We start from the raw sequence: 72,089 nt of genomic DNA, 5'->3' as shown, positions 1-72,089 counted from the left end.
TGTACTTTTCTAAAATGTATTGCTTTCACACCCATTTCTACCATTAACTGGAAGGAGGTTGAAAGCACAAGAAATAGCAAAAGTAGGCTATGTCCCAGAAAAATGTCATTCCCTAAAAGCAGGGGGAAATGGTCATTTCAGCCCCACAAACACTTTTTTTATACCATTTGCAGAGCAAAACTCAGACGCTTTCATTTGCAGCCCGTTTTTCCCATTTTTCCCCCCCAAAAAACAAAATGTTGCTGTATTTTGGCTAATCTCTGGGACCCCTCCAGAGGAATCCACAAACCCTGGGTACCTTTACAATCCCCATGATGTTGGAAGAAAAGGACGCAAATTTGGCGTGGATACCTTATGTGGTCAAAAAGTTACAGGGGCCTAAGCGCGCACTACCCCAAATAGCCAAAAAAAGGCTTAGCACAGGGGCGGAAAAGGCCTTGCAGCGAAGGGGTTAAAGAAAGCTTGCCACTCACACATGTTATACATACTCTTGGCCATCAGCATCTAGGAGCACATGATGTTGGTAATTCTTTGGCTGATGAGGCAGCCAAATCTGCAGTTGCCACGTGTTCAGTAGCAGCAGTCACAAGCTCCATGACAAAAATTGATAGTGAAATTCTGGCGGCTTAAGGGGCTATATAAGTATTTTTATCATGTATCACTGGAACAAGTTCCCTTTGCTTCCATTCCATCCGTTGGTGATAGGCTGATTCCCAACAAGGATTGCAGGCTTCCGTTAATTGTTGCCGAGCACAAAGGCATGGCATCTGCACATTCTGGAGTTTCAGTGACGGTGTCTCTTTTGCAGTAGCGTTATTGGTGGCGTGGTTTTTATAGACAGACTCGTAATTATGTACTTTCTTGTGACAATTGTCAACAGATTCAACCATCCACGGTTGCACATCCACCTCACACAGTGCTATACATCTCAAATCAACCATTTGGATGTATTTATCTTGATCAATGCAGTTCTTTGACGTCCGACACTGCCTATAAACATATTCTCGTTGCAGTGGATTCGTGCACTAGATTCCTTTGGGTTTGTTCGCAATGTAAAGCTGACGCTCGAAATGTCATTAGAGATTTGCGTGTCTTTATCGGAACATTTGCTTGTGGTACCTTCCATGCTGACCAAGGTCCTGTGTTCCCCTCTAAGGCTTCAAGGATGCGATGAGGTCACTGGGGGTAGTATTGCAATTTTCGTCTCCATACAGGCCTGAGGGTAATTCTATAGTGGAGCAAATTAACCATGACTTAAAGCAACCTTTGACAGCTAGAGTCTTAGATACTGGCAGGGGTTGGCTAACTCATTTATATGGGGTTCAAAGTGCACTAAATAATCTCATGAGAAGATCTCTGGGTGGGAGGACCCCATATAAAATGCTCATTGGCATCAAAATGTTTGTGCCAGACCTTAATGGTCTAGACGCTGTGTAGGCTGTCACAACATTTGACGTAGATAACCATTGCACTATGTTACGGGATCTACAAAAGACTCAAGACACTCTTGCTAAAGCTGAGTTGCACTCGTATAAAGACACAGCAGTGCTGATCTCAGTCACAGGGTGACTTCCTAAAGTTCGAGATGTTGTCCGGGAGAAGATAGAGAACAAAAAAGAATGTGGTCCCTCCTACTGTGCACCAGTCCCTGTACTTGGATTAAAGGGCGCCCGAACTGTGATTTTGCCTCCCCTACCTGGACGCAAGGAAAATTGCTACATTTTCATTGAACATGTCAAGTTCCACCATTTGGCCGATACTGAATAGTATTTCCAAATCCGTGCCACAGGGAGATGTTGCTCTTCCTGTGAGGTCTTCGACGGCGACTACTGTACACCAGGAGCGAGAAGTGGAAAACTCAATTGATGGTCTGCCTGTTTTGTCATCAGCTTCAACAACTACATCTCAAAATCATGTCTCGCCACCCATGGATCTTACTGTGGACATTCCTGCAAGTGCACTCCAATCATCTTTTAATGCTGACGGACCACCTTTGTATCGACTAGGAACTCTTAGTCTTTGCATGGACAGAGACAACTTTTCTTTAACTTCGTCTTCTTCATCAAATTCTACTACGGAGGAACCTCCCACTCATTTTTTTCATTTTCTTTTCCTGGGTTCGTAGAGTTCATTTTGTTCCACCTTGGACTTACATTTGGATGGTACTTACGTTACGATGGCATTTCTCTTCATGTGGATTGGATTTGTGACTGTCTTTTTCCTTTTGATTAATGGTCATTGTTTACCTGAACGCTCTGATGTACACTTGGTTGATGTTTTAGCCCCACACACCTCTTCTCATATAATGAAAAGGGATCAATCCCATGTTGACATTTCAGCTGTGCCAGTAGTAGATGGCATTGTTTGGGATAAAGTTCCATACAAAATGTACGGCCCGACGGAAACATTTCAAATGCCATACGTCTTTTGTGTCTCATTGGGTGACGTCATCACACCTGGGATACATTTCGACGACTGAGATGTAAATGCCGTACATTCGTTGTTTTCAGATTTAAAATATTACACTGCCTTTGAAACTGAAAATTTGTATTTAAATTCTGGCAATTATGCTGATTTATTCTGTTAACAACATTATGGCCATCATTTTTTACATAAATCAAACACAGTCAGGATTAAGATTAATTATACACAATGGGAACATTGTCCTGTTCCATTTAAGGGTAGTTCCCTGACTCAGAAAAATAAATGTGTCTACTTTTCAGGCTATAATCTGACTGACCCGCCATCCTATTTTTATAAATTGAACGAACAAACACACACGAAATTCATGCTGACCCATACAAAATGGGTTATTCATCGAATTTCATAACCGATTTGTCCTTAAAAGGTTATGATCATTGGAAAGACACGATTGATTTAAAATCAATATGCGGGTACCAAAGATTGGCAGGTGCAGGGAACTGAATCCTTGCATTGTGCCTGTTTGATACCATCACAGCTGTTATTCTTGAATCAGACAGTGCAACAAACTACATATTTTGGCTTAGCTACAACTAAGAATTTAAATTTACCCTCATTTACGTCAATAGCGGCTTAAGACGACTGGCAGCAGTATACAAATTATTCTCTAGAAGACTTACACAGTATGGTCCACAATGGTACCTTTAATTTGTTCGCTATTACTCCCTTGGTATGATTAATATGGCCGCTAGGTACTAATGCTTGCCAGTTGTGTTTTTCAAATTCAATAGAGGGGTTTATGCTAAGTAGGCCTGTCCCTGGCTTTCCACAAACACATAGAGTTACTACATATTCTGTGGGTAAATTGTGTCAACAGTGGTTGGGACAGTCATCGTGATCATCTGTGAAACAAAATTTCACACTTTTAAATGGAGACATTGATCTGCAGTTTTCCTTTTAGGTCGCAGGTCTCCTAGTCCGAAACATTTTGCTTATGCAGCATCTAATGAAATCTGTAAACTGTTCCAAATTGAAGCAGCTTTCAGATTGCGAGAACTTGATCAGGACAATTTGCGTAAAGATTTGGATGTGGTAGACAACAGCATTAATACTTTGTTTCTTGTATTTATACTTTGGAAAATATTGTTTGATCTGCCATTAACCTTGTGCAGAATGATGTGTCTGTTTTGTATCATGCTCAAAATCTGTTGCGCTCCGTAATGCAATTTGGCTGGATTTTGCAAAAATTGTGAAATGGGAAAGTTCCTTGGGATTATTTGAACACAACTGCCCTGGTTTTGCCTTTTTATTTGACCGATATACAAAAGATTATGTCAATGAAAGATTCAACATACACCTTGTTACATATTGGGAAGTTAGAACAACTACCATTCTCAATAGCAGAGACCGATTCCTCTGTATGGTTAATCAATGGGGTTATTTCTTTCCTATTTCCCTCTTTCAATTTACTGCATGTATGAAATATTATCCGATAGGGAGATTTGAACCCCAGGGTAGTACTTTTCTGCACAAAATGTGGTCTTTACCATTTACGTTTGATTGTCTACGTGAGGATAAGGATGTTTTCCTGACAGGGGAGGACTGTGATTCTACAGTAGGACATGCGTTAGTCTGTACATAAGTTCAGCTTCATGGAGCTTGCAATGTATCAGCCCCCAATTTGGCCTGTTTTGTAAAAGGAACACCAGTTCCCTCAATAATTCCCATGCTCACATTGCTTTCTAACAGTAGTTATCTTATCATGAATAACCACAACTGCTGCGGGATTTGGGCAGGCATTCCCTTTATAGTAACGGTTTCCGAAAGAGTTACTTGTTGCAGCATTGTTCTTTTTCCTCCCCCGCATGGGATGGTAGATAGCTCTCAGTGGCCTTCCATTCCCACTTTGAAAACAGACTTCAATAAACTAAGCAGACTCAAAGCGCTATTGTTTCAACAAGAAGTCGCTCTCACTTCTGCTCGAGAGACTTTCGAATTGCAGGTGACTAGAAATTCTAGTGAGATTCAGTCACTGCTAAATACAAACCTTCACTACATTTTTGGGAACTGATTCACCAGATCTTTAATGTGGAAGGCCTTGCACATTTTTTTAAACTTGTAGGTTCCAGCCTTGTTTAATAGTTTCGGACGAGTTTCTGAGTAATATCGGCCTTTATCCGTTCTACTATTTCCAGTGCCTTTGGTGGTTTTCCACTTATCCTCTTGCTGGAGTGTGGAGTGCTTGTACTTCTACTCCTGTTACACAATGGATGCCGATCCTGTGGTTCTATACCGTGAACGAATGCAGTTACTTTTTGTATGCTTGCCATTGGCAACACTGAGTGTGAACTATGGGCTTACTTTTTGCTTCGCTCATTTCACTTGCGTGCAACCTGTGTTCCACTGCCGACGGTGAACTTTCTATTGGGCCTTGGATATCTGCCTCTCCACAACATCAGGCAATGACCCGGATTATGATCTGTTGCTGGGTCCTTTGCTGGCCCTTGACAAGGACTGTTCTGGTGACACCCGTACGATGCCTGCAGCTGCACTTGGAGTGTTGGCATGTTGGAATACCTGTGCGGCTGCACAGCGCCTCTTGCAGGAGGCGAAAAAGGACGAAAATATTTCTATATTTTTTTTTAATTTGTCCTTTTTCGATTGATTCTATATGCGAATTGGCTCTGCTTAACATTGACACCTGATTTCCCATGTACTACAACCTGGCCAAGGGGAGGGTGTCACGTGGTCGCTAGGGACATTGTCGACATCTTTAGGTTAGCATGAGTCCGGTAGCCATGATGCCGCTTTTGCGCACAACACTACATGTCTTTATTTTTGTGAGACTCTGTTTATGCCTTTCACATGAGAACTCTTTGCTGTGCTTGTTCTCTGCCTGTTCCTGGAGTTTAGTCTGAACATTCTGAGCAAGGTTGATAAACACTGCCTCTTGGTATTCTGAACTGGTCAGGCCTTAGCACTTAGACAAAACATACCAATTCAGGTGTTTTTGTTGGAGACTCAGTTCAGTTCAAAAGCTTTATTCGGTATGTAAAATACAACCATATAAGCAGAACAAACATTTAAAAATACATATAAGACAAAATGTCTTATACACAATGACAAAAACAAAAGACCATATTTACACATTATTAAAGTGCATAGTTCTTTCCTTTAGACTTAATAATCTTCCAACAAAGAAGACTCATACTTTGATATTATGGGGATGCATGTTTAGGTAACACACACTTGGAGAGGGACCTTTCCAGGGAGGAGAGCAACACACACCTGTGACGTAGAAATACGATCAATGGCTTGAGGTATTGGGTCTGCTGACAAAGCCCAGAGATCTTCTATTATATAATAATACTTCTGCTGACCAAGGGGATGGAGCATAGGCACTGTAGTCCTTTCTCCATAGTCTTTGTATAATGACGTCCCCCTTCATGACATATGGCCTTACTGCAAAGCTAACGATATTGGTGTTATGTATCTTTATGCTTGTTGTGGCATGTATACTGCATTTTAGAGTACATTAGTTAAAATAAATATTTTAAACTATCTTCGTGTCTGTCAGATCTTATTGTGGTTAAGAACAAGAGTGTGAGCGAAAAAGTGTGTCTTGTTACCACGATTCCTGAGAGAACTGGGAGTGTTGTGTTCTGGGGTGTCTAATCATTGGTTTCCCCGTTTGTGAGTAGGAGAGCGAGTGAGACACTATAGCTAGTTGGTCCTGGGCTTGTGGTCACTAAGGTGGTAGGAAGGCTTAGCCCCTATGCACCAAGGTCCCATAATCCTGCACATAGTTCTGTGTAGGTGCAGAATCCCTGCAACAGAGTAAGAATAGGAAATAGAAAGAACAAGACTGATAGGTGGAAACCGAGTAGAGAAAAAAGCTGAGTTTGAAAGAGGGTGCACAGAGTTAAAGAGAGTGAGCAAAAATGAGAGAGCAAGCAACAGGAGAAAGCAACTTATACAGATGGGGGAGTGAGAGAGAGAAAGAAAGTGGGAGCTGGGGCTTAGGCAGATGCATTTGCAGAAACCTAGGGTTGTGAGGGTCACATTGCTGTCTATTTATATATGGAGGAACTACTTATTTGTGGGTGTGAAAGTCAAAACTCCCAATTGCAGGTAGCACCTGCACTTCGCTAGTGAGGAGGGTCTGTGAAAGACAGTACAAGTGGAAGAAAGCAGTGTCCCAGATAACCACAACATGTACTCTCATAGTGTTTCCTGCATGTGAAAGTTACTCAATAAATCATTGATGTCTTTGGAAAGGTTTCTCTTCCAAGTATAAACATTTCCCTGCAGACACAATCAACAGGACTTTTAGGGTACTGGAGTTTAAAGTGTTGTAAAAAAGGGGTTTCAACTTCTTACCTAAACTAGCTGATTATTCCTGCATGTGTTCAATTTGCTTGCCCATTTATAGAGAAAGAAGCCTTTGTCTCAACATCAACAAGAGTTATAGAATACCATCCTTAACCACGTTACAATTAAATATAGAACAAACAGATACCTATTTTTTTAACTCTAAGCTGTTGGAAAAGGCCCGTATCTGAATGGACACTCCAAATATTTTGCCTTCCTCATCCTATTTTTCTGACCTCACTTTTGTTGGCTTTAGGACTCTGGGAGCTTTATCACTGCTAACCAGTGCTAAAGTGCGTGTGCTCTCTCTCTAAAACATGGAAACATTGCCTCATACCCAATTGGCATATTTAATTTACTTATAAGTCCCTAGTAATGTGCACTACTTGTGCCCAGGGCCTGTATATTTAATACTACAAGTGCTCAAGCAGCACTGCCTATGCCACCCACCTAAGTAACCTCTTAACCATGTCTCGGGCCTGCCACTGCAGGGGCTGTGTGTGCAATTTATTGTCACTTCATTTAAAACTACTTGGCAATCTTGAAACTCCTTTTTTATTACACATAAAGCATTCCTGAGCTAGGCCGTATGTAGCTCAAAGGGCAGGGTGCTGTGTACAAGAAAGGTAGGGAATGTAGTGGCATGTTTTGTATTTTCTGCTAGTGATAAACTGCCTAGTTTGTTTTCCTCTACTGTTACGGCTACTGCTCTCATTGGTTAGCATTGAGAACTCCTTAATACACTTCCAAGCTGTAATTTCTCATCAGAGAAGAGTCAGTGTTTCATTTTTCTTATGTTTGAAATGGCAATGACACATCCTCCTTACTGGTAAAGTTGATTTTAGCATTACTATTTTATAAATGCCACTTTTAGAAAGAGGATCTTTCCCTGTGCTCATAACTCTGTGTGCTTTCCAGCCTGTCTCCAATACATTGGGTTGGGTGACAGCTACACTTTGTGCATTCCCTCTAGACAGCCGCAGCACAGGAAGGATAGGTGTGTCTGAGTACCCATCTACATACATCTGCATTCTGGCGGACTTGCCTGGGTAGGATGGAAGGGAGGGGCTAACACTTCACCTGAATAAGCTGTGTCCTTTCCTCACAGAAAGGACTGATTACCCCCCAGAGATAGCATGGCAGACAGGACTTGGTTGAAAGGGATACCTGTACACTTCAGACAACTGCTTCAAAGTAGCCCCCTAAATCAAAGACACTTTTGGACTACACTATTGGGTCTCTGACACCCTAAAATCATACACTACTGGACTTGTAACTGAAGCTCTGCCAGAAGAACTGCTGTGTTGCCTAAATGACTCAACTGAACTGCTGACCTGTAAGGACTGCTTTTCTGTCTGTAGCCCTGCTGCCTGCTGCTCTCTGACTCTGCTGAAGGAGAGTTAGACTCTGCCTTCACTCCAAGTGATCTCCAAGGGCTTGTGGGCTTGCTTCCTGTTGCTTGAGACTTAGAGATATGAAAGTCTCTACCCCTGCTCCTATGCCTACCTAACTGAAAGTGGCCCAGATTTCAATTTCTGTGTGTAACAGAATCAGTGCATTGACCCAGTTGCATGATTAAAATTGTTGCATCTGAACCAATGCTTTTCCTCCAGAGATTGATGCATCAGACAGCATATCACTGCTGCTGGAGCTTGGTATGATCAACGCATCCCTTGGACTGCATGGCAGAAACCAGCGCATAGCTCGATGCCTCTCGACTCCAGCAACCATCTTAGGAACTGACTCATTGCCTTACCTTCATAGAGACGATCAACGCATATCATTGCTTGCTTTGTACTGTAGGCCTCTCTTCTTTTCCTTTTCCCTTCTTTTTTGTCTTTTCCCTCTTCTCCTCATTTATTCTTGCCTCTTCTTCATCTTCACCTCACACTTTGACTCTTTTTTATGTTTGGCCTGAACAGCTCTTGCACTGTGCTTGTGAAATCTATTGTATTTAATATAATTCTTAAAAGGGGATTCGATCCCGCCCTTCTTTTTCATGGGTCTCTGTGTTTGCCTCCTACTTTTCCTCCATTTCTATTGGCTGTAGCAAACTATTTCCTGTTGTTCCTTTGTATGACCCAAGTACTGTTTTCATCTGCTTTGGTGGACCATAGTTTAAGCATGTCAGAACCCCTGCTGTCACTACAAGATGTACATCCTTGCAGAGTCCACCAGAAAGAATTATTTAGCTGCTGGTCACATGATTACTTATGTGATTTCTCTTTATGAGCTTTAAAACAGTGTTCATGTGAGTAATGGTGTTACATGTTTCTCTTCACTTCACGCTGACATGGTAATCATGCGGGTAGGCTTTTTGCTTGCAATCTCTTTAGTTTTGATTCTTAAAACAGCAAGCTCTTACTGAGCAGCATTTCCCTTAATAACTATATTGCATGCAAAAGGATTATTTAATTGTCATTTAAGTTTTTTGCTTTCAGTTTATTTTGTCACACCAGAGGCCTAGTTGTTCCTCTCTTTACAATAGGAGCTTTACAGACCACATGCTTCAATTTAAAATGTGCTCTATAAGAGCGAATGTATCTTTGTTTATACTCCTGGTCTGATTTACTATTAGTTTTGTAATTTAGCTTAATATGACCTCTTTTTCTTGCTGCAATAGCGGTTCTGTTGTTTCTTTCAGCACTCTAGTGGCATTATGACCCTCTCGCTTTGTTTTATCTTTGCATCCAGGTTTCCCTTGTATTGCATGGAAAGCTTGTTTCAATTCTTAATACGCTATAACTCAGCATTAGTACATTTGTGTAATTCACTGTCTGTTAAAGAACATTAGGTTTTGGCATGAAGCTTTATCTACCCACTTTTTCTTACCACAAGAGCGGCTTTGATTTCAGTTTTGGAATGTGAGTAGCATTACAAACCGCTCCACTTGTTTTATTTCTGAGTTTTTCACTACCAGGATATGTATAACTTAAAAGTATGATGAAGCGGGGATATTTACACCTCAATATCTTGGTAAAATAATCAAACTGCATCCCCCTCACGCTAATGTATATTCGCACTTGCTTTCTTCCATAAACTTATCATGTACTACATTTAATACCCTATACACACAGTTTGCCTCTGTGTTGCCAATCTAAAGTTAATGTGGGTTGAGCCCACCTCTTTGCGTTTAATTTCCCCCTTTGCCCTCGTATCGTTGCCCAGATCTCTTCCCATTTGCATTCTCTCTTCAATCACCCTTCGTCTAGCCTCAAATTCATCAATGTTTTTTTTTTAAATTCAGTCATGGAACAGGTCAAATTCTGTATGTGGGCAAAAGCCTGCTGAACTTAGTTACAGGCTGAAAACAACTCCATACTGTTTTTATCTCATTTGCATTAGGGTGTGAATTAAAATGTTGTACATCAGAACTTCTGAAAAGACTGAGGGCCTGATTTAGATCTTAGTTTCTGTCAATATTTAAATCCCATAATATCCTATACGATTTATATTTAGACGGATATGACATTGGTCACTGTTGTGAGGGAGTAACGCATTTGCCAAAATCTTAATCAGGACCTAAGTCATAATTCAAAAACTAATATTCAAAGTGACACTGTTGATATAAAAGACTAAGCAATATACTACAAGTGATTCAATAAATTAGAGGAATTAGGTGATATGTAATACCATCAGCTGCTGAAGCAGGCAATCGGGTGCAAACATAGTCATTTTCTGCATTCATAATGTCAATGAATTTACAAAGCAACCTAAAAAATATGTTTAAGGAGGAATCTCCCTTTGAAGTATTCCTGTGTAACAGTTTAAAATTTAAAATAACAGAAACAGGTGTGGTGTGAGTAGGGGTAGTGGTACAAATAACAGCAAATAAAATGTCACTGTAAAGTTTCTACTTGTGTAAACATTCTGAGTCAGGGTTCTATCTGGGTGAGCCAGAGGCGGCTACTCTCTCTCTCTCCCAAAGCAACTACAGTGTTCTTCTTCTTCATAGCCCATTTATTCTGCGATACGCTACCAACCATTTCCATCACCTGCAATTTCATCTCAGAGGCCCTCATATTAAGGATAGCCTAATCTAACTGAGCACTGAAACTTTTCTGCAATAATTTCATTCTGTTGATATTTATGTCATGTGGATCTGCTCATTCAGCTAACTAGTCATGTGCTTGAGCTGAATAGCAAACAATGTCCTTGTTCACGTATATGAGTTTATTTTTCTGGTATTTTTCGAAATGAAAAAGGTCAAGTTTACCTGAAATGAACTTGTCTAACAACATCCTAGCCATGTGCAAATCCGTTTTGACCATGTTCCTCATGGGAACAGTCCAGCCCAAACTACCAAGCCAGTTCTTCCCTTAACTGGAAACAAGCATCCTGAGACCGGATATAAAATGTGGTGTTTTCTCACATTTTCTTGCTGCACAAATGTGAATCTGTCTGGGCAGGCTCCTTATCCTTTGGCTGCAGTCTGGTTCGAAGCACCAATCATTCCTGACTGGCTTGCCAAAATGTTGCTCGAATATGAATTTACCTTGAAAAAGCAAAAAGACAAGAGGTGTTTGGCAAAACAGGAACAGTTGGTTTAATTAAACAATGGGGCTGGAACCACAGCTTACAGAAACAAGTCTGAGAACGTCTCAAAGTACAGTCCATCCTAGTGATTTTTATACAGTTTTGGAAGCAATAAAAGTACATCCAAAGATCCTTGTTTGGTAAAAGAATGTGGCCTTGTATGTGGAGTCATAAAAGGTCCCTGATAACAAATGTAGGTGAGCCTCAACCTTGCATGGACACAATGTGGGCCAGTGGGTAGTGTGTCCAGATGTCCCGCTTGAGGCCACGTAATCACTGTGTTTACTGTGTATTTTGTGTCCTGACTGACTGACTGTTCCTAACTCCTTGTGGCATCTGACTTTATGGTGTTTTGGGAATGCACACACCCCTCCGGCTATGTGTGCTTTATTGGGGCCAATTTCACTGGACCATTGTGATGTCACTGCACTTATCTGGGGAATGGAAATGACTTTCCTGTTCGAACGTTTATCTGCTGGCTACATACCACCCCACTTGTGATCTGTCAATAGGTAACCATTGGCCTGGGTTGCAGGGACTGCCTGATAATGTATTTTCAAGTCAGGTTGATGAAGAGTTCATGACAGACTAATTTGACAATAGCGATGCAATTTTGTTTGTGTATGCAATTGTACCATCATAAGCATTAGCATCATTTTTATCAATATCAATAAGGTACCAAAGTGTTTCAGGATGACAAAAGACAGGACCTGACCTGTGGCAGGTTCCTTTGTGTGTACAAGAGGCAAACACCCTTTGAAATATAAGTGGGGTGGGGTACAGTCCTTCCCCAGTAATCCAGCTAGGATGTCCCATCCTGTCTAAGCCTAAGCCCCGAATGTGTTACTGTCTGGGAACAATGCACAAACCCCAACAGTCATGTGACCCAGGATACCAGCAGAAGGCACAAATGATTGGGACAGCAAAACTGCCAACTTTCCCAAAAAACTGGCAGGTTCAGAATTGTGACTTCAAATCGGACTTTACCATTAAAGTAGATTTTAAATTACAATCATTTCAGTGTAAACCAATCTTCTTTCTAAATACAATGCACCGTACCCTAGGTGTTAGTTTAGGGCTAACTTATAAGTTTGAAAAAGGAAGGTTTAGGCCTGGCAAAAGGTTTATTTTGCCAGGCCAAAATGAAATATTAACACTTCAGTACAGACTGCAGTGGGAGGCCTGAAACATGTTTTTGAAAGGCTACTTTATTGGGTGGCAAAGTGAGTGCTGCAGGCACACTGCTAGAATGTAATTTACAGGCCCGAGGTGCATGTATTATCATTTACTAGGAACTTAGAAGTAAATTAAAAGTGCTAAATATGTGTAGCTGAATTTTACTGTGTTTGAAGGAGGGAGCATAAACGTTTTAGGTTTTGTTAGCAATGGAAGTTTTCAGAGACTTAAAGTCAATCAAAATGAATTCAGTTAAACAAGAATGGTAATGGAAACATTTGGGGGAATACCAGGCCTAACAAAACTAATGGAAGGGTTTGTGTATTATTTCAAAACATTTAATGCAATTTTTTTTATTAGACTGATGTTCTTCAATTTAACCTAATTAACTGCATTCTGATGTCCTCTAGTGAGAAACAAGACACTTTTGTGTTTGTACTTCTCAAGTAATCAATAAAGCAAAGTATAGAGGGAGATACTAAAGGGTATTTATATTTTAAAAAGATCTAGACAAGTGTATGACAGAAATCAGAAAAATATATTATACACATGACATTATAGTGGCTCACCTAGATACATGAGCCTTGAAAGTTGTACCGTCTCTCCTAAATGGCGACCAATTCTCTTAAGGATCAGCACTTATAAACAAAACATGTCTCTATCTGGCCAGAAGGTATACTGTCATAACATGGAGACAACAAATTAGAATATCGCTAGCCCACTAACATAGTCATTTATTATCATTCATATCAATATATCATGCCCAATCATCCATAATTACCATGTACATGCTTAATGTTCCCCTAAACATCCCTATTAATCATTCATTTAAAAAAAGCTGATCAAAAGAGCCACACCACCTGTCAAGCGGATTCACCTGTTCATGTAGAATTCTTAAGCATTCCTGACCTTAAACGCAAGCTGAACATTAAACACCCCTTTTTTGACATTTCGGTGGCACCCCAGCAATTCGCAGAAAGCCCTATAGAATGGGGTTCAGCTCAGTACTACCCTTGAGGCCCATCACATAGTAAATAAAGTGCAAAGGGAGAATCATGATGTAAATATGTGAACTGAATCAAAAAGGGAAGTCAGAGTTTGAGTCCAAATACATAAAATCATAAAAAAGAAATAATCAATAGTGTGTTGAATATGGTGTAAACATCAATGCTAAATAACAACTGCCAATTTTCTTTAATTGGTCATTATTATAATATGTCTTCATGCCTAAGATTAGGAGTCTTATATTTGCAAATAAGGAATTTGTAGTTTATAGGAAAACAAATGGCTCTTTAAGATTGAAAGTTCGAAATATACATAAATAAGCAAGTTGCTACACCGGAGAGTCATGGAAAAAATATTTTAATGTATGTATACAAAATTTAAATTGAAGTGTCCAATATCTATCAAAGATTGGACTATACATTATATAAAATGAGATGACAAAGTAAATTATTAAGAAAAGAGTATACACATATATACTGCACTATTTTTTGTATATACCATATATATGGTAACTGCACAAATTGTGATCTGTATTGGATACTTTGGTTTCATCATTAGAAGGTTCTAGTGAATCCAGTACTTGAACACATTTGGTAATGTATGTTTGACAATCCCAAATTTTAATCTGTACTAGATTTGAGTACAGATATACATACAATATGCGGTAATTGATTATTCTGGAACCTGTTATTAGTGGCTAGTGATACACAGGGATACCTTTCACATAAAGCAAAAAGTGACAGTTGGCCCTCCCTGTAGGTAAAGTCACTTCCATTTCCTGGAGTTCTGGACCTGGGGGGGGGGGAGCAGTGTCACTTGACCGTATTGTAGCACATGTGTTGTGACATCACCCTAGTCACGTGCTCATAGTTGTACCACATGGTTAGGGCTATGCATCAGCCCTCAACCAACCAGAGCCCCTGGAGATCAGGTGACCATGATGTGATGTAGGGGAGTAAACCCCTTTTTTGATGCTTATAATATATTTAAGGAGCCCCTAAGCAGCCTATACCAAACCCAGGTACCACCCTCCAGAAAGAGATTGCTCGATCATTATGAAGAGATGCAGCCACCTCATCAAAAAGACGCCCTCCGATGGTGGTTTGAACACTATTGCTCAATATTATGATATCCTGACACCAGTGGCAATGGGGCAGAACACGCATTAGAGTGACTTTAAAGAGATTGGTCACGACATGACCAGTTTTGATGAGGGACTGTGCCGTCAGTTGGAAACGCTCACCCTCAAGGATTTGCCGCAACTGATAACCCCTATTAAGGGCTCCAGCAGCATCAAAAGAGCCTAGAGTAATGAAGAAAATGCTTGAAACAATTTTGTTGATGTGGAAGATGGTGAAGAATCTATAACAGCTCCTAACTCACCAGTCTATGAAAATATGAGGTCTCTAGAGGAATCTGCAATGGGTGCTATCGACGTGCAACAGCGGCGCACAAACTCTCACACTGCTTTTGCCTCGATGGGCCTCATTGACTTTCAAAGTTTCAGAGCCTCTGCTAATTCCCATGAAAATGACAACATTAGTAAAAATCATTAGAAACACTTACTTATACTGTATATATGTCTATATTCTTTTTAACTAATAGTCTGTCTTTCTTTCTAATTTGAACCTTAATAAGCATCAGTCAAAGCGCCTTGGTAGATGGGACGACTCCAAAGATTAACACCATAAAATATTACTGCTATGCTGCTTAAAACAGTCTGAAAGTTCCACAATCTAAAACAAAGATATACACAGGAAATGTGTTTGTACCTATTGTGAGAAGTTGATGGAAGGAACCTGAAAGCAGAGTGGACAGAGTCTGGGTCACTCAGGAGTGACCAGGGGCTCGGTATATGAATGCCCACTGATGTTGGGTGCTTCAGGTGTGGAGATGGAGACCTTGACTCTACAGCTGCAGGGACCAGGAGAAGATGAGGATGACCAGGAGCTGGATACGAGCTGTCCCACAAAGGATGCCGAGTGCTGAGGGGTCAGTGTCCAGCGGGAGCACCAACAAGTCTAGGCTGCGGCAACCCATGAAGAAAGTCAAAAAAGGTTATGGTCTGGCCCAGCCAGGACCAGGGGACTTACCACAGCAAGGGGAGTCATGGCAGGCCTGGAATAACCAGGGAAGCCCAAGAAAAGCAGTGATATCCTGCAAGTGGACCCACAGGCAGAAGGCACAGGAGTCGTGAGGGAACCTCTAGCAGTTTCACAAAGTCACAGCTTGCAGGGCACAGAGTGCAAGGAGGCCAAAGTCCTTTGCACGAAATGTGTGCAGAAGTTGGTGCTATCAATAGGCCAATGCACTTAGTTGGGGAATGCCAACAAGCATATGTACTTGCACTCTGCGGTCCCCATGAGGGATACTGGCCTTAATCTCAGGGAGAGGGCAACTCAACCTCAAGGAACATAGGAACCCACCTCCTGTGTTGCTTAGCTCAGCAGCAGGAGGGCAGAAATGTGTCTCTGGTCAGCAGCAACCTTTTTGTGCTGTCCGGGTCGAGAAGGCTGGTACCGGGAAGACCAGGGACCCCAGGAAGCTTGCCTCTGAAGAGAGGAATCATTCCTCCCACACAGGTTACCAGTGTGGAGGTATGATTCCAAGGTGTTTGACATGGTTTGTTGCAGCCGTTTTCGAGATAGCATTTTACCCAAGAATATAATGCACCTCCACCTATATGTCTCGCTGCATCACCAACAACCCTGGAGAATGGTCTCTGAAGGCTGCAGGGGTGCTCTTCTCATGCAGGGGCACCCTCTCACATAAAACCCAGCACCCTGCCGTCAGGATTTTCAGAAGTAAGTGGTGCTTGTGATACACAGGCTGCAATAGCAGACCTGTAGTTCCATTTTGCATGGCCTGTCATTGGTGGCATAATACATTATTCAGCCCATGGGAGGCCTCTGGGGTACCTATGCCCTGGGTACATAGTATACCATATACTAGGGACTTATAAGGGTACCCCGGATTCCAATCTGGAGTGTACCTAAGTACATGGCATAACATTTTAGGGAGAAAGCAGATAAACTGGGGCCCTGATTAGCAGAATCCCAGCCAGACTAGTCAAAAACATTGTAGCATCAAGCCAAAAAGTGGGGGTAAGCATAAGAAGCAGATCCTACTTTCCTACATAACCCACCCAAAGTAAGGAGATGAGACTAACCTCGCCCAGTTGAGTCTTCATTTTCTAAGTGGAAATATCTGGAGAGTCCATCTGCATTGGCATGGTTACGCCCAGGTCTATGTTCCACTGTATAGTCCATCCCCTGAAGGGAAATGGACCATCTAAAAAGTTTGGGGTTTTCACCCTTCATCTGTTCTAGTCATTAGGGGGCTTATGGTCTGTCTGAACAATGAAGTGAGTGGCAAAAAAGTATGGCCTCTGCTTCTTTAGAGCCAAAACCACAGCAAAGGCTTCCCTCTCAATGGCTGACCAACGTTTCTCTCTGGGGGTCAACCTTCTGCTAATAAAAGCTACTGGTTGATCCTGACCCTCTGCAATACGTTGTGACAACACAGCCCCTACCCCCAACTCAGATGCATCTATTTGGATAATGAATTGTTTGGAACAGTCATGACTTTGGAGAATGGGAGCAGTGCACATGGCCTGCTTGAGATCATCAAATGCCTTCTGACAGCAACTGTCCACTGAACTTTCTTGAGCATTCTTTTTGATGAAAGATCATTCAAGGGAGTCACTATAGACCCATATCCGTTTATAAATCTTCTGTAGTACCCAGTCAGGCCCAAGAAAGCACTGACCCGAGTCTGGGTAGTTGGAGCAACCCAGTCCATGATGGTCTGGATTTTGCTCTGCTGTGGTTGAACCTGGTCTCCACCTACAAGGTGGCCCATGCACACAACCTTACTCTGCCCTATCTGGCACTTGGTGGCCTTGATAGTGAGACCTGCTTTCTGCAGACCATCCAAAGCATTCTTCCGGTGGACCAGGTGATCCTCCCAGGTGAAACTAAAGACAACTATATCATCAAGATTTGCTGCACTATAGGCTTCCAGGCCTGTAAGGACTGTGTTCACCAACCTTTGGAATGTGACAAGTGCTTTCTTCAAACCAAAGGGCATTACAATAAATTGATAAGGCCCACTAGGGTTTGAAAATGCTGTTTTTGGTTTAGCATCCTCAGTTAGTCTGATTTGCCAATATCCAGCAGTGAGGTCAAATGTACTCAAAAACTTGGCTGAGGCCAAAGTGTCAATGAGTTCATCTGCCCTAGGAATAGGAGGATCATCAGTCCTAGTCACTGCATTGAGCCCCCTGTAGTCCACACAAAACATAATTACTCTTTTACCACCATTGCTATGAGGTTTGGGTACCAGTACCACTGGACTAGCCCAAGGGCTATCTGAGGGTTCAATCACTCACAGTTCCAGCATCTTTTGGACCACAGTCCTGATGCAAACTCTGACATGGTCAGGCTGCCTGTAAATCTTATTTTTAACAGGTAGACTCTCACCTGTGTCCTCTTCATGGGTACACCAAGTGGTCTGACTAGGAGTCAAAGAAAACATATGCCTGTAATGATTGAGGACTTTCCTGCAATCAATCTACTGTTGCTCAGTGAGGCTGCTTGCCAAGGCCACACCATCAACTGAGCCATCCTCATGGTTCTGTGAGAGGAGGTTAGGGAGTGGGTCACTATCTTGCTCCTGTCCCTCATCTGTAGCCCTGAGCAAGCCCATGTCTGCCCTGTCCACTTAGGGTTTGAGCCTGTTTACATGGAGCACCCTATGGGAGATCCTGGGAGTTCCAACTTCCATCAAGTAGGTAACCTCTCCCTTCTGGTCAAGAATAGTATGGGTCCACTGCACTTGTCTTGGAGGGCTGTTGGGGCCACAGGCTCCAACATCCATACTTTCTGACCGGGCAGATAAAAAGTCAGTGCAGCCTTTTGTTCATGCCAAGCTTTCTGCAATTCTTGACTTACCTCAAGGTTTTTGCTGGTCGTCTCCATGTTCTCAGTCATCTGGAGCGGATACCAAGTACATAGTCTACTATGTTTTGCTTGGGGGGTTTGAGAGGTAACTCCCATCCGTCCTTCACGAAACACAATGGACCCCTAACTGGATGTCCAAACAAACGTTCACAATCACTGTAGCCAACACCCTTTTGTGGGATCTCTTTGTAGGCAACAGGACATCCCATTTTTGCCTAAGCTTTACTGGGAGGCCCATGATCATGCCCTTTAGGGTTTTGTTGAACCTTTCAACCAACTCATTGCATTGTGAATCATCGGGTATGGTGAATTTGTAATTCACTCCACACTCCTTCCTCATTGCAGTGATATAACTGGACATGAAGTTTGTACCTCTGTCAATTAAGACCTCCTTAGGAAAACCCACTCTGAAAAAAATTCCCAGGAGGGCCCTAGCCACTACAGGAGCTGTGGTGGTTCTAAGGGGTATTGCTTCTGGATTCCTGGTGGCATGATCCACCACTACAAGTATGTAACTGTGCCCAGATGCAGTAGGAGGGTTCATGTGGCCAGTTATGTAAATCCCAACCCTTTCAAAGGGAACCCCCACCACAGGTAGTTGTATGAGGGGGGCCTTTGTGGTACCACCTGACTTACCACTGGCTTGACAGGTGGTACAGGAGCGACACAACTCCTTGGTGTCCTCTGACATGTGAGGCTAGTGAAAGTGAGGGACAAGCCTGTCCCAAGTCTTACTTTGGCCTAGGTGTCCTGCCAAGGGAATGTCATGTGCCAATGTCATCTTTCTGAGAATCCGACTCCTGTGTTGCGATATCCTGGTTTTTATCTTCTGGGTCGGCTGTCCAAGTATAGTAGTTTGCATGGTTTTTCTTTCCACATCATGCTTGCTGTCACTTTTTTTGTGAGCACCCAAAGTATAATTTTATATTGCATAAGAATATCCAATAAATCTTGTTATTACCTAACTTCCCTGTGTCCCAGCTAGATAACTCTCTTGTTGCTCCCTTGGGTATTTATTGCCTCATATGCCTACTTGATATTGAGAATATTGATTAATGCATTTCTTTTGCAATTGTTCATGCCTATCTGGACCATATTGGCCACTTAGTAACCACTTTTTTCCTAAAACATAGTACTTACACCTGGTTCTAGTGCTGGGGTCCCCTTGTTCATCTTACTACATGTTAAACACAGTGACTTCACTGCAAGGGCTTCCACTAATAAGTGGTCTGTATTATTTACGTGTAAACATTTTTCTGCACATTTGTTTTAAAATCTTACATCACATCAAACGAGAACTGTTATTCTATCATAATCAGGATAGCTATATGCATAATGTCTATACCTGTTATTCCTACCTATACTGAGGAGTATAGTGCGAGGATAATAGGCGGCCAATCCTTGTTTCACACACCAGTACCGAATGCCGCCCCCACAGATCAGGCAACCAAAAAGATGACTGTCCTAGAGAGACTAAAGAAAACGCATATCCATATGGAATTACATTGCTGACTGAATATCTGAAAACAGACATCATCCCCATAGGCCTTCAAGTTTGTAACATCCCAGCAATCGTTCTCCAGGATAAGAAATTTGAGAACGGCTTTGCACACATTGGCACAACATGCTCATGCCATTGGATGGTGCTCGGGATTGACAACCCATTGGAGCACAGTAAAAAGGAGTTCGAAGAAATACTTGACCTAGAAAAGGCAATTCTAGAACAGCCTAGTGGATGCTAAAGCAGTCCTACAGAAACTCAAATGACTTTCAAAGTTTTGAACACTATAAAAAGTCCACAAAAGTGTCTAAAGATATAAAAAAGTATAGTAATGAATAGACCTACCCCTGCCTACAGGAAGATTTTTTTACTTCTATCCCACAAGAACCCCAGAGAAACCCGGCTGGAACCTGGGGCAGATTCAAAAATAGACAACCAGTGACTTTCCCTGATTCATCAGCTGACTCTGATACCTCTGACCCCGGAGAAGGACCCAGTACCTCCTCCCACAACCCTAATTTTTTCATGAGAGGCCAACCATTTGTAGGGGACCAAGGCAGGGGCCGAGTGAAAGCCAAGTACAACTTCCCACCGTGGGGTCGTCAGACCAGACACAAGTTTTACCAATGGGGGTACCAGTATTAGAACTTATGCCTACTTCACCTACACTCAACAATGAAGAAATTCCCATTTTCAACCTTTCGATGCACCAGCTGACTTCAACAGACATTTCCCTACTGAGCAGAGGACAGTCCTATGTTATAACTGAAAAACCTAAATGGTAACCTCATACAAACTGAGATTTTTCAATCTTTCAGAAAAGTGAGACTGAACGCTTTCTTTCATAACAGAGAAACACCTACTAAAACAGATGCCACTGGCCTATGCCCAAAGTCCACATTCAACCTTCCAAGTGGCTTGATGCCCCCAGAAGTCATAACCTTTGAACATTGAGTCCTTAGAGACTTGGACAAACTACAGAAGGAATATAGGTTTACACCATACAATGTCAGCCTGGAAGAAAAACAGACCTTGACCAACCTGAAGGCACTAGATAACATAGTTATGAAGCCCTGTGACAAACGCGGTGGTATAGTTATACAGGATGAAGTGGCCTATAACAATGAGATTTTCCTCCAGCTTGGCAATACATCACACTACGAAGAGTTTACCCGCAATCCCCTTAGGGAAGTTAGAGACCTTATCTAGATGTCACGAAAGATGCTGAAGAACAAGGCTTCATTAGCCACAATAAATCTCTATTTCTGAATAGTAAGACCCCACGGACACCTGTACTATACACACTGCCGACAGTACACAAAAACCTGGAGGCTCCTCCTGGTAGACCTATCTTGTCAGGCTGTGGCTCGAGACTAGAACCCCTAGGCAGGTACATTTACTTTTTTATCCGTGACCTGACCCAGTGCACAACCACATACATTACAGACATGACCCACTTTAAAATCTCACTTAATCAGAGGTTTTCGATCCCCAAAATGAACTTCTCATCACATTAAATCACTATACACGAATATCCCTCAGGACATGGGTATTGAGGTCATCAAATATCATCTTACCAACAGCCCTCCCCACATCAAGTCCTGACTGACTTCATTATCTCACTTCTTCAAATAGCCTTGAGTAAAAACTATTTCCTATTCCAAGACACATATTACAGACAGTGCAAGGGAACATCTATGGGAGTAGTTTTCGCCCCTGATTTTGTGATTCTGTTTGTTGACAACATAGAGAACTCTATCCTTCTCAACACAATGAATCCATACCTACCAAACATCCGGGTATGGCGCAGATACATAGATGACGTGTTCATGATCTGGCATGGGGACAGTACTGGATTACAGGACTTCTGTGACTGGCTTAACAAGTCAGTCCGACCTCAAATTTACACACAATCACAGCAGCAAAAATATTGATCACCTAGATGGGACTGTCAAAAGCCTGGACAGCGAACTATACGCAACACTCTTTAGGAAACCGACCGAGCATAACACTCTACTCCAGTACAACAGCTCTCATCCCAGAGCACTCAGAGATGGACTACCCTACAGACAATTCCTCAAAATTCGTAGGAACTGCAGATTCAAAGAGGATTTCTTTTAAGAAGCACAGACTCTTTGCAAAAAACGTATGGACAGAGGCTATCCCAGGCGCCTCGTCAAATGCTCCATGAAACGTGCATGGTACTCGCATCGCGAATATCTACTACAACCCAAACAAGGAACACGCATTTTTTAAATCATATGTGTCACCACGTACTGCCCCGTGAGTAATAGGTTGACCAAAATGATCAAAAACATTGGTCGGTCATCAGCATCATTGGACCTGTCTACAGGAGCCCCACTCATTTAAAAGAGGCCACAACATAAAAGACCACAGGGCGTACAAACCAACACGCAGTGACAATTCCTTCCTATCTTACCTTAGACTTCCCCCAGTACAGGGACACTACAAATGCAACAATTGTTTGGCATGTGACTCTACTGAGAACACTGAGTTTTTTTTAATATGGGAATGTTAAACATACACTAAACATTTTTTCCAACTGTAACTCAAACAATGTGATATACGGTATTCAATGTCCATGCAAACTACTGTACAAAGGACAGACGATCCAGAAGATAAAAAACAGGATATCGCAACACAAGAGTCAGATTCGCTGCAAGATCATCACAGCACCTTTGGTGGAACATTTTTTGAAAAAAGGACAGTCTGAATCTGATTTCACATGACCCGTTGTTGACATTTTAAGGCCACACTGGAGAGGTGGCAATCACCAACTTACTTAACAGACTAGAGTGCAAATGGATCTTTAACTGTCGAACAATTGAAAATGATCTAAACACGATGGATGAATGGAACACTATTGTTTAACCCATGCCTTAAGCCCAGAGCTCAAGCCTCTGCTAGTTGATATAGATTCCAGCTCTATGACTGCTCTGTACCTCCTGCTCTATTTTTGCACTCTGAATGTAGCTTGTGTAAATATGTATGCATTGGTTCTGTAACTGTTCCTGAGTACAACTGTACCCTTGACGGTTTTAACCAATTTGCCCTACCACTATATTTATGGGCTCACTCTGTTTCTCTCCTGTCTTTTGTTGATTGACACAGCCTTGTGCAATCAACCATCTCATGACAGCTGCTTTGTAATTGCACGCTTAGTCCCGTCAATTAGACCCATGTCAGGCCTGTCCTTTGTTGATTGACACGGACTTGTGCAATCAACCGTCTCATGGCAGCTGCTTTGTAATTGCGCGCTTAGTCCTGTCAATTAGACTCACGTGGGGCCAATTGACACACCCCCTTCCTTTCCCACCGCACGCACACCGGTGGCTTGCTTTTAAAGTGCACCTGGAGCCCCCCTTTCGCTCCTGCCTTGATTGCTCAGCATGCCAAGGACCTCAGACGGAGCGGATGCCCGCCATGGAAGCACGGACAGATTGAAGCGGTTCTTGTACGAGTAAGTCTATTTGCACCTTCTTCAGACCCCTTAATTTAGTTTTTAGTTTTACACCATACTGATTGCCTCTTTATATTCTTTAGGTCCGGTAGCAACCAGTCAGTGGACAACCCGGTTTCCCGGTTGACTATTTCCCGGGTCTCTAAAGATTAATTTTGCGTACAGCCCTTCAGTAAGTGTTACTTATTACGGCTTAAGCAATTACTCCACTTCCCACCTCTATTAGTCCTCATCAATAATGTTTCTTGCAGTCTCTGATTCACTGTAGACCTTTACCGGTCGCTTGGCTTCTTTCCACAATGTCGGAGCTTCAAGTCAATTACACGTGAATTAGCTTCGAGCACTTCTAAGTTCAAATGAGTGCATCCCACACTCTATGTCTTTCTACTTAACTTCTCTCTGTAATTATTCTCATTCCTTTACTACGGTTTTCCTTTTCAGTCACTTGTCTCTTGCTGCGCGTTTACACGCTACTCAGAGCGTTATCAATAGTTCAAATCAATAAACGATTAAGATACAATGCTGGCATCGGCCTGTTTTCTCAGTAAGTTTCTTGACCTATGTGGCACGATTCTTTTTCTGCCTGTGCTTTATGAGATTCCTCCCACTCTCCTGTACATTCCGGAATTGAAAATACAACCAGTCTGCTAGATTGTACCTTACTAGTTGGTTTGATTGTCATTTGTGCCTATTAAATCAGTAGTTGCAACTCATCCGTTGCTTTGATCAATAACTGTGCCTATTAAAACAGTTTTTGCAACTCATGAATGCATGAAGTAATGATAGAATGCAACACGCTAGATCCACTTCTGTTGCCTTCTGAATCACGCTGTTGAGGCCAAACTAGTTTTGGCTTTGCTATTTCCACTGGGAGCACAATACTATCACTCACTACAATGTATATATCATGGAGCCAGGGAGCATTCATTAATTCAATGACTGTTTTTTATAGATTCTTCTTGCTCACAAAACGCTCTGTCCTGATGATGATCTCTACTCAGTGAGATCGAAACGCCGTCGACCCCCTACAACAGGAGATTCCCTATATTGTTATATTTTGTCATTTGGGCTTCTCTACTTTTTGTTGTCAATGCGATGTATAATTTTTAAATCACCTTCACTCACCGCATCATGCTTGCTGTCACTATTTTCTGAGCACCTGAACTATAATTTTATATTGCATAAGAATATCCAATAAATCTTGTTATTACTTAACTTCAATGTGTCCCAGCTAGATAACTCTCTTGTTGCTCCCTTGGGTATTTATTACCACATATGCCTACTTGCTATCAAGCATATTTATTAATGCATTTCTGTTACAATTGTTCATGCCTATCTGGACCATATTGGCCACTTAGTAATCACTATTTTCCTAACACCTAGTACTAGTATAAGCTTGAAACAGACTAGAACTGGAGGGCCCCAGAAAGGATGGAGGGAGGGTGAGGAAATCGCCAACAGTTCTAAAAATATAACCAAGGAGGACCCCTCAATTGGTGCTCTTCTGACATTACTTACCACTGAAATAAAAATTAGATGTGATGTCTAGAAGACAAACCAGAAGGAGATAAGTTGATAATTACAAAAGAAAAGACTTAACTGGCACTCCTACACGGTATAAAGGTTAAATTAACCACTGATCACAACCGCAATCCGCACCGTCTCACTTGCTAGCGAGACGGTGCGGATTGCGGTTGTACCTTCTTTTTTGTGGAGACAGGCAGCTGGCGCACTCGTATCAAGGAGTAAGCACGCCACTCATTACAAGAACTTTATTGAAAAACTTCTGCTTATCCAATTGGAATGGACAACTTTCTACTTCTATTGATTGTATGATTTTTCACGCGCTTTAGTGACTTTGGATACTTTGGACTTCGTGTTTTTGAACTTCTACAGAGTACTACGAACACCTTCAATACAACCTTCTACATTTTGTGCCTTGAAAAAGTCTTTGTAAGACGAAACACGTGTCGGCTGGTCCGTGTATTGGAACTTGCAATCCTTAATAAAAAAAATAAAGATGACAAGCAACTAAAATCTAAGGGGTCTTGGATTTGTTACCAGACAAGACGACCAACTAATGGAACTGACCCTCTTTTCTTCTTCCTTGACAAGCATATGTGACTTGAATATAGTTGGCGATTTATATCAGTGGTTAATTTAACCTTTATACCGTGTAGGAGTGCCATTTAAGTCTTTTCTTTTGTAATTATCAATGTATGTATGTCTTGCACATACTGATGATGTCTCCAGGTAGTAGACATCAATATTAGCCTTGAGCACCCTCTTGCAATTGTTGTTCTTTTTACATTAACACGCCCTGACTATATGCATTGTACTTATCATTTGTATTCAGTTTGGTGTGCCGTTTTTTCCTTTTTTGAGGAACACTACTACCCAACTATTCTTTGTAACAGAAGGAGATAAGGTTGGCATGTGAAACCCTGGAAAAGAAGATTGATGATCTTAGCAACAGAAAGCTACCCTGGAGGAGGAAGTAAGGGAGATCAGAGAGGCCGTTCAGATCAACAGTGCTGAGATAGAGGGGCTACAACTGAGAGAGAGAGCAACAAGAAAGAGTGGAAAGATTGGAAAACTTCCAAAGACGGAATAAATTAAAGATCTTAAGGGTCCCGGAAGGCAAAGAAGGGGATGATATTAAGTCCTACACAGGTCAACTGATCAAAACAGTGCTACAATTGGAGGAATCAGAGCAGCAGATTGCTAAGGACATTCAGAGGATTCATAGAGACCCCTTTAGATTAAACTCAAATAGGACTAAGCCAAGGAGAATATTAGTGAACTTCCTCTCATACACACTGAAAGAGAAGATTCTGTCAAAAGCCTTGAGCAAGAAGTCGATTGAGGTGGACGGGGTTAAATATGAATTCAGATGTGACCTGTCATGCGTTACTTCCAATAGAACAGGAACTTGTGAACCTATTTTCATATGCAGAGGTGGTAACAGTGGCACATCTCCAAGTTAGACTAACAATCAATGCTACATCACCCTCTAATAAAATGTTATTAGAAGATTTCAACATGCATTGGAACAGTGACAAAGACCCCACAGTGGCAACACTCAGTAACCTGCTGCAGAACCTCAATATGATTTAGGGATGCAAGGGGCCAACTCAATATAAAGAAACTACACTTGATCTCATCATCGCTGAACCAGGACCCATCACCACAACTGGCTGGTTAGATCAGCATGAATTCATTTTCCAAATACCCACCAAAGAAACTAAAATAAAGGGTCAAATGAGAAGAGAAAAACCTTGGGTGAAGGACTACAGCCGCATAAACAGATCAAAATTGGTGGGCATGTGCCAAACCTCCTTGAGCCCTTGGACTGACAAAACATCAGTCCATGAACTGACACATGTCTACAACAGCAGTATGACAGGCATAGCTCAGAAGGCAGCTCCATTACGTCTAAAAAGGCAAAAGATAAAACCTTCAGTAACATGGTTCAACCAAAATATAAACAGTGAAAGAAGAGAATTAAGACTTCTGGGACTGCTGTGGAGTAAGGACCCAAACATCACCTATCTAAAACAGTTGAGAAGGCACAGAATCTTATACAAAAAAGGCTATCCTGAAATCCAAAGCAACACCAATCAGATCACAGCATAGAACAGGCACAGAAAACTCTTTGACATAATAAAACAACAATCAGGAAAACTGGTTGGACCCACAGCTGCAAAACCTTAAAGGACATCTGCAATGACTTCTCAACTTTTCTTTAAAGAGAAAATCGCAGCCATTAGCAACTCTATTCACAACCACTCTTGTGCCCAACCTAAGGAATGCATCAACCCCACTCCCACTGCACTTAGATAGACTGCTGAATAACACACGCCAACTATCCCAAGTAAGAAGGGAGCCATCGGTAACAGTTTCAGATCTCTGTGCTAAGGGTGAAATAAAAAAAACATTCTTTCAATGAAACCTACCACACACTTTGACGATTTCATTCCCTCTCACCTAATTAAAGAGATCCACCAATCCCATCACTCCCCTATGGATGAAAATTGTGAAATCGTCCTTCCAGCAAGGTTCCCTCCTGAATGCCTGAAGATAGGCTAAGTATCTCCCCTACTAAAAAAAAATGGGCACTGACCAGAAAGACTTAAACAATTTCCAACCTTTATCAAATCTGCCTTTCCTGGCTAAAGTGGTAAAAAATGTGCACATGATCAGCTATGTGAACAAATCAAGCATGTTTACCTATTAGACAAGCACCAATCAGGTTTTAGGCCTGAACACAATATGGAGGTAACCATTCTAAACATCCTAGATGATATACAAACATTACTAGACAAAAACAAATCTTGTCTCCTAATACTTCTGGATTTATGAGAGGCATTCAACATGGTCTGCCACACATGCCTTAGGGAGACCCCTGAAGGAAGAAAGGACCTATCAGGTGGTGTCCTTAACCCGTTCACCTTCTTCTGCAGAACTTTAGCAAAGAGTCATAATCAGCAACACCCAATCTGATGTGACAGACATTGACAAGGGCGTTGTGCAAGGATCTACAATTTCAGCAATGCTCTTCAATCTATGTATTAAACCATTCGCTGAAATCCTTAAACAATCAAAAATATCATACCACATGTATGTAGACGACACTCAACTGTACGTCAAACTCTCCACTCAAGAGGACTGAGGACAACAGAGGACTGGCTGGCACTCAATGATCTAAAACTAAATCCACTGCAAACTGCATTCATTCTTTTCTCACCAGCCTTTTGATCTCCAAAACCTTAACCATGATCCCTTAGCTGCAAGTCACTAAATTGCACCCCAACCATCTATGACTCCATAAAATCATTAGGCATCACACTTAACAAAAATCTAACTGTACGAGTTCACATACAAGCTGCAACCAGAAGCGCTAACCTACATCTGCACCTCCTAAGAAAACTAAAACCGTTCATACTACCAGAAGACCTCAAACAGCTGTTCAATGTCTAGTGCTCTTAAGACTGGACTATGGAATGCCACACTCATAAGTCTACCTAAAGCCAGCCTATCCCTAATGAAAGCGATAATAATTGCAGTAGAAAGACATTTAATAGGCACATGTCATTTTGACTGCATCTCCCTGATAATATGGATATCGATGCGTTTATCAATAAAGATGAACAATTGTCCTTGTTAATAGAATCATCGCACCTGAACCCCACACCTACCTAGACCTGCAAGTATGTAGTCAGGCAGGCCCTGCCACCGAGACCCGGTATAACTAATTGATGAGTCACAGATAGAAGGGTGCATAGCTGAAAGGCATATACATGGTCAGGAAACTCTTGATCAATCCCACAGATAGGCACAGTGTCACTACTATGGTAAGGGGAGATTGCCCCCAATAAAGCACTCATGGCCCGAGGAGGACACACACTTCTGAAAAACCATAAAACAAGATGCCACATGAGTTAGGAACACAGATTAAATCAGGACTCAGAACACTTAGTAATCATTCACTCCTCATGCCGGACATCAGGACACACACCACTGGCCACACTGTGTTCACGCAAGGTCGAGACCCATCGGCAGTAACCATTTGACCACTAATTTATACCTCTAAGGTAGCAACCAACAGTCCTTACCATGTATGATACGACAGAAACATTTATTGTTTGTATAGTTGTATATACGATGTACATGAACCCAAAATAAATAGAAACAGTCCTCAGACCTTGAAACTGTAACTGTTCTCCTGGCTGCACTGTTTATTTAAACAAACTGTTCCTGTTTTGCCAAAAACCTCTTGTCTTCTGTTTTTTAAGGTAAATCTAGCCTGAGCAACATTTTTGCGAGCCAACCAAGAGGATTGGTACCTCATACACGACTGCAGCCAAAGAAAAGTGACCCCCACCAGGATGGATTCACGATGCGCAACAACAAAGGTGGTTTAACACCACAACTGATTGGAAGTTCTGCTGAATCTGCGGTATGGAAGTCTGTCCTGAAGCAGCCATCACAAAGGGTGAGACTACATCCAAACATGTAGGCTTGTCTTTTAAAGTATTTGGCATATAGCAAAATAGGGAGAAGCATAAAAATATAACCTGAGCGCCCTGCTGCTGCCAGGGTCTGGAATATTTATTATTTGATATGTCCTAACTGTATCAGTCGTAAGGCGGCCTGAGAGGTGAACTTGTGAAAGTCACCTTTTTTCAATACTTAGAAAGCTAGCAAAGGTGAGTATTTATTTATGTAGCACTTCATGGCACCAAGGAAGCTTATATTGTGATACAGCTATCCTGATTGGGCAGAGTTGGCACCTCAGTCTCATAGTTTTTTAGTTAAAAGGATTTCTCAGTGCTAGCAGGTTTCTTAACACTGGTAGTATCTGAAATAAGTGAGAGGTGTTGGTCCCTTATTTTATTTTATTGTTATTTTATTTATTTGTAATGCACATGAATCACACCCAAAGGGATATCTCAGCACAGCAGGATCAAAGATTGAAGGGTAAAGAGCCAATAAGATTAAAATAGTTCAGTTTTTATTAGTTTCCTAAAATTGTAATGAGCGGTGCATTCTCAAAGGCATAGGGGAAGTTTGTTCCAAAGATGGGGAGCCAAGAAAGAGAAAGCACGGCCACCTGAGTGTGTTTTCTTTATGCGTGGTACCATATGAAGTGACTTATTGGCAGAACTCAAAGATCTTGTAGGACGATAGGGAATACGTTATTCCTTCAAGTAGCTAGGTCCCTTACCATTAAGTGCTATATGCACAAGACAGCAGATCTTGAAGATAATCCGCTTCCGCACTGGCAACCAGTGTAGTGCATGTAATAGACGGACAGAGGCTGATCTCGCTGGAAGGTTGTGAATTAGATACACTGCAGTATTCTGAACTACCTGGGGCTTGTCCAGGAGGGATTCATTGACAGCAGCCAGAAGAGCATTTCCGTAGTCCAGGCAACTGATCACCAGTGCCTGGACTAGAGTCTTACATACTGCCAGGGGGAGCATTTGAAAGACTCTTTGTAATAGCATCATAACATGAAAACAGGAGCCAGTAGTGGAAGTCACTTGATCTTTCATCGTTAGCTTCTGATCAAGTTTTATGCCCAAATTCTACACAGGAGAATTTGCAGTGGGTGGTGGTCATAATTCCGGCGGCCACCACTCACGAGGCCATAATAGTTGAGCAGCCCCGAAAACCATAATTTCAGTTTTGCCACCATTCAGTTGGAGAGAGTTAGCAGCCATCCACACTGTAATAGCTTTCATGCCGTCAGTGAAATGCTCTCTCGTTTCTGACGGGTCTTTATCAAAGGCTAACAGATTTATTTATTAATTTATTTATTTGAAAGGTTTTTTATAGTGCTGGCTCGACCCGGAATATCAGAGCGCTTTACATGTGCATAATCAAGATTACAGGACAAAGAACAGATTGTTCAAAAGCAGGGCATAAAAACAAGTAATACCAAACTGAAATGAGCTGAGTGCATTATACATAAAAAGGCACTCCATGGTGGACTAATAGACATAGTAACAACAATAACAGATACATTTACATAGGGCGTGAAGGGGAGAATAGAAAGAATCTGTGCTGGGCTGTGGGTGAGGCATAATTAGATAAGAATAGATGAGGGGAACCATGTAGGGGATGAGGAGGGGAACGGTCGACCGGGAGGGGATTTAGGAGGGGGGAGATAAAGGAAGTGGATGGAGGTGAGGGGAAAGAAGGGGGGAGTGCACAAGGAGAGAGAAAAAAGAGGAGAGGGGAGAGTTCAGAAAAATTAGTGAAGTAGAGGAGGACAGGGCCAGAGGAGGCAGAGTGTGGGGTCAGATGCCAGGATAAGGACCCCAGAATTTGCTGAGAAGGTGCAGTTTGAGTTCTATTTTTAAGCCAATGTAGGAGGGATTACAACGCAATTCCTTTGGCAGGGCATTCCATATGTGCAACACGTTTCCTGAGAAGGAGCGAGATTGAGTGGTTTTCTTTTTGAATAAGGCCGGGACGAGGAGGAAAGTGTCTGGAGCCGCCTGTTTTTTTGAGTTTATTTGAGGTACAGCGGGGCATTCTGGTTTAGAGCTTTATGCGTGATGCATGCTGTCTTGTAGGAGGATCTACCTTCAACGGGAAGCCAATTAAGGGCCTTCAGGGCTTGGGAGATGTGGTCAAAACGTTTATAGTCAGTGATAAGCCTGGCTGCTAAGTGAAGCACGGATCTGAGTGGGGCTAGGTGAACTTTGGGGGTTCCTGTGAGAATAGCGTTACCATAGTCAATTTTAGAGAATACAAGGGATTGGACAACCCATTTGAACTAGAAGTCTTCAGGTGGAGTGAAGGGTTTGATTTTCTTCAGATGGCGGAGAGTGAAGAGAGCTCCTTTAGCAGAGATTTTTATGAGGTCATTAAGGGTTAGATGTTTGTCAATGATAATACCAAGTGATTTCACTGAATTGGATAAAGAGAGCGAACAGTTGAGTGCATTTAGGTCAGAGATCCAGGTTTGGATGGGGAGTCTGTTGTTTTTAGGTGAGAAGAGGATGACCTCAGTTTTATTGCGTTAAGTTTGAGATAATTGGAGTAGAATCAGGATTGGATCTTGTTCAAGGTATGGTTAAGATGAAGTACATCAGAGTGGGACGTAATCGTATAGTAAAGTTAGGTGTTGTCAGCATGAGGGTAAGGGGTTCCATGAAGAGGTTAAAGAGAGAGGGGAAGAGGATAGAGCCTTGAGGGATACCTAGGGAGACAGGTGAGGGGTGAGATAGGCAGTCGTTAATTTTGATTTGTAGTGTTCTGTGTTGGAGAAATAAGGTGAACCATTTAAGGACCTGACTGCTAAGGCCAAAACGGGTCTTGAGCGAGTTGAGTAAGGAGTTGTGGTTGATTGTATCAAAGGCAGCTGAGAGGTCAAGGAGGATGAGTAGGCAGGATTCACCATTGTCAAGGGAACAATGGATGTCATCGACTATATTTAGCATTGCGGTTTCAGTGCTGCAGCCTTTTCTGAAGCCGGAATGCAGGGAGTCCACTTTTTTCAAGGGCTTTGGAAAGCAGTGATAGGTTAGAGATAGGGCGGAGATTTTTCGGGTCATTAGGGTCTGAAGTGAGATTTTTAAGGATAGGCATGATTTGACCAAGTTTAAGGGAGTCAGCTACACATCATGTGGAGAGGGAGGTGTTGATGATAGTGGTCCAATAAGGGACAATAATGTGGCTAAGATTCTGGATAAGATTAGAAGGGAGAGGGCCTTTGGTGTGTGAGGATGGCTTAAGTTTGGCAAAGATGTTAAAGACTTTGAGCTCTGTAACAGGGTGGAGGTTAGTCCAGGATGCATTATTTTTCAATTGCAAGAGGGGAAGTTTGGAATCTAGGGGGGGTTGTAGCATGAAGGTGAATGAAAGAGTAAGGAGGCAGAGTTAAGACAGGAGGATAGTCAAATGTAATGTCAGCGGCAACTGGGGGATTGGGCGGGATCTGAGTTAGATGAAAGGACTGATCAATTTTGGTGATTTTATACGAGAAGAAGTTGGCAATTTCCTCACATCTATTAGTTGATGCAGTAAGTTTAAGGGGGGCATTGGATGTTTGGTTACGAACAATGTTAAACTGTTCTCTGGGTCTATTTTTGGCACAAACAAGTTTAGTTCGGTTGAAGATGGCCTCTTCCTTGAAAATGTGTTTTTTATAAGTAGATCTAGTGGCCCGGAGACAGGCAAGGTGGGCAGGGGAGAGGTGTTGCCTCCTTGTTCTTTCAGTCAGTCTAAGTGAGCATCTTTCGTCATTGAGGTCAGAGTTAAACCACGTTTTGGATGGGATGGTTCTTTGTTTTTTTAGTTTAGGAGGGGCTAGGAGGTCTACAACCTCATTGTCGATCTTGTTGAAAAGCTCGGTAAACTCATTTGCGTCTTGGGAGAGAGCGGTGAGAAGAAGTTGAGCTTGGGATTTGATTAAGATTTCTGGTCCATTTCATGGGTTTGTGATTTTTGATAGGGGGGAGGGGAGAGGATTAGATCTTGAACAGGATGAGGTTATGGTCAGATCAGTCAATGGGGAGGATGCTGGAGAGGGAGGCCAAGTCATTATTGGAAATGATGGCATCGAGAGTGGCACCTTTGGTGTGAGTGGGCGAGTGACATAGTTGAACAAGGCCATTGATCTCTAGAAGATTGATGAGGTGGCTGACTGTGGGGTCAACAACATTGTTCCAGTGGATGTTAAAATCTCCTAGGAAGAGATTATTCGAGTTGGAGAGTGAGGATTAAGAGAGAAGGTCGGATAGTTCCTCAGTGAAGGGTAGAGGATTACCCAGAGAGTGGTAGATGTTGTGTAGGCGAATTGGGGAGAACCCTGTATAGTGAGTTCAGCTCCAAGATATTCAAAGGTTAAGTGGTCAGAATTTTTAACACAGGAGAGTTGAAGATAATTTTTATAGATGATAGCTATGCCAACTCCTATTCTGTCTGGTCTGTCTTTTCTAATGATAGAGTAGCCAGGAGGGTGAGTAGGTCAAGGGTGGCCGTGAAGTGGTCATTAAGCCAGGTTTCTGTAACGAAGGCAATGTTGAGGGATTCACTGACAATGGTTTCTGATATTTCAGTTGTGTGTCGGACAGCCGAGCGGCAGTTAAAGAGCATGCAGGAGAGGGCCTTAGGGTTGGCTTTGGTTTTAGGGCACAACTGTATGGTCCTAAGTTGAGCTGGGAGTCTAGGTGAGATGGGAGAGGAGGGGATTCTGTTCGTTCCCAAAAATCACCGGGATGTTGGAATAAGTCAGTAATGACAGAAGAGGAGAAGCCGTTCCTAGCGCGCGAGGCCTAAGAGATCTGTTGTAAAGAAGAATAGTTTTCCAACGGTTAAGTTGGGCGGTGTAAGTGAGGCAAGGGCAGGCAGAGTCATTATGATTGAGGAGGGTCTTGGTGTTAAGGGCGTTAAAATCCTCTCTGAGTCTCATAAGTTCTGTCTGAATGGTTGAGAAATTGAATTCAATGTTAGAAAGAGTCTGAGCGATAAGATTCAGTGTTAGCTCGGGCGACGAGGAGGGAGGGAGAAAGGGGGTTCAATGTTGGCTGGAGAAGAAAGCCTGATAAGTGGAGGGGGTAGATGACACGGGGGGTCAGAGGAGAGTTAGGGATGTTATACGTGGATATGGGGGGGTCAAACATGTAGATAGGCCGAGAAGCCGGGGGCGAAGATAAGATGGAGAGAGGGATGGAGGGGGAGGTTACAGCATTATTAGGGGGATTGAAATTCAGAGGTTGAGATATAGGTGTAGGGGGAAAGAGTCAGAAGCACTAGGTGAAGGCCAGAACTTAATTACATCCACTTGCGTGCGGAGAGTGTAGTTCAGGGGGGGTGCTATAGGTGTAGGGGGGGTGAAGGTGGATGTTCAGGATGAAGGGGTCCGGAAGTTGGAGAGACGTTACAGGAAATGAGATGGGTTTGAGGGCGTTGGTCATTAGATAAGGTATGAATTTGGGTGATGGTGTGGGCAGTGCCTTGGGGGCGTGGGCTCAGAGTTAGGAGGGGGATACCAAGATGGTATCAGACGTTGAGTATCGTCTGCGTATTAAATAGGCGTAAAACCATACACTCTTATGATGTTTGCAAGAGGAGTGACAAACATGTTGAACTGAGTGGGGCTGAAAGAGGAGCCCTGGGGCACTCCTTTGTCTATATTCACGGCACGTGACCGAAAGGGTCCTGAATAAATAGTCTGCGTTCGGTCAGACAAATAGTTTCTGAACCACTGTAGCACCCAGCCCTGGATACCTGTAAGAGAGTAGGATCTGCTTCTTATAGTTACCCCCACTTTTTGCTGATGTTTCACTGTTTTTCGACCCAGCCTAGCTGCTTCCTCTCTAAATTGATTACATGTACTTTAGGTACACTCCAGATTGGATTCTAGGGGTACCCTTATAAGTCCCTAGTATATGGTATACTATGTACCCAGGGCATAGGTACCCCAGAGGCCTACCAGGGGCTGCAGCATGTATTGTGCCGCCCCTGGGATGCCATTTAAAATGACACAACAGGTCTGCTACAGCAGCCTGTGTAAGGTGGTGTATGCACCCCTTACTGAGATATAGGTTCCCTATGTCTCTCCATATCACTGCACATATAAACCTATCAGTCACCCCTATGGCAGGCCTTATCAATCCTGGAGGCAGGGTGCTGGGTTTTATGTGAGAGGGTGCCCATGCATGAGCAGAGCCCCTCTGTAGCCTTCGGAACCTTTATTCCGGGGTTGTTTGAGATGCAGCCAAACCATATACTCTTAAGTGCATTATAACCTCGCGGTAAATGATAACTTTGGAATGGCTGCATGGAAACATGTAATGATTTGGTGTCAAACACCTTGGAATCATACCTTCACACCAGTAACTGGTGTGGGAGGTATGATTCCACCCTACTAGAGGGAGAAACATGACAGCACCAGTACACCCGGTACCAGCTTTGCAAGCCCTGGCATCACAAAATGGATGCTGTCAGCCACAGACACGAGTCTGCCCTCCTGCTGCTGGACAAACTCTGGCAGGGGAGGCCTGGACTATAGGTTTGCTGTCACAGGGAGGTGTAACCACCTCCCAGACAGGCTTTAGTGTATTGGGGCTGGATGGGTGCACTCCAAGAGTGCTTTGATGTCTGCACTGGGGGCACATTTGGTGTCCCTGTGCATAGTCCAGCTCAAAACGGTTGCAGGGGCACTCAGCCCCTGATCTGGCATGAAACTGGACAAAGGACATGGGTACAGCCACCCCTCTGTCCTGACACTCCCATAGGTGGGTCCCCAGAGTTTGTCCCACTCCTTCCTTGGTTATAAAGTAGGAACCCCTGACTACAGGACTTTAGATTTACCTGGACGAAACTCTGCTACAGAATCCCAGAATTTCTAGTGTCTTCATGACGTTGGATGACCGAATGATCTCCCTTGGAGTAAAGGAGTTACTCTCCTGCAAGGCAGGCACCAAAGACACATCTATCCGATTTGCATCGACACTGCTCCCGAAGGACACCGATGATTTTGCAACACAGGAGGTGGATTTCCATGCTTCCCCGAAGCCGATCCGTGCTCTCAGCAATCCTGAGAACCAAAGCCCTCCTGGGGATCGTGCAACCCGAACCCCTGGACACCGTGACCATTTGCAGCAATCCCTGAGGCTGTGCTTTGGGCTACTTGTAGTCCAGACCCCGAGCAGTGATTCCACTGAAGATTGCTGGCCTACACTCCTTGAGTGACCCGTGGGCTGGTATCTAGTGATTCCTCTCGAGGTCCCTTCGCGATCACTGTCTGCCAACTTGTGGGTCCCTGAGAAGGGTACTTTGACTTTTAATGGGCTTACCTGGTTGCTCCAGACATGCTCTGACTCTCCATCACTTGGGGAATCCACAGGACCTTGCTGGTCCACACCGAAGCCATTTTTCTCTCACCACATGGGTTGCTGTTGCCAAGGCGTGTTGGTCTCCAATCCGGAAACTCACCCCTAAGTACTCAACATCCTTCATGGGACAGCTCGCCTGCAGACTGTGGTTGTTGCCGACGCCTCCTGGTCCCCGTGGCAGGGGAGTCAAGCTTCACCTCTGCGCACCCGAAACACCTGACATCGGTGGGCATTTGTCTATCATGCTCCTGGTCACTGGCAAGTGACCCAGACTCTGTCCCCTCTGCTTTCAGGTTCTTCACATCTTCGATGCAGGCTTGGATCACACCGGACACTTCTCCTTTCGACAGCAGCTGCACTTTGCAGCACATCGCCATTGAAATCAATGACGATTCCCGACACCATTTGACACCTATGCACCCGGCTTCCCTCGGTGAGGTAACATGAGTACTCTGGTGCTCCCGTGGGTGCTGGCCCTAGAACCCTCTAAGTCTAAAGGGGTTTGCCCAAAGTACTCTCCTAAGTGGCCTTATTCTTTAAAATTCCAACCATGACTTTCCTATTGAATTGTACGGGGTTCGTGGCTGTGTTCGCACACTGCACACATCCCCGTGAATCTCCTGTGTCACTGCCTTTGGCGGTTCCTTGGGGTCCCAGCGATTCTACGTGCTCTAGGCACTGTGTCTAGTCAAGACATGGTTCTTATACCACTTTCTTAATATATGGTTTGGTCTCCCCCTGGAGCCCATTGTATAATGTGCTATTTACTGTTGTTTAATAACTATTGTGTGCCTTGTTCTCTAACTTCATAAAGAAGTTAGTAGAGAGTGTTTAGAAATACATACATATATTTTATATATATATACCTTGTGTTGTTCTCCTTTCATTTAGTTATTCAAGAGGTTATAATCTGGTAAACCAAGCTGCTTTACACTCCTTCATGACTTAGCCTGAAGGCTGCTCTCAATAGCTACCACTAGGATAGCTTTCAATAAAAGGTTGTCTTAAACCTAATCATCAATAAGGGTTGTTTGGACTGGTGCAAGGTGCCCACTATAACTAGTGGACAGCATATACCAGGCCAACTTCTCACATTGGTGTGCAGCGGTTGGATTCAAGCTTGCTATTGCTTTACCAGATAATCTCTTTGAGTAACTAACTGAAAACCACCATATGTACATATAAATCAAGTTTAGAATACAGTAAGTTCTACTGAACTTAGAGTTGTGTGTCAAGGGCTTAGCACACCCTTTCTACAACTTAAGAGAGTTTAGTAGTTCCCACTAGGTTAGGTAGGTGCAACACCTCACTACACTAGTATGTCTTCAAGAGCAGAAGCCAGTGGCTCCTTGCTGACTAAGTATGACCACCTCTCATTTCAGGAATTGAGAAACATGTGCGCATCTAGGAATTGAAGACAGGGAAGAACCCTAGGACTCAACGCCTCATAGAGGCCTTGTTTTTAGATGACCTCAGAAAGACCCCAGGGTCTGATGAGGCAGGCAAGTTGGGTGGGGCAGCAGAAGATGACAGGACTGGAAGTGAAAACATCCAGGACCTGGACTCTGAAGCTGACCAGGAGGATCAAGAGGATTCTAATCTGGACAATCCAATCCTTCCTGAAGGTGTAGGTGAGGAAGAAGACTTTAATGGCCCTCTCTTTACCCCACCTGGAAGGGTTAGCAGTTTACCAAGAAGGTCTAGATCTCCTTCTCAGGACTCTAATCATTCTGGTACATCTGTAGGGACCTCTGTTTCAAATAGGACTATTACCTCTCATAGGAGGGAATCCTCTTATGACAGGAAGTGCAGACTGCTTGACTTATTCTTTAAAATTCCAACCGCAACTTTACTATTGAATTTTACGGGGTTCGCGGCTGTGTTCTCACACTGCACACATCCCACGTGGGTCTCCTGTGTCATTGCCTTGGGTGGTTCCTTGGGGTCCCAGCGATTCTACGTGCTCTAGGCACTATGTTTAGTCAAGTCGTGGTTCTTATACCACTTTCTTAATATATGCTTTGGTCTCCCCCTGGGGCCCATTGTATATTGTGCTATTTACTGTCGTTTAATAACTGTATTATTGTGTGCCTTGCTCTCTAACTTCATAAAGAAGTTAGTAGAAAGTGTGTAGAAATAAATACATATATATTATATATATACCTTGTGTGGTTCTCCTTTCATTTAGTTATTCAAGAGGTTATAATCTGGTAAACCAAGCTGCTTTACACTGCTTCAAGACTTAGCCTGAAGGCTGCTCTCCATAGCTACCACTAGGATAGCTTTCAATAAAGGTTGTCTTAAATCTAATCATCAATAAGGATTGTTTGGACTGGTGCAAGGTGCCCACTATAACTAGTGGACAGCATATACCAGGCCAACTTCTCACAATACCTATCTCCTCCAATCTCCGTATCAATATAGGGTGAGATATGGTATCGAAGGCTGCAGACAGGTCAAGCAGCACAAGCATAGATGGAAGATTTTTGTCTTGACAGTTTCTGATATGGTCTGTGACAGCCAAGAGAGAAGTCTTGGTGCTGTGCATAGGTCTGAAGCCTGATTGAGATGAGTCCAGGATCTTATTAGACTCCAGATGGTCCATCAGTTGTTTATTGATGTTACTTTCTAATATTTTGCTAGCCCAGGGGAGAAGAGATATAGGTTGATAGTTGGAAACATCTTTTGTTAGAAGGTTGTTTTTTTTCCGGATAGAAATAACCTGAGCAGCTTTCTACTGGAATTACGCCCGTGCTCATGGAATGATTCAATAGGGATCTTAAGGGCGGAGCCAAATGCTGAAACAGCATGGCTGCTTTCTTTGCAGGAATAAGATCCTGAGGAGAGCCCGATTTAACCACTTTTAAAGTGAGTTGAGTAGACTCTATACTGCAAGGGAACAAACTTCTCAAGAGTGCAGGGGCAGGTTTGCTTATTACTGATATACATAGGCTCCGAGTTAAAGCAGTGTGTCAGATTTGCGAGATTATTATAAATTAGATTTACTTGGTCCTCCAGATGGTCGGCAATCTGATCGCAAATTACTTGTGATGGGGGAGTATTGTTATTGCAGGCGTGAGGATTGGTGAAGGTATTAAGGGTTTTGAAGACTTCCTTGGAGGAATTGCCAGTGCTCACAAGCTGCTGAGCAATAAAACATTTCCAGGCTTTCCTAATGTTGCTATGGTAATGCGCTAAAGATTTTATATAGGCTTTTTGATTGTCAGGTATGGGAAGTGTTCGCCATTGTCTTTCCAACTTTTTACATTGGGTTTTTTCCTTGTGTAGATCCGGTGTATACCAGGACGCGTGTGTCGTTAATCTTGGTGAGGAGTGGAGTTTTTCAGGTGCTAGAGTCTCAATGGCAGAATTGAGAGATAATTTAAATAGTTTGAAAGCTTCCTGCATGTCTGTTGCATTCTCTATATTAGGGATAGTATATGCTTTCATAAAGGCGTCAGGAGAAACTTTATGCAATTGTCTACTATAGATTAGCTTTGGGCGATTATTACAAGATACGGCCATATGAGACGCTGAAATATGAAAGTTTCTTAGAGCAGGGTCCGTACAAACAAGAGGACAAGGGGTTTCGCTGGACAGCAAGGGGGAGTTGGCAAAGATCAAGTCTAACGTATGACCAGCAATATAAGTGGGACCCATGATACATTGTTTGAGACCTAGGGAAGCCAGGTTCGGGCTGAGTTGTTGTGCTTCTGCGTTAGAAGGCTCCTCCATATGGACATTCAAATCCCAGAGAAGTATAAAGGTATTAGAGGAAAATGCCTGTATCACAATGAGCTCCATAAGTTTAATACTAAAAGGTCCCAAGGGACCGGGAGAACGGTAGACAAGAGCTCCTTTCCAGCTATTCTGAGGCGAAAAGTAAATTCTAAAGACACATACTTCCGCCCATGCCTCCGAGACAGATTCGGTAATCATGACTTTCAATGAATTATTCAAAATAATTGCTAGTCCTCCCCCCATTTTATCTAGCCTATCTAATCTAAGTATGTTATAGTTAGAAGGTCAGGCCATAGTAATAGCCGGGGTGGAGGGCGGTTTGAGCCAGGTTTCTGTGAGAAACCCCAGTTCTGGCAAAACATACTCAAGAATGTCTCAGATTTCAAATTTGAGCTTAGGCTGTGATCTAACATTGCAAAGAAGGCATTTCCATGCATTTCCGGATGCAACATTAAGATTCGAAAGGCCTTTGTGAGTAGGGTGAGCCCTAAGAACTGGAAAGTTCTTGGTGAGCTCCAACAGAGATTAAAATTCAGTCAGCTTGTGACTTTGAAAATGGCATTGACGACAAGAGAAAGGACCTTCAAAGAATTTGTTAAATTTTGTGTAAGACAATGTGTATAGGTAAGAGAATTCCTAGTATAGTTACCAATTTTAAACAATTCCTCTGATAAGTAAAGGATATTAACAAAGTTGCTTATATCGGCGGGGCAAGATACAGGGGTTCTGGCTCCTGGCGACAGACTGGCGCGGACAGGCGCAGACGGACTTGCCTTTGGAGCGCCTTTGGTGCGCCCGCTGCGCGCATCTCCTACGCGTCAGTGCCGCCATCTCCTAAATATAGAAAATGGTATAAGTCAGCTAGTGCATTAACCCCAAGGTCCCGGAAGTGAGGAGGATTTTGTCCGCTCTCTCCACAACAATCGGCAAAGCTGTGATGGACCAGAGAGCAAGGGGAGAAGGGCAGACCAACAAGCAAAGCGGACAACAGTAAGTTAAAGATAGCAATATAAGTTTAAAATAGATTTAAAACAAAGGTTCACCCTGACAGTTCACTAGCAGCTACTTTCCTACATTATTAATCCCTTAGACCTCTGGGAGTGACACAGTGTGCACGCTTGGCCCCTGGGTGTGACACAGGGTGAGGAGTGGCTGGTATTATGTTTGGAATCTTTGACTACTACCTTTGTCAAGGAGCAGATAGTGGTAGCCTATGTAGCTCACTTAGGAACAAGTTCCATGCTAGTCTTCTCTTGGTAGAGAATAAATTGCAATGAACAACAAAGTTTTATTTTTGACAAAGAACATTTTTCTATGTCAATCATTGATGAAATGTATGATCATATGTAATCTTTTTGCATTGAATGATGTTGAAAACTGTATTGCATGAAAATTGAGTTCATGCAGGTATTGTGCTTATCCATTGCATAGTTACCCTGCGTTAGAATACTACGTATGCAGTCTTATCTTGTTTCAAGTAAATACTGTTTGAACTGTATTATATAGGAAATTGCACGCACTGAGCTCATACTACATAAAACTTTAAGAGTTCACCATGTGCAAATTGCACCTACGATTCAACAAACCAAACTAGGAAAACGTCACTGAATTGTATTAGCCAAATTACGAAAATTACCATGGAATCCCAAATAAAGCACATGGAAAACAGGTTCACTAAGCAGATAAAAAGACTTAATAGGTTTTGAGAAGAGTGGCAGTTACACACAAAGGCACACTTATGTCCCTTGCCTAAGGAGGAACATTTGACACAAACGTAATTGAGCACAATAAAACACATGTGAAAACCAAATATGCAGACAGAAACAAGAGAGAAGCGTTATTAGAATTATGGGCTATCTTCAGAGGCCAAAAGCGAGACTCCGTACAATCTAGTTAGCAGGTAAACTGTAATCACCTTCCCCACCATATCCAGGGATGGATGTGCTCACGTCCGCTCCCCCTGCATTAGGTTACCCAACCCAGCAATGATAGAAGGTAACAAACCCCCTCCCCCTCCCCCCCCCACCGGAAGAAGGTCAGTCTGATTTAAGGCTGAGAGAACCAAAACCAAGCAAGCTCTGACTCCTCCGGCACAACCAAAAGTTCATAAGGAAGGTCCCTAAAAGCTTGACTCCCTGTCAACGACAAACAACATGTGACACCTCAAAAATGGGCAGGATACACATTCCCACTGGGTCAGGTGAGCGTAAGCATGTGTCAGGGAATTTTGTGGCAGTTCTCGACAGTGAGTCATCAAGCTCGGCAGAGGAAGGGAGCTCAAGTCCCTCACGAACAGATAACGAGTGTGGGGCTACAGGGTTTGCCCAAGTAGCTGAGGAGGAGGTAGAGGGTGGATTTGAAAGGTTAACAAAAGAAGTGAGCAGTTCAGAGCAAAAGAGACGGGCCAGATGGCGTGAGGAGGAGAAGTGTGAGCTCCTGCTCGAGAGAGAAAAGACACGCAACCAGGAATTAGACCAAGAGCATAGAACATTGCACTCCCCACTTGAGGGAAACAAAGATAGGCACAGGGGTCAGAGCTGGAACAAAACAGCGGTAGATGAAAGGCTACTGGCAAGGCTCTGAGTCACACCATTCAGTATTCAAAGAAGGGCTGATCAAAAAGTCAGGGATCAAGGCAGTTCGGTGCTTACCCACTTACAATGCAAGAAAAATAAATGGCACCGTTACGTGCACAAGAGAAGATCTGCAAAGATGACACGAGCTGCTCCACATGGGTGCATGGAAATGATAGGCCTACCCCCGGGGACATAATAGCAAAAGAGGAAAGCAAGAGCTTTATGAAGCAATTTTGCAATCTGTTAGCAGACTGGATGGAAGAGAGGGATCAATATGACTGAGCTTGGCCTAGGGAGGGATCGTTTGAGCCTGGGGATGTGGTAGTAGTGGAGGAGTGCATCCAACACGGAGGAAACCCCAACTGGAATTTCCCCTACATGCAGCTATGCCTCACATGGTGGGAACCCTATGTTGAGGAGAAACCTGTAGAGCCATCCCTGTCAAGAATGTGCCCACTACTGCAGAAGCCTTAAGAGGGGATTATATATGTGCCATGGGCCCAGATGGACAAAGATTCACTAAGTACAAAGTTACCGTCATGGCTGGATGGGGCAGGGAAAGGAATTTTATGCTTCAAGAAGAATACTGCTAGTATCATTCTAGCGATAAGAGATATTAAAAGTCTGTTATGCAGGCTAATTGGGGAACAGACAAACATGGTGCTCACCCAACTCCGCATTCTATAAATAACGTTAACATAGACCCAGCATGATGGGTCGCATTTAATTCATACCGGCACAGGAAATGGACCACCCGAAGGGAAATATATTCCATTACTGCCCAGATGTAAGGAGGCTAATGACAGAGACCAGGGAACTAAAGGGAAGCATAGTGAGTTCTTGAAAAGAATGAGGGGGACACAAAACAGGACAGCCATGGACAGACACAGACCCACAATTCACATTTTTCTACAAAAGGGGTTACCCACCGAGATACTGTGAGAGCTAGACAGTGAAGTTAGTCAAGATACCAAATCCTGGCTGGAGATACAAGCACATATTCTTCAATACCACAAAAAGAAGCAAGAGAAGAATAGAGAGAAGCAGGAACAGGCCCAAAGAGACACCGCAAAATGTGTCCAACATAAATTGAAAAAGACCGCCCGTGAGGGGGGCAGTGGCGGCTTCAACAGTACAGAGCAACCAGACCCTAGGGAGTGCTACTATTGCCATAGGCCGGGTCACCTGGCAGAAAGATGCCAGTTAAAGGCATACCATGAGCAGCAAAAGCAGCAGAGGTCAGTAAGCCAGTGCGAGCCACCAGAACACCCCAACAACATCTCTCCTCAACACCAAGCACAGGGGAATCAGAATATACCCTACAGCTAGCAGGGAGGGCTCTGGTCACTACACAACTGCAACAGGGATCCAGCAATTAGATGAGCATGTGGCAGGAGCAGCCACAGACAGGAAATCCAATGCAACAGGGACCGGGGCCACAACACCTGCTGGGAGGGGTGACAGTGTGGGGAGAAAGAGCCTTCACGCAATCACAAAGCCAAAACTGTGCAGTAAAATAAATGCCCGGCCCAAGTAGAATTTACTCTAACAACTTAAAACCCAGTAGTTAATTAGCACCCACTTAACCTCTTCCCCAAAAACTGTGCCTAACCCAAAAAGGACTAATAAGACAGCAGTGAGTTTTCAACACTTTTTCTTGTGTCTAGAAATTCAGAGAGGTTGAGCCGTGTAAATAGGGGGCCCGCACCAAGTTTGTCTCAAGAAGTAATCTCATGGGGCCCCAATCTGCTGCTGATCTCCCAGGGCAGGATTGGCTGGTCTCACCATGGGGACAGGGCAGTCTGACAAGGAGGTGTGACCAAAAACATTTTTAAAGGAGCCTCCAAGGTCCCGCATTCAAAGTCAAAAGGGACGTGTTCTGAACACCAAGTCAAAGGGTCTCCATTCTCTGGCACCACATCCGGGGCCAAATGTTTCCTGTATGGCGTGTAGTCCCAACAGCGCCTCCAAAAACCTAGAAGCCTTCACCCCAATGGAGGCCCCCTTTCAGTTCTAAAGCAAAGCTATCCTCGGTGGTAGAAACAAGGATTCCCCGGCACCTGGGATGGAAATACCCTAAAACTCCACAACACACACCCAAAGAGAGAGTAAGCTGCGAGTCCAAGCATCCAGCTGGGGGTGTTCACCATGGTGCCAAGCATCCTGGATGGGCTGAGGCAGTCCTTTTTTCTTATCAAACTGCAGACTTTCTCAAGGTTTTGGTCAAAGTCCCGGGTTTTTCAGCATAGTCTTGTTTTTGGTGTTACAAGGCAAATATTAGATTAGCTAGCCTGCGTCTCTGTTTTGTGAACTCTCCTGTTTTTGGTTTTCAAAGTCCGGTCGCCCTGCCTCACCCTTCCAAAATGCGACAAGGGATGCGCCAGTTCATTAGGCAACACACGATCGTGGAGACCCTAGCGACAAGCTAGGCACAGCGAAACCCACCAGTATGCTGAGAGGAAGCAGGTGCGGTTTGAGGGAGAAGGGAGTGCATGGGAGGGTGGATCCCAAATCTCTAATCTGGCTCCAGACATAAATAGGTCACTTTATGCAATCAACTTCATACCAAGCATAGTAACTTACATTGCTCCAACCTTGAAGGCACCATCCAGGGAAAGCAGTTGGCCCCAATCTCGGACACCATGTGGTGGCATAGGTAGGAGAAAAGGAAGCCAAAGAACAGTCCTTGACCCTCTGCCCTGCATGACATGCAAAGCATTAAATTATGCGGGATTCAGGGAAACACCCAAATGTAAAGAGAACTTCCCAAAGCTAGCCCGAAAAGAAAATTCCAGATACAAAGGCGGGGTCAGGATCAGCCAAAGCCAGGTATCTGAAAGCCACGAGGGAGGGACATGCCAAGTTACACACCACATTTCGAGAACATGCACCAAAACGTGCTCACTTCACGTGGCAGCATTAGCAACACCAGCAGTGATATGCGCTCTCTTCCAACATGTTCCACTCAACTATAGTGGTAAACATGGCATAAAAAATGCAATTGAGGGTAGTATCGAAAGAGGTAGCCCCCATTTGAGAAAATAACTACTGGAAGGGGCCACCCAGTGCCTGGACCCTTAGCCACTGAGCAAAGTGCCAATGACAAATCCGCATCACCACAGAACCCCTGCTAAGCCACAATTTCATCTCTCTTTATGCTCATGAGACCACTCAATAAACATATAGCAACAATCTAGCAACCAGTTAGGATAGGAGGGAAAGCACAACAGCTTATAAAAAGATTTGATCCTTCTAGATAACTAAATAATTATCCTTCTTCCTGAAATTACTGCAACATACCCAACAGGGTTCTCCATCTGGTGCCTCACTAGATCTTGACTGGTAGACAACTTAGATCATCTTTTAACTCTCAAAGTTGATCACCTTGACTTCCTTTTTCACTTGGAAAACACCACTGACCGGGATACAGTAGTACATCTTGATCAGTTGGCCAGTGTAGGCTTACATCAACTGGTCAAAGGCGCAACACATGTTGCAGGTCACTGTCTAGATGGGATCTTCACTGATAACCCTCTTCTAAGTTGGACCAGTTCTCTCTCTTTTTCCTGGTCTGATTATAATGCAGTCCTCTTCGAAATTTCACCACCACAAAGGCCACACTCTAAATGACCTGGGGAATCTTTTATTAGTAGGCCCTGGAACGAAATAGAAGTGATTTGGGAAAAAGGGGGTGGTGATGGACAGAGTTTCTGAATGATGCAGAATACTCTTACCAAGTCAAGAGATCATGGTTTTAATCCATCACCGTTTTTTAGCTCACTGCACCATTCCAGCTCAGAACCTGGCTACATGCAAATTAGTCTGCACCTGTCCCAGTGCATGATGGGAACAGGGCAAACCAAACTACCAAGCCAATTCTTATACTGGGAAGGAAGCAAGCTTCCGAGGACCGGTTTCTGGCATCACAGCCTTCGTCGGCCCGGCTTGCCTGAATCCTGATGGTGCAATGAGCAAGGGACTCACGTCTGAGCATACCCTCCCACACTGAGTGTGGATACAATCGATTTGGGAAAAAGGGGGTGGTGATGGACAGAGTTTCTGAATGATGCAGAATACTCTTACCAAGTCAAGAGATCATGGTTTTAATCCATCACCGTTTTTTAGCTCACTGCACCATCCCAGCTCAGAACCTGGCTACATGCAAATTAGTCTGCACCTGTCCCAGTGCATGATGGGAACAGGGCAAACCAAACTACCAAGCCAATTCTTATACTGGAAGGAAACAAGCTTCCGGGGACCGGTTTCTGGCATCACAGCCTTCGTCGGCCCGGCTTGCCTGAATCCTGATGGTGCAATGAGCAAGGGACTCACGTCTGAGCATACCCTCCCACACTGAGTGTGGATAAAATCGATTTGGGAAAAAGGGGGTGGTGATGGACAGAGTTTCTGAATGATGCAGAATACTCTTACCAAGTCAAGAGATCATGGTTTTAATCCATCACCGTTTTTTAGCTCACTGCACCATCCCAGCTCAGAACCTGGCTACATGCAAATTAGTCTGCACCTGTCCCAGTGCATGATGGGAACAGGGCAAACCAAACTACCAAGCCAATTCTTATACTGGGAAGAAAACAAGCTTCCGGGGACCGGTTTCTGGCATCACAGCCTTCGTCGGCCCGGCTTGCCTGAATCCTGATGGTGCAATGAGCAAGGGACTCACGTCTGAGCATACCCTCCCACACTGAGTGTGGATAAAATCGATTTGGGAAAAAGGGGGTGGTGATGGACAGAGTTTCTGAATGATGCAGAATACTCTTACCAAGTCAAGAGATCATGGTTTTAATCCATCACCGTTTTTTAGCTCACTGCACCATCCCAGCTCAGAACCTGGCTACATGCAAATTAGTCTGCACCTGTCCCAGTGCATGATGGGAACAGGGCAAACCAAACTACCAAGCCAATTCTTATACTGGGAAGGAAACAAGCTTCCGGGGACCGGTTTCTGGCATCACAGCCTTCGTCGGCCCGGCTTGCCTGAATCCTGATGGTGCAATGAGCAAGGGACTCACGTCTGAGCATACCCTCCCACAATGAGTGTGGATAAAATCGATTTGGGAAAAAGGGGGTGGTGATGGACAGAGTTTCTGAATGATGCAGAATACTCTTACCAAGTCAAGAGATCATGGTTTTAATCCATCACCGTTTTTTAGCTCACTGCACCATCCCAGCTCAGAACCTGGCTACATGCAAATTAGTCTGCACCTGTCCCAGTGCATGATGGGAACAGGGCAAACCAAACTACCAAGCCAATTCTTATACTGGGAAGGAAACAAGCTTCACTCAGTGTGGGAGGGTATGCTCAGACGTGTGTCCCTTGCTCATTGCACCATCAGGATTCAGGCAAGCCGGGCCGACGAAGGCTGTGATGCCAGAAACCGGTCCCCGGAAGCTTGTTTCCTTCCCAGTATAAGAATTGGCTTGGTAGTTTGGTTTGCCCTGTTCCCATCATGCACTGGGACAGGTACAGACTAATTTGCATGTAGCCAGGTTCTGAGCTGGGATGGTGCAGTGAGCTAAAAAACGGTGATGGATTAAAACCATGATCTCTTGAGTTGGTAAGAGTATTCTGCATCATTCAGAAACTCTGTCCATCACCACCCCCTTTTTCCCAAATCGATTTTATCCACACTCAGTGTGGGAGGGTATGCTCAGACGTGAGTCCCTTGCTCATTGCACCATCAGGATTCAGGCAAGCCGGGCCGACGAAGGCTGTGATGCCAGAAACCGGTCCCTGGAAGCTTGTTTCCTTCCCAGTATAAGAATTGGCTTGGTAGTTTGGTTTGCCCTGTTCCCATCATGCACTGGGACAGGTACAGACTAATTTGCATGTAGCCAGGTTCTGAGCTGGGATGGTGCAGTGAGCTAAAAAACGGTGATGGATTAAAACCATGATCTCTTGACTTGGTAAGAGTATTCTGCATCATTCAGAAACTCTGTCCATCACCACCCCTTTTTTCCCAAAACGAAATAGAAGTGAACCAGCTAAAATCTCATCTATCAAAAACTTCTCCCAAATTGTCCACAGATTTGGATTCACCCATGACAGAATTGGCCCCCCCAAACAACAGTTGATGCCTCAGATGTGCCCCTTCAGAACCTTGGTTCAACAACACACTCAGAACTCTGAAACAACTCTGTCATAGACTCAAGAGGAAATGGAGACTTAAAGAAAATGCAATTGCTAAAAGTGAATCTCTTCAGGTTTATGAGAGACTTATCCTTAGAGAGAGGGCTGCTTATTTTACTGTGAAAATTAGAGCAGCGAACAGAAGTGCTACGGTACAAAATCTGCCAAAACTTCCAGCTCTGCAGGATTCCGCTGCCAGTTTTGCAATTCCCTAGCAAATACCTTTCAAAATATGGTCAAGGTTGTTTATGATACCTTTGTACATCAGACTAATGGCCGGGCACAGGCTCCCATCTAATCAAGCAGAATACACCTATAGCAGGAGTAACATCCTCCACCCTGTCCTCCTTCATGGCCTTGACCACGAACAGATGACCAGAATAATTGGCATAATTAATTCAGGCTCCCCATCTGATCCCTGCCCCCCAAAAATATTTAGACTTATCACTCAAAAATAAAGCAATTCCTCTTACAGCTATTCTTATCGCCATGTTTACCTCTGAGAGTGTTTCAGTAGAGTGGAAGAAAGCCTCTTAACTCTCCCTATTAAAAAAAAATCACTCTAGACACTAAGGACACCCTTAATTACAGGCCTATATCCAGACTTCCCTTTCCTTCAAAGGTGGTTAAAAAGGCCCTTAACCTGGAACCGTCCTCCACTGTTATTCAAAAATGGATTGTTGGACCCCTCTCAGTTTGGCTTTCGTGCGCACTCTAGCACAGAGTTGGCACTCATTGCAGCTACTGGGGAGCTCAGACAGATGCTGGACGGTAGGAGGAGCACTGCTCTTATCCTTCTAGATTTATTAGCAGCTTTTGATACTATTAATCATGAGCTGGTGTAGGACCGTCTAGCTTCCATTGATGCAGCGCAGAACGTCAAATTCCCCCTTCGGCACAGACCAACTACCTCGGCATCCAATTCACTCAAATACATTCATTGGTGGGGCCCATAACACCAATATATTTACACTCGGTTGATCTGTTTTCTGAGGGAAAATATGTTTCCCAACGCTGACATGAGAGTAATACCTTTACCTTACCCTTAAACACATTGCCCTCCGACTTCTAAGATATCCCTCTCATAAGGAGATGGATCATTTAGTTGTTATACTTGGTTTTAATGAATAATGCTCTTCTATCTATACATTACTTCCTTACCACATTCCTCTTATTCAAATAACTGACACAACACATTTGTCAATTAATCAATTACTCTTTATTTAAATTATTTTGCAAGAAAATTAGAAATCATCATCATCAGCATTTCAGAGCATCATATTTACCTATTCTGGCTAAAGTCATCCTCTAAGTCAATCAGTCAAAGAATAATTTTATTCAGCAAAGTTAGGCTGCAATTCAGTCTTTCAAAGATTCAGGATAACAGCTGTCCAGCAGTGTCACCGTCCTCTCCGTCAGCATAACGTCAGGAAATCGAGTTCGTCAAAGAAGAGCGGTCCCTAGTTCAATTCCCTACCTACTTTTATAATGAAAATAATGTCAAAAAGTATCAAGATCGGGGTTTAGAGAGTCTGGATTGGTCAACTTGGGGTTGTGAGGTGAAGTTCTCAAATAGTCCGCAAAATGAGGTCATCGCACTTGCTGGTTCCACTTTTTAAATCAAGCATTGTCCTTTCTCTTGGATGGGTTCCCGGAGCGTCCTTGGAGGGTACATGTTCTCCCGGGGTCAGGTCCAGGCCACTGCTGCTAGCGGTGACGCCTGCGCACTTCACCCAGAACCTCGTGTTGTCAGGGCAGTCACGTTTAACGTCTCGATCAGCCATCTTGTATAGGCCGAAATGGTCAACTTAAGCAAAAGAAACACAGAAACGTAATTAAAATATAGAAATGACTAATAAAATGTTATCCCCTTGCTAATACCTATATGTTTGTGTATTTATCTAGCAGAAGCAACACTCAGATAACTCTCAGGATTTCCGATTCTTCGTCTTCCTCAACCACTTCCGGTACAACCACCTCTGGATTTCCTTGGCTATCCGCCTCTTCCTTCACTTCAGGCAGGGCCACATATGTCTATTCCAGTGATTTATACTTCTGGTTAGGTTTTCTTGTTCTTTTGTTTTCTTTGACTACTGTCTGTTCTTCTGCTTTCGATTTTTCCTGACTCATTACTTCATTCACCTGTTCAGCTGTTGACGAATTTACACGTGTCAGTCGATATCTTAGTCTTTTTATTTTGTTTTCCCACACCTCGTCTTTGGCCGCTCTTTTCAGTTTACTCCCTTTATCGTTCTTTTCAGTTCTCCAAGCTCTCTTTCTCAGAACTCGGCCTTCTGGTATTTCATCTTCGCTTTTCTCAGATTCTGTTTCAACTTGCTTTTTACCTTCAACAAGTTCTTTTTCCACCTCTTTTGTTTTCCGTACTTCTGTCCCTCCTCAAATCTCCGTCACGCAATCTTCCTGCTGACTACTTGTCCCTGCTTCTAACTGGATGTTGGAGTTCCCTACACCTCCGCAATAATCTTTCCCTCTCTCTCTGTATCTGGCACCTGTCCATCTAAAGGTGTTGTTTCAGGTGGAATTTATCTCAATCTTTCATCTGGTACTTCCTCCTCACAGATTTATTTTATTGTCTCTCCACTGTCCTTTTCCTTGTTCTTCCTTTGTTCTTTCTTGGATGAATGGGCTCTTTGTTCTGTCTCTGAGTCTGAACTGGATTCAGAAATCTGCAATCTTTTCCTCAGGGAGTTACTTCTGGGGACCAAAGTTAACCTTGGCTCTGTCTCCCCCTTTCAGAGTTTTCTCCTTCCTTATCCTTTGGCTCTCCGTCATCTGACTCAGTACTGGATTCTGACTCATCAAAATACTCTTTCTCTTTACAATCCACTGGATTTGGAACTCTCAAAGTACGACTTGCATGGATCCAGTTCTTCAATCCAGCACACTTCACAGCTGTTGTCGTAGTCAAGATGACTTGCCTTGGTTTTCCCCACCTGGGAACCAAACAGTTTCTTCTTCTGTGTACTTTTATCCTTACCCAGTCCCCTGGGCTCAGATCATGAGCTGGCTTCTTTTCAAGAGTGGTGGCATCCGCTCCAACCTGATGAAACACAGAATGAACTGCATCAGCCAGGCTTTTACAGTATTCCAATACCATGTCATCAGTTATTGTCATCAGCTTGTTGACTGGTATAAATACATGTCTCATTGCGCGTCCCATGAGGATTTCATGAGGACTCAAACCAGTAGTTCTGTCTGGTATTGATCTAATAGTCATGAGTACTAGAGGCAAGATATCGGGCCATTTCATACCTGTGGCTAAACACATTTTCCCTATTCTGTTTTTGATAGTACCATTCATTTGTTCTACTACACCAGAAGCCTCTGGTCGGAATGGCACAATGCAGTTTTTGTCATACATTCAATGCTTCACAAATCAATTTTATGATCTCATTATTAAAATTCCCTCCTCTGTCTGATTCAAATGTTATTGGGAACCCAAACCTAGGTATAAATTCCCTCAACAATAATTTTGCCACCGTCATTCCATCATTTCTTCTTGTTGGGAACGCCTCTACCCACCTGGAGAATAGGCATACCATTACCAAAACATACCTGAACTTGTTACAAGGAGGCATCTCAATGAAATCTACTTGCATTCTGGTGAAAGGTGCTCCCTCTCGGCCTCTCGGCCTATTGTTCCTAGACTCACTGTTTTTATTGCTGGATTGTACTGCTGACAAATTAGACATCTTTGACAAATACTTTCTGCCACAAGCCTAAACTTGGCATTATACCAAGTCTGTTTAAAAGACCTAATCATGGCGTCTCTCCCTATATGTCCCTGTCCATGATACATCCGTGCCATGGCAGACATCATTAGGCCTGGGCGTAGTTCGCGAAGTAGCACTTCGCGAAGCTACGCAAAGTGAAGTTCGCACTACGCGAGCTACGCGTAGCACTTCGCGAACTGCGTAGTACCTTGTTCGCACTGTGCCAGATGTCGTTTTCAATGATTGCACAGTGCGGACAAGCAACCGGCACTGTGCAATCATTGAAAATGGCATCTTGCACAGTGCGAGCTGTAGTTTTCTGCAGCTCGAGTAGATTTTTACTCGAGCTTCAGCTTTTTCAACGCGAACTGGTAGTTTCTCATCGCGAGCGGTCGCGAGCATACGCGACCACTCGCAATGAGAAACCTGACCTCCTCGCGTTAGGAATCTCGCCGGGAGGTTTATTTTCCATGCTCGCGATCGCCAACTTGCTGTTGCTGATCGCGAACAAGGAAAAAGTCTCGCCGGGATGTCATTTTGCTTGCTCGCGGTCGCCAACTTGACGTTGAGGACAGCGAGCAAGCAAAAATTGACCGCAGCACTACGCAACACTACGCTACGCGTGTTCGCACTGTGCTACGTGCAGTTCGCGTAGTGCGAAGTAGCGCGAACTTCGCAAACTACGCGAGCGTAGCGTAGTGCTTTGCCCAGGCTTAGACATCATGCTATCAGGCATAACTGGTCTTACATCTCAATAGACCCACACATGATCTTTCTCTCTTGGTGCACATCCTGCTTTTACCCACTGTTTTACTTCTTCCCCTCCTGCCTCTTCCTGCAATTGTCTTACCTCATCCCATGTTCCCACAGTTTTAGTAAACATTGGGAAACAAGAAACCAATTATTTTTCTTTTGCCCGATTGATTGAATTCTGATTTCGTGCACAATACTGTGCCATGTCATTGGCAAATTTATTTCCATTGGCAATATAATCACCACTGCGAATATGAGCAGCACATTTTACCACAGCCAATTGCCTGGGCAGCTGTATTGCCTCAAGCAACCTTCCAACCACTTCAGCATTCTTAATGGGAGTCCCATTTGAGGTCAGGAAACCTCTTTGCAGCCAAATTTGGCCAAAATCATGGACCACCCCGTAGCCATACTGGCTATCAGTTATCACAGTCACTCTCACACTTTTACCAATCTTACATGCTCTGGTCAGGGCGATAAGTTCAGCTACTTGGGCCGACCTTACTCCTTTCAAATAGGATGCTTCCATCACTGCTGCAACTGTACATATTGCATATGCTGTACTTAGCACTCCATGATCTGTTCTCAAACAAGATCCATCAACAAACATGACATAATCACTTTCTGGTAAAGGGTCATCTTTTATGTCAGGCCTTGGTTTTGTACAAAAATCAAGTACTTCCAAACAATCATGATCTGTATCATCTCTTACCTCCACATGCTCTACATCAGGCAACAATGTTGAAGGATTCCCATTCACGCATCTCACAAGACTCACATTTGCTGTGCCCAAAATGACCTTTTCATACTTAGTCAGTCGGCTGTGCGTCATATACTGAGTACGACTCCTTGTTAAAAGAATCGCCACATCATGAGGCACAAACACTTTCACAGGGTATCCCATCACAATTCCTTCACTCTGTTCCAAACTTCAACATGTAGCAGCTACTGCTTTCAGACACCCAGGAAGGGCTACAGCTACTGGGTCCGACATGGATGAAAAATATGCAATTGGTTTCCTCAGTTTTCCATGCTTCTGTACTAGAACAGAGAGTGCACATTCATTTCTCTCACTGCAATACAACTCAAACTCCTTGTCATAGTCAGGCATCCCTAATGCAGACGCTTCACACAATTCTTCTCTCAATTTCTTGAATGCTGCCAACTCCTCTTTGTTCAAATCAATCGGATCTCTCACATCACTTCTTGTCAGACGTACCAAAGGTTTTGCAATCATGGAAAAATTTCCTATCCATTGACGACAATATCCAACCATTCCCAGAAACATTCTCACTTCTCTTTGGGTCATTGGTGGACTCATTCTTTTTATGATCCTGATTCTATCTATGGTTATTTTCCTGTGTCCTTTCTCAATGCTGTGTCCCAAATATTGGACTTCTCTCTTACAATATTGTAATTTTGATGGTGACACTTTTAGTCCTCCATCTGCCAAATGGTTTAACAAAGCTACCGTGTCTACCTCACAAGCTTCACGAGTTTTCGATGCCACAAGTAGGTCATCGATATACTGGACTAGTACTGAATTTTGAGGCATTTCTAGACTCTCCAAAGACTTTTTCAATAGCTGATTGAATATCGAGGGGCATTCTATATACCCCTGTGGAATTCGGCACCACGCCAAAATAAGCTCGCCAAAACGAAATGCAAATATTTGCTGACTGTCATGGTGCAATGGGATGGAAAAGAAAGCATGGCACAAACCAATCACTGTGTACCATTTGCGTCATGAGGGATCTGATATAAAATCATAGACGGATTCGGTACAATGGGACAACATGGTACAACAATTTTGTTTATCTTTCTCAGATCTTGCACTATTCTGAACTTCCCACTAGGCTTTTTCAATCCCATTATCGGTGAATTACATGGGCTACTCATTATTTCTCTCAAAATTCCTTGTTTTGTCATTTTCTCAATCACAGGAGTAACTCCTTCGATTATTTCTGGGGTCAATTTATATTGTGGGATATTTGGATAACATAATCCATCTTTTACAGTTTTCTTTACTGGATCTACATTCCTCATCAATCCTACATCTTCTCCTGTGAAGTCCCAAACTTCTGCTTTTACTGATTGTTTCAATTCTTTTGGTAGTTCGTCAGGGTTGAATATAGCATAGGTTCCTGTAACCTATTTCTCTCTGTTTGCCAATGTCATTTTATACAACACATCATCATCTGGCGTTTCAAAGGCTATTCCATCTGGAGTACAAAATATAGTGCAATTCATCTTGCACAATAAATCCCTACCTAACAAGTTCACAGGACTAGTGTCACACACTATGAATCTGTGCATTTCAGAAAATTTCCCTATACTAACTTTCACTGGTTCTGTAACGTAAGTTGTAATCTGTCTGTTGGAGACCCCAACTACTTGGATCGTTTCATCCGAGAGAGGAAGATTCTTAACATCAGTTGATCAAGTAGCACCAGTATCGACTAGGAAAGTAATATTTTCATTATTAACTTTTCCATCTACAAATGGGCCTGTCTGGTCTACTTCTAGAGTTGCGCCAAGTACGCACTCTTCTTCCTCCCTTCGGCACCGTCAATAACCCTCTTCTGAATCGCTTTCATCGCGTTGCAGCCAATGCTGTGAAGCAGCGCTAGCGCATTGCGGCTTATTTACCTGATCTTCGTTGTAGAATCCATTCTCCTTACTATACTTCTGGCAATTTTTGTTCTGTGAAAAAGGTGGTTTTGGCACCTGATTCTGTTGTGTTACACCCTGCTGTTGTCATTGCTGTTGACCACTCACCTCATTCTGCACCTGTGGATTCAAGGATGAATTTTCATCATTAGTACTTGGTGGATTCTTACACTCGGATTTCCAATGCCCTATCCTACCGCAATTATGACACAGATTTTTTTTTTTAGCTTCCTTAATATTCCCTTTATTTTTCCCAGGATTAAATCTTTGTTTTGACCCAGCTTGTTACACTAATTGTGCTTCCTGTCTCTGCTACTTTTACCTGTGCCCACATTGCCTTCTCTTTTAGTTTTCGCTGTTTTGCTTCAATTTCATCACTAAAATACTTAGCATGTCTCAATACTTCGTCTATTTTCTTGTTTTGCCAATCTACCGTATGCTGTTTGATCATTTCACTAATTTCTGGACAAAGACCATATACAAACCTGTATACAAAATGACTCAAATCCTTGTCACTCAAATTTTCATCTCCACTGAATTGTTTAAAGGCTAAAATTAACCTCTCATAATAGGCATGTACTGATTCTTTGCTTTCTTGATGTGTTCTGTCAATTTTCACCCAATCTGTCTCCTTAGGGGGTACTTTGTTCTTCAAGAATGTCATAACCTGTTCGTATTTCGTCATTACCTCAGGGTCTGGAGCTCCTGTCTTTGGATCCCTTGGGTATTCCTGTGTTGGCCAATCTATTACTATTTTACATATTGTCCATAGATCTGCTGGTACAATTATGTCAAACAGGCTATTCAGATCAATCCACAATACTTTGGATAATTTCACAAATCTGTCCACCTGTCTATACCACTCGACGGGCTTTTCACGTAGTCGTAAATGACAAAATATCCTGTCTAGTCCATGGGACATGCACATATCCTCCTCCTGGAATCTCTCTCATAGGGTATTCTGTCACAACCTTCTCTTTTTCTCTCATAGGATAGGCTGAAAACGTTTTGTCTGAAACTTCGTCTCGCTTACGATACCATCTGCTCTTCCATTTGTCCACATCTCCCCATTTTCTCAACAAAATAATTATATCCTTAATCTGACCTATTCGTCCTGTGGTATTCATGTTTTCAATGTCTTTTTCGGTGAAATCTACTCAATAGGGTTTCTGTAAGGCTTTTACATTTTCAATATCAACACCTATCTCATTTGCCACTTCTTCTAATCTTTCATGAAGACTTTTCGCTCTCCATGTTACGCTTTTGCACAGAAATAACAATTCCTCATCTTGGTACGTTTTTAACTTCTCTGTCGGGATAGTTCCTACTATTAATTCTTCCAGTACCATTCGTAATTTTGCTACATCTATTGACTTGGATTCCTTGTTGAAGTGACCTGGTTCCATAGGTTGATGTGACACAGCAGACGTAGCCAGGATAGATCTTTAGTATATTTATTAAGTTAGTAAAGTCCATAGAATAGCCCCACCAGGAGCAGCCTGCTAGCTGCTCAGCCCATCCTCTCCTAACTGTCTCACACCACACCAACATTCCAGTCACGTCATCATTCCACATGGAACACTCACACTGGCTGAGCAGCTAGTTACAAGATACAGGAGAACAGTTAACCTTATATGAAGATACTACAATATCTCCCTTCTTTCTAATTAACAATAAAACAAGGAATACTAAAAGTACATAGCAACTAGACACAAAATATAAACAAAAGATAAATAGTCCAAATCCCAAGGGTAAGATGAATAAAATATACCACGAAAGGGAACCAGACTATAAAAAGGAAGTAAAGGATAAGAGAAGGATGAAAAATAAGAATGAACTATCACCATCCTCCTCTTATATTAAGACACAAAAGAGAACATTAAACTCACACACTATCACCAACCTCCTCCTTCAATGAGACACAAAAAACAATAAACTACCAAACGGAGATTGCAAAGACACCACATAAGATAAATGTGAAAGAAAACACAGAAATGCAATAGAGAAACATACAGGAAGAATCACTTCCAAAAGAATACACAATGGGTGGATGTCACCCATCACTAAAACGTAGGTGGGACTAACACCCCCTAAGCTCTGAGTATAAGGGACTAACACCCAAATATACAAAATAGAGAAATGGGACTAAAACCCACAGAGTAAAAGATGGGACTCACACCCCCTTGAAATGTAGTAAAAAGGACTCATACCCATTACTAATAACATAGGAGGGACTAACACCCCCTGTACACAGAGTAGATGGGACTAACACCCATTACCGAAAACGTAGGTGGGACTACCACCCCTTACAAACTGAGTAAATGGGACTAACACCCATTAACAATGACCTAGGTGGGACTAACACCCCCTAAACACTAAGTACACGGGACTAACACCCATAAACATTTACGTAGGTGGGACTAATACCCCCTAAAAACTGAGTAAATAGGACTAACACCCATTACTACTGACATAGGTGGGACAATAACCCCTAAAATAGGACTAACACCCATTACTACTGACATAGGTGGGACAATAACCCCCTATAAACTGCGTAAATAAGAGACCTGGGACAAGTACCTACTCCCATGCCAACAAAACATATACATGTGAAAGGCAAATTAACAAAGATGGCATGCCGTAATAACAAGATATTGTAAATGTATAGATTACTTTTTCCTGTAAAATAAAACATTTTAGCATTAAATACTGTAGACATGCACCAAAAATGACAATGGTGTGCCTGTCACCACAATGATAACAAAGACCAGGCATTGCCATGAACAAAATAGTACTTTGTACTAGCTCCAGAAAACATGTGACAGGAACATGCATTCAATAGTTCCAAGAGACTTGCTGCCAAAAAGTACCTCGTAGACTTGCCACCAGAAAGTACCTCCCAGAAAATACCGTTTCCACTGAAGATTGAAGGACAAAGTACTCGGCAGCAGGTTGCTGGATACTTTCAACTCGCGGTCAACTTAGAAAATTCAGGTTGGTGAGAGGCCATCTCATCGCGAGGTTGCTGGATACTTTCAACTCGCGGTCAACTTTATTTAGAAAACAAAACGTGGTTGGCAAAGGAACTTCCTGGTCATTTTATTAACAAAAGAGCTTTGTAGCAAAATAAACAGAGCGTGTTTGGCATAGAAACTTCCTGGTCCTGGAATTGCACAGAGTGGCTGGAGTCTACAGTCACAAGATGGTGGCACGTTCAGGAGACGCACACCGAGTGGTTCTTGGCGCGCTCCTGCTGCAAAACGTCCATAGGCAGCATTGATGACCAGCAAAGATCAAGACGTCATGAAAGGCTTTGGAACTGTTGCGCGCAAAACCACGGACAAGGTAAGATGCGCGAGGCATATTTGAAATTTAAAACCACAGCGTAACTGCTTCCCAAGAAACCATAATGCAGGGAAAACACCATACACAGAATAAATCGTAAACTGTAACCTTCTCACCCAGTTGGCTCTCAACTACGGCAGGCAGAAACACCAGGCAATTTTCTTGACGCAATCAGCTGAATGACATATGAAAACCCGATGTTTACTGTGAACAGGCAAAAGGTGAACTCCTCAAGTCCTGCGCTTACACGGAGGCAAATGAACCTTAAAATGTTGTTTCCATTTCCATTCCCTTGATCCTCTGTGGATGAACCTTACAATGTCGTTTCCATTTCCATTCGCTTGATCCTCTGTGGCATAAATTCCTCTGCAAGATGTAGGCAGACCCAAAAACACACTCACCGGTGATGTAGAGACAGAGGGTGCATTATCCATTTCCCAGAGCCAGTTGAGTCACAGAACACGGGGACACCTCACACCTGCAACTTAACCTGGCCTTGGTATAGACAGTACCACACGGGGATCTGGGATTAGTGGCACTCCTCACCAGAAACACCTCTTCGGTGACAGCTCCCCAAACGCTCACCTCACGACCGACATGTGGCCCTCCATGATCCAACACAAAAAGACAGCTAGCACTTCTCTTACGTGACTGTCACAGGGGCCAGCAGCCTTCCAAAGACACCGATCTTGGTAGCGGAGACATCCAGCAAACAGCTCAGGGACACAACACCTCGAAGAAGACACTGGACTGAGGCAAATTTCTGTGCTGCACTAGGGAACAACTTGCAGCTCCACTCCTCACTCCACCTGGCACACAGAGGTTTGGGCGACCGGTGTTGTGGTCACTGGTGGGGCTCACGGTGCCAGTTAGTTCCGCCAAATGAGGAGTTACTTTTCTTTAAGTCAAATTTCTTGAAGTCACACAAATTTAGTTACACACCAGTCTGTTCAGGTTACACGCACGGTTTCATTAGTCCAACTCGTCGCCAATTGAAGTGACCTGGTTCCATAGGTTGATGTGACACAGCAGACGTAGCCAGGATAGATCTTTAGTTTATTTATTAAGTTAGTAAAGTCCATAGAATAGCCCCACCAGGAGCAGCCTGCTAGCTGCTCAGCCCATCCTCTCCTAACTGTCTCACACCACACCAACATTCCAGTCACGTCATCATTCCACATGGAACACTCACACTGGCTGAGCAGCTAGTTACAAGATACAGGAGAACAGTTAACCTTATATGAAGATACTACACTTGTCTTTCTTTTGCAAGCTTCTCAACCATTCACTCAACTCCTCTGTAGACGGTCCTACCTGTTTCTCTACATTTCCTTGTCCAAAATCTTTTTGTGTTTCTGACATAGTCTCTATCATTGTCATACGTTTCTCTGCACAGTTCTGTTCTACAAACGGGTTGTTTGAAAAATTCGGTTCAATCATACTCATAGTCTGTCTCCATGGATTCTCACTCTGACTCATTCTTGGTTGTTCAACCAGTTTATTACTTTTATAAGGAACTGTCAAACAATGTTCGCTGTCTTTCTGTTTGTCAAAAATAGGCATTACTGGACCTATCGTTACTGGTACAGTTACCGCTTCCAGATTCTTAGTCAATTCTCTTATTTTCTCCGTTAATTCTAGGGTTGTTTTGGCTAATTCTGCTGAATTTTCTCTATCCAGTTTTCCTCCAGACTTCTTTTCTACCTCTCTAATAGGATTGTTTCTTCCCAAACCTTGGAGCACTGGTTCCGATTTTATGATTCGTACTGTTTCTTTCATTGGGGCGCTTGGAGTTAATATTTCTGGTTCCGATCGGCATGGTGGTGGATTCTTATAGAACATATCATCAAGAACATCATCCTCGGACTCATTCACTCCATACCCTTTCATCAACACATTATGCCTCTTTTCTACACACTTTCGTCCTTCATTCTCTCCTGCAGTTCTTACGGGAAACAAACCCTCAGTCATACTCGCATTCCAACACCTTCTCATTCGATCATCATGCGTCTCATGTCCGTACGATCTGCCAAACAAGTACCTATATCCTCTACCATTTCTCTGTCCTTCTCGGTCATGCATTTCGTCTTCCCATTCCGTCAAAGCCTCAAATTGAGTCGGTCTAGGTCTCGGTTCTAAATTCATCATTTTCTCTCTCAAATTTCTCAAAACGGCCAAATTAAATGAACCATGTTCTGGAAAAGCTAATTCTCCGTCCTTCTCTGTATACTTAACCCAGTTGTCTAACCAAATACAGGTGTGATATCCATATTTCGCAATCATTAAGGATGCAGGGGTTTTCGGTGGAGGAAGTAACTGTCCTTCCCCAGTTTTGATCGGTTTGTCCTTCTTAAACCACTTCTTAATTTTACCATACCATGACTTTTTCTCTTTTTCTGGTGGATCGTAATACATTTTCCTTTCTTTTGTGTCTCACTGGTTTCTCCTTACGACTGTACCACTACTCTGTCCATTCGCACTAACGCACCAATCCGGGGCGTCTACGTCACTGTCACAATTTTCAAATACCAGCGCGACTCACACTAACGCACAAATAGGGAGCGTTTTACGTCACCCTGTATTTCTCCACTCCTAGCGCGGCGCACACTAACGCACCAATCCGGAGCGTTTTGCACTTCTGACTGACTGTCCAATCCCAGCGCGGTCGTTCTGACGTCAGCAGCCGCTGCAGCAGGTCCTGCTTCTGTCTACCCCTCCTTTACAAAAGCTGCTGTAAGTTTTTGTTTCAATTTTTTCAATTCTGTTAGTAACAACATAAAAACATCTCCATTGTCCGCTTCGCTAACCAAAGAATAGCAATAGACCTTTCTCACGAGAATTCCGTCTTTCCCGAGAGCAGCGCTTACCTCTGCCCTACTACGGAATCATTACTTCCGTTGATAAAGTAGCACATCCCTCTACTTCACCCTTCTAACAAGCATTAGCTAACTGTTTCTCTAGTATTTAAGACACATAGTTGGAGACCCAATGCTCCTGAGAAATAAACCCAGAGTTTCGCAATTAACCCAAATGCTATTTCGTTCACGCACTTTCACACTAGAAAATGTAGTACATTCACGCAGAATCCTGTCTTTCCCGAGAACAGCGAACAGTCTGTTCTACTACAGAATTATAACACACGTTAACAAAGCAGCGCTTCCCTCTACTTTGCCCTTCTAGCAGGCTCAGAGAATACCTATTACCTTTCCAGTGATAAGCGTTATTGGAATGCCAGTTGGATCCCTGGTACCTAAGACCAGAATTTCACAGGTAACCTTCGCTATCATACACACTTCTCTCACATAGAAAATGTCTCTGATGGCAACACACGGCGATGTCACCGAATCGAACCCAGACAATGCGTCGTGCAACTTCAATCGTCACACTTTTTCTCCTGTGTACCTACAGGATAACAACAATTCCGTCTTTCCAGAGAACAGCGCTTACCTCGCTCTACTACGGAACCGTTACAAACTTCCGACTTCCTACATCCCAGAAGTCGTGCAAACAACATAAAACTCAACACGACTCAACATAGAGAGTTAGTACATAAATCAATATCAATAACCAATAATCAATAAGCTATTTACAAGCAACAATCACCAAACCAAAACAATAAAAACCATTGTCTTGCTACCAAAAAACTGATGCAGCGCAGAACGTCAAATTCCCCCTTCGGCACAGACCAACTACCTCGGCATCCAATTCACTCAAATACATTCATTGGTGGGGCCCATAACACCAATATACTTAAACTCGGTTGATCTGTTTTCTGAGGGAAAATATGTTTCCCAACGCTGACGTGAGAGTAATACCTTTACCTTACCCTTAAACACATTGCCCTCCGACTTCTACGATATTCCTCTCATAAGGAGATGGATCATTTAATTGTTATACTTGGTTTTAATGAATAATGCTCGTCTATCTATACATTACTTCCTTACCACATTTCTCTTAATCAAATAACTGACACAACACATTTGTCAATTAATCAAATACTCTTTATCTAAATTATATTGCTAGAAAATTAGAAATCATCATCATCAGCATTTCAGAGCATCATATTTACCTATTCTGGCTAAAGTCGTCCTCTAAGTCAATCAGTCAAAGAAGAATTTTATTCAGCAAAGTTAGGTCGCAATTCATTTCAAAGATTCATGATAACAGCTGTCCAGCAGTGTCACCATCCTCTCCGTCAGCATAACGTCAGGAAATCGAGTTTGTCAAAGGAGAGCGGTCCATAGTTCAATTCCCTACCTACTTTTATAATGGAAATAATGTCAAAAAGTATCAAGATCGGGGTTTAGAGAGTCTGGATTGGTCAACTTGGGGTTGTGGGGTGAAGTTCTCACATAGTCCGCAAAATGAAGTCATCGCACTTGCTGGTTCCGGTTTTTAAATCATGCATTGTCCTTTCTCTTGGATGGGTTCCCGGAGCGTCCTTGGAGGGTACATGTTCTCCCGGGGTCAGGTCCAGGCCACTGCTGCTAGCGGTGACGCCTGCGCACTTCACCCAGAACCTCCTGTTGTCAGGGCGGTCACGTTTAACGTCTCGATCAGCCATCTTGTATAGGCCGAAATGGTCAACTTAAGCAAAGAAACACAAAAACGTAATTAAAAGATAGAAATGACTAATAAAATGTTATCCCCTTGCTAATACCCATATGTGTGTGTATTTATCTAGCAGAAGCAACACTCAGAGCAGTTTATACTCACTGAATAAAGCCCAAATCACAAATACATCACTTAAAGCAACATATAACATGTAATAGTGTAATTTTCTACTATTAATATGCGTACACAAGTTAATTCACAATTAATATAGCCATGCAAAGTGCAATTCCCACATGTAATTCTCTTGTTAATATAGTTGGTGAGTCATCACTTCACACAATTAATATGATTACAATTAGTTAATTATTCAGATTAACATAAACATGTAGAATGGGGGGGTTTACAAAATTTTGTACTACCCGCTCCAGCACCATCACCTTCAGGGATAAGCGCTCTCCCTGCTAGGTTTCTTTCTGTCTGGGCGATCTCAGCAGGTCACGCTGAGTGACTATGCATCACCTTCATTTTCGTTGCAATGTGGTGTCCCTCAGGGTCATTCCTGAGCCCTACACTTTTAAATCTTTACGTCACCCAGTTGGCCAAACTAATAACAAGTTATGGCTTTGCCCTCGTACTGTATGCTGATGATACTCAGATAATTCTCAGTGAGTGGCTCCTCCAGTTCTACAGCCAGTAGATTCCATGATTGCATGAGCCATATAGGGAATTGGATGACAGACAATTGTCTGAAACTGAACTCCTCCAAAACAGAGGCTCTGGTTTTCGGCAACAACCCTCTCATGTGGACTAATAGTGGTGGCCTGTTCAGCTCGGCCCTTAACCCGCACAAGTGCAAAAAGCTAAAAACCTAGGAGTCATTATGGAGACTTAGTTGTCCTTTGAAGCACAGAATAATTCCACCACTTCTGGTTGCTTCTTTATCCCTAAAATTCTTAGGAAAATACTTCCTTCAATCCCACTAGAACTAAGGAAAACCGTGGTATCTGTACTAATGTCATCACGACTGGACTACTGCAATGCTTTGCTTACCAGCCATTCAAAATGCAGCATACAAAATTTGCAGATAGTACAAATTGCAACAGCTAGGGATCTCCTAGGAATCCCCAAATTTGACTCTGTAACTACTGCTTTGTCTCATCTTCACTGGTTGCCGATAGCAAACCAGATCCAGTTTAAATCTCTCTGCATTGCTTTTAAATCCCTGAATAATATGGGGTCAATGCAGTTGGTTAATCATCGTAAACCAAATCTCCCTGCAAGGCACCTAAGGTCAGCCGAGCTTGGGAATTTGATTGTGCCTAGATTGAAAAAGGCCAGGTGGGGTGGTAAGAGCTTTACCACCACAACAGCAAAACTATAGAACTCTCTACCAGCCTCCCTCAAGAGAGAGAGAAACCTACTAATTTTGGAAAGGCTCTACAAACTTGGCTTTTTAAGGCTTAATTGCAACCCTCATGAATTAATCTGCATATGCTATTGGGTAGCGCCTAGACACCTCAGGGTATTTCTGAGCTTACAAATTCATCATCATCATTAGAGTGTGGAGATAACACCCGTAGGGTAAAAATACAGGGAGTCTAAAAAACAGTAATTACAGAGCTTGTGTAATGTTTCTGAGTTAACAATCAACAAAGCTCTCTCAAATTAGGTAATAGAGAACACAACAATAGTACCCCAATATGAAGTGTTGTTAACTTCCCCTATGAAAGAAAAAAGACAATTTCCAAACTTACACTAATGGAAGGAGAAAAAATCCATGGACCACTAACAACCAAGTGGGTACACCGTTCCTCCATGTAGTCAAGCCTTTCTATGGCAATAACACAGATAAACTAGCTATCGCAAACATTTTCCAATCAGGCAGAAGAAAAAAAGCTACCAGAAGAGCTCTGAAGGGACTCACATCTAGAATTACATATCATAGAAAAAGGTATGTATATATCTGTGCACATGTACCCTTTGTCTACTGTGGGTAATATCACACTTACTCACCATTGAGGAACTTCTGGGTCAAAAGAGATTCACAAATACACTAGCATCCTACATTCACTACAGAGTAGCCTCTCACATAACACTTGGTATCAACACATGACCTCACTCAGCTCCCAAGTATCAGCCAGGTAATGATATGCCTGGTCGCTGACCCCACATGTGGTAGGTGCAGATAGACTTTACCTGTTCCGAGAGGAAGCCCCCGAAAAAGTAAAGTATCTCATTCACCTTTACTTGTGTTGGATAGACCAACAACAATCAGCCGCACAGGGTAGTTGTAAACCTGACTCGATATGACACCAACCCCACAGAATTATACCACTTCACAGAACCCAATGATATCCAAACCGAGCTGGACAAAGAGGAATAAACTGTTTGGCCCTGAGACTTCCCAGAGAAGACATTCTGGAGGTAGAAAACCCCCAACTCAGTGCACCAACACATCTGCTGCAGCAGCCATCTGTGGTCAGAGGGTGGCCCTTAGCATCTTCGGGTCCCGATATAGAGCTCCTATGTAGGGCCATGCGGCTTAAGGATAGGAAGATGAAAGGGTCACATAGAGGAGGGTTCTATTAAAGTATGGCTAACCCATGTCAGGAAATCTGGGACACCTACGTGGGTGGGTACACTTGGCTAAAAGGGAAAGGTTGACTCCTGATTCTACAAGCACTTACCCTGTATTCCTTATGTTTCAGAGGAAAAGGAATACTTCCGAAGGGTACAAATTCTAACGGCGAAGTCATACTGCAGATTACAGATATGCAATTGGGCACATCCACAATTATGAATTTTGATGGCAGTGCAGTGAGCATGCCTATACTCAGTTTGCTCCCAGATGGACAGGTTTGTGTTCCCTTGTGAAGTTGCACACCCTGACCCTGGTCATTCTTGAAGAAGTCCTAACAAACTTGTACCAGTACCCCTTAAGAAAAAAGACCCCCTTGCTGCACCAAGCTCATGATATCAGAGCAGCAGATTATTTTTGCCTGTATCAGTTCAAGGAAATCCAGAAGAGTTTACAATATTATGGGAAGCACCGCTGGAGCAGGGGAGACAAAACCCTTCTTCACCCTGCAAACAAAAGCTAACTCTCTCTGGTTGCAAATCACCTGCTGGGATATTCTCAAAATGATGAACAGCACTAAGCTAGGCCTCAATTCGATCAAGGAAGAAATGCAAGCCATCTGCCTCATGGTAAAGCAGCATAGATATGTGCTGGACTTAATGACTGTAATGGAGTCTGCACTAACATCGGTACTGTCTGCTACACTTTCATCTTAGTGAAGGATATGAACAATGGAACATTAACACTTGCTATCCAAGCACTGCATCATCTACAGAGAAGCATGTGTGAAGAAAGATGTGCCCCAGAGCAGGAGTGGTTTTCAAATTGGTTCTCCTGGCCCCCATGATGGATATCCAGTCTGTGTAAATCACTGTTGACAGTTATTGTTTTGTTTCTATTGGTCAGTGGGGTAATGCTATTGGGGCTCACCTGCTATAAAAATGCAGTCTTCAAATTAGTTAAAATGAAAGTAACTAGAAAGGTTGTTGTGGTCAAATGCGACCAAGGGAACAGCAGGACCCTAGGCAAGTAATGATACTAAAGCATGAGTTAGATACTGTAGTTGAAGAATCAGTTAGAGGGGGAAATGTTAATGTGGATATTGATGTGTTTATCAATCAAAATCAACTATTGTCCTTATTCATAGAAACACCCCAAACTCCACGTCTACCTCAACATGCAAGTATGTCGTCAGGCAGTCCCTGAGTCGTAAACCGGGGATATCTGATTGATGGGTCACAGGTGGGAGGGTGCATGGCTGAGAGACAAACTCACGGGCAGGAAACTCTTTATCAATCCCACATATAGGTGCAGCATTACTACAATGGTCAGGGGAGATTGCCCCCAAAAAAGCACACATAGCCCAAGAGGGTGCACAGGCTTCTGAAAACACCCTAAAGTCAGATGCCACAAGAGTAAGGAACACATAGGTAATCAGGATACAGCACATGTAGTAATCACATGCCTCCTATGCTGGACAGCTATCCACATACACCACTGGCCACACTGTGTCCCTGCAAGGTCAAGACACACCTGCAGTAACCATTTGACCATTAATTTATGACTCTAAGACAGCAGCCAACATTCCTCACCACATATGTTATGACAGAAATGTTTATTGCTTGTTGTAGAATTGTATATACAATGTATGTGAGCTTGATATAAATAGAATCAGTCCTCAGGCCTCACTGTTTTGCCAAAAACTTCTTGCCTTCTGTTTTTTTAACTTAAAATTAACCCAAGCTATGTCCCAATCACTCAGAGCCCTCAACTGGGTCCCAGTTGCAGATAGGATCCAACTGAAGGTTGCATGCCTAATGCACATAGCTGTACATAATTCTGGCAAATAGAATCAAGCTATCAGGGGATAGAAGGGATTATAGAAGTGTGAAATTCCTCATACGTGAACCAGCCAGAGTAAAAAAAAAGTAAAAACACACAGCCACACTTTTGCCGGATCTATTTCAAACATATGGAGCTCACTACCACCCTCAATGAGTGTAATTACCTCATGCAGACTTTTCAAGAAGGAAGTCAAAGCCTTACTACTAAAAATACAAAGACATGACATAAGAGAACTATTTTGAAACTGTCAATCACCCTTTCTATATTGTATCTAATCATTTTTGTACCTCGTTCTCCGACGCCTATGTACTGTATATCATAAGATACTGATGCTTTACTGTACCCGAACCGTTATTCAACTATCACTTTGTACAGTGATCTGGTACTATGATGGTTATGTTCACGCTTTATGAAACACTATAAATAAATAAAAAGGATTCTATTCGATAATTCAGTTACAATCCAAGATAGATTTGCATCCATATTTTATGTCTTTACATATACATCGAGATTAACAATAATACTATTTTATGGAAAGAGTGGTATTCGTGTGAAATTCATGTGGTTTCCCATTTGTTTTAGGACCCCAAATTATTCCTTTTTCTAAGTTACAAGATACTAATCATCTGCCACTTTCCTGTACTAAACAACAAGACATTTTGAGTAACATAGTATTTTTACAGTTACTTTATTTACTTCCCCATTCTTATAAGAGAAATTTTCCGGACGATAATAATTTAGTGGGGAAAAAAGCTTCAAGTATATTAACTCCTGTTTTCTATTTCAAGATTACATGATAAAACCAATAAAGAACTAAAATGGAAACATACTTAAATCATAATTGGACAATTGATCTTTGGAATAGAATATGGACTAAAATTCATTCTACATCATGATCTGTAAGCTCCACTCAGTCCTAATTATCTTTCAACAATAGACTATTTAATATGACAACCCAATTACATATATGGAATATTTCAAGTCATGATGCGTGCTAGCCTTGTAATTCATTCACTGGAACTGTTATACGAATGTTTCATAAATACACAATTTCTGAGAACAGGGCTGGCAAAATTATATATAGAGTTATAAATGCTCATACAGTTCCCTTCTCTTGCACTAGCATATTTTTAGGCGAATGTCATGTAAATGCCAAACATTCATTTTCTTTAAAAAATAATTAATATCTTTTTTTTGCCAATGCTAGTTTTCATTCGGAACTGAAAGCCTGAAGGTGTGATCTCTTGTAGGGCATGACAGCATTTAGTTTGTAATAACCACAGACTGGATATGTACTATGTCAAGCCTTTACAATTTGCTCCAAAAAGGTAAAATGTGGCAGGTCTCGACTAACTATCTTAATACTTCAGTAAAGTTATTGTGCTTGTCAAAAGAAAACAGGAAACCACCGTAATCATTATACATTTGTCATTTTTTAGTTAGTTAGTTGAAAAGCAAATAGTTAAAATGCTTGTTAACGTTTGTCCTGGTATATTTGTTTTACATTTTAGTGCTATAAATGTTATAGTGCTATAAATGTTATTATCTACTATTGGTTACTTTCTTTCCCTGCCAAACGTGTTATTTGATATATTCTTTCTTGCTTTTTCTCTTATTTTATTTTTCTTTAAATTATGGTTTATTGATAATATTACACATTGCAACTTTTAAGTAATGTGAGTTTTGTTTTTCTCTTAAATCTATGTTCTTTCTTCTTCAATAAATTAAATATGTTGAACTAAAAAAAGTATGTGGTAGGGAAAGTCTTGTCTCATCTAAGGTTGAATTAATTCCATGATCTTTCACACACACGAAGAACCAGATTTAAATCTCTGTGCACATTTTCTCAAATCAATTGAAGCACAGAACTTTGCCATTGATAAAAGTACTTCTGTGCTGTCATAGTGTCAAAAACTAAACAGAGTGTTCCCGCAGTGATGAGTCGAAGGCTGAGCCGCTAGATCCCATCTCCGCCACTGTTTTTAAACCTCCCAGAACTGTACATATTCTGATGAAGAGTAAACCCAATGGGGAGGTGGGTGGAATTTGAGAGAGAGGGATCCTCCGGTTGCTTATGCACCTGCTGCCAATCCCCTCGGAAGGTCATCTGCTACTCAATAGATTAGACTACATGGTCTCTCGGACGCCTGTGAGAGGAAACGCCAGCAATTACCAAATATGTGTAAACACTTCAACCCTTCCCCCCACTTTTCCAGGAAACGTATATGAACTTGTATATTCCCTCTTTGCCATGTGTACTTCTTGGTGGTTTCAGAAGTGGAGACTGAAAGTGACACCCTTGAACGACAAGAATCAGAGGTTACAACACATACTATGAACTCTGATATTTACATTCAAAAGAATCGCTTCAAAAAAAAATTGATATACGACATAAATGGGCAACCCACAAGTTTCTAGTATTGACTTGTACATGTACATGCAGACTCCCTGAGTGAACGTGAGAGAGAGGCGGAGTCAGAGCAAGTGAGTCAGAGCAAGTGCGAGCTCTGAGGAGGCTGCAGTGGTGTTCTCTTTTACCAATTTACACTGTCAGCGACCCCGGACAGTGGCCCCTAATCATCAATGGCCCCCTCCATCGGGCCGCAAAGGAAAACTGCAGCCGGCAATAGCACTGGCCTGGACAGAGTCTGACTGCTTGGTAGTGGACTCCACAGACCGGCGGAGAGACATAGGAGGTGTGGAGGAGATGCCAAAAGTGCAGGAGCTGGATGACCAAGCGGAGACACAGTGAGTCAGCGGGCATGAGCAGCCACGCATTGCCCCACCTCAAAAGATGTATGCTGTCCCCCTTGGTCTAACTTGGGGTCTACCTTGCCACCGCACCCACCCCCTGCCTGTCGATCTGAAAGTGGCCAGTGAAAAAAAGGGGGTCAAACCATGAGTGAGGCTGCCGTTAGACGGCAGCCGCTGAGAGAGGCTCTGGGTGAGCCGCAGAGACAGAGCGGTTAGTTCCTGGTGTGGCCTGAGGCCCCCTCACAGATGCCCAACTCACACTGTCAGTACAGCACCCATCCCTCTTGCCTCCATTCTACCTCAGCCTGGCGAAACTCCCCCGGCTCGATCACTTTACCCTAAGAGCTCTGGATCACTTCAAGCATCCCATTCTCTACCAATAAGGAACATGCCCCTTGCCATCTCACCACCTCACCATCCTCCTTTCCAGCTTTTTTCTTCAGTATCTGTCAGCTCTCATCAGGTGGAGGGAAAGTTTGGAGCTCAGCTGACTGGGGGCATGGAGGAACGGAGGGGCAGGGGCATATACCCAGGAGTACAGGCCCCTTACAGAAACAAGGATAGCGACAGGGACAGTAGCTCAA

The sequence above is a fragment of the Triturus cristatus genome, chromosome 8, assembly GCF_964204655.1.
Source record: "Triturus cristatus chromosome 8, aTriCri1.1, whole genome shotgun sequence".
In the NCBI taxonomy this organism is placed as follows: Eukaryota; Metazoa; Chordata; class Amphibia; order Caudata; family Salamandridae; genus Triturus; species Triturus cristatus.
This window is presented reverse-complemented; position numbering follows the sequence as displayed.